This window comes from Gorilla gorilla, chromosome 5, assembly GCF_029281585.2.
Source record: "Gorilla gorilla gorilla isolate KB3781 chromosome 5, NHGRI_mGorGor1-v2.1_pri, whole genome shotgun sequence".
Taxonomy (NCBI): domain Eukaryota; kingdom Metazoa; phylum Chordata; class Mammalia; order Primates; family Hominidae; genus Gorilla; species Gorilla gorilla.
The window spans coordinates 46,028,074-46,089,021 of NC_073229.2; the positions used below are offsets into that span (position 1 = coordinate 46,028,074).

Consider the following 60,948-nt stretch of genomic DNA (forward strand, 5'->3'; position numbering starts at 1 on the left):
AGTGCAGTGGGGCGATGTCAGCTCACTGCAACCTCCGCCTCCTAGGTTCAAGTGATTCTCCTGCCTCAGCCTCCTGAGTAGCTGGGATTACAGGCACGCGCCACCATGCCCAGCTAATTTGTGTATTTTTAGTAGACACGGGGTTTCACCATGTTGGTCAGGCTGGTCTCGAACTCCTGACCTCGTGATCCACCCACTTTGGCCTCCCAAAGTGTTGGGATTATAGGCGTGAGCCACCGCACCCAGCCTATTACTCCTTTTCTTTGTAAGTATACAAAATTTTTTTTTCTTGAACCATCTGAAAGTTAGTTGCAGACATAATGGAGCAAAGGCTTATTTAGTGAAGCAGAAAGGATATAGTGCAAGTGGAAGATAGAGGTATTGTCTGATAGGATAAAGGCTAAAAATAGCAAGGAGGTCAGTATAAAGAGAGATAAATATCAGAAGGACTAAATTAAGTGGTAAAGCCGGAATTTAGAAGAATATGAATATACAAAAAAGTAAGGGTTGAAGAGTGACAAACCAGGCTGTCTGAGAGTCTATATATGAGCCATCAGATTCTGAGATGGCCTTTTTGACTTTAATGATCAGAAACAGTAGCAAGTACAAAAAAGCCCCAATGTCCTATGTTACCCATCTTCCCCTTCCTCCCAAGATGGGTCTTTCTTCTTTACCTTGCTCCTGTTGGGATTCAAGTTCTGGAGATTCATACTTTGGCTGGGCTTTCATGGACTGGAGGGACATACTGGGTTCTCCTTCTTTTCGTAGAGGTACCATCTCCTGCAAGAACATTTCCTGTTCCCCAGTGTGGACTGAGACCTGAGGAAAATGAGATGTAGCTGACAGACTCACTCTGATAACAGAAAACAAAAAGTATACTATTTGTGGCAGTGGCTGAACCCTGAAATGACCTTTTTCCCAGATATAAGCCTGCCATAACCCTACCCATTCTTCAAGGCCAATATAAATGTCGCCTCCTCTGGGGAATCTTCCCTTCTCCACCCAGATGTAATTTCTCCTGTTGTTACCGCTAAAGTATGTTGGTTGCGCCACTTTTACCTCTTTATCTTATGCTTAAAGAAGTGGAGAAAGGAAAGGGAGAAAGACAAAACAAAGGAGAGAAGAAAAAGGTGAAAAGAGGCAGAAAGGAGGAAATAAGATAGAACTTAGGGTAAAATAAAACATTAAGAGAGAAAGAGGAAAAGGAAAGGGGATATGTAAAGGTAAATAATGTAGAGAAATGATAAAAAAAAAAAAAAAAGGCACCCTTGGGATGCCATGGTGGGAGGATTGCTTGAGGCCAGGAGTTTGAGACCAGCCTAGGCAATATAGGAAGACCCCATCTCTCCAAAAAAATTAAAAATGATCTGGGCATGGTGGTGCACATCTGTAGTCCTAACTACTCAGGGGACTAAGGCAGGAGGATTGCTTGAGCCCAGTTCAAGGTTATAGTGAACTATGATTACACTACTGAACTCCAGCCTGGGTGACAGAGACACCGTAGCTCCAAAAAAAAAAAAAAAAAAAAAAAAAAGGTTGAAGGGAACAAATGAGGAGAAAGAAAGGGAAAAGAAGGGAAGGAGAGAAATCTCTTCCATATTCATTCCCTAAGCTGTTCCCAATAGTCTCTGCCCTTCTGAGGTACCCATCCCACTTCTCTCTGGGAAGATTATCTTATTTTCTATTTATCCAAGATCACAATCATCTCAAAAATCATCTACTCTTCATTTTATCTATCTCCACCCTCATACTCCTCTCCATTTCTTCTATCTTAGGATGATGTCTTCTCTTTTTCAAGGCTTACATCTCTACTTTTGCCTTCAATCCCATCACTTTTGGCTTCCCTCTGACCCTTGCTCCCTCAGTTAACTCATTTATTCAATTTCAGCCACTGGGTGGCTCCCATTCTTCCATGGGCCTATTTCGTCTTGCATTTAAAAATAACAGGTTTCTTCAGCAAGGTATTGTAAAAAGCAGGGATTTGGAATCACATGGATTACTTACTCTCTCTCTTAGTCTAGTAGCTCTGTGACCTTGGGCTAGTTACTTACTCTCTCTGAGATTATAAATAACATTTGTATAAACCACCTTGCAAAGGGATTGGCATACAACAGGTTCTCAAATTACTCCCCCATTCTCTTCAAAGGTTAAATTTTATAACTAAGAAATCACCATATACTGCCTCTATTTCCCTGATACAGTTTCATTTTGTAGCCTCAGTCTTCAGAATAAAAGCGAGAGTCAGCAAAATGCTATCTCAGATGTATAGAAAACGGTGTTTTGATATCTCACATTTTGAAAAAAGAAAGCGGGGGAAAAGGCCAGTACTGTGAGCTGTGCCTTCTATTCTGGGATGTCTGGTCAGGCCTCAGAAATCAAGCTGTAAACTCCATTATATGCCCCTGCAGTGCTTTCAGAGAAAGAACTGGTTGGCAATACAAATTCAGCACATTTAAAACCAAATTACTTTTGCCTGCATCTAAGAATCCCATTCTTTGTACCTCCCTAGCTACTCTGTTTCTACTGCTCATTACTCCCTTCATGATCTCATCCTATCTCGTGGCTTTAAATACTATGCGTATTCTGAAAAGCCCCAATTCTGTAGTTCTAGCACAGACCCTTCCACTGAATTCCAGTTTATTATATCTAGTTGTTTGCTCAACTTTTCTGCTTGGATTCTAATAGGAATCTCAAAATTAACATGTCCAAACCCTGTTTTTTTTGTTTTTTTGAGGCAGAGTCTGACTCTGTCATCCAGGCTGGAGTGCAGTGGCAAGATCTTGGTTCACTGCAACTTCCGACTCCTGGGTTCAAGCGATTCTCCTGCCTCAGCCTCCTGAGTAGCTGGGATTATAGGTGCCTGCCACCACACCCAGCTAATTTTTGTATTTTTAGTAGAGACAGGCTTTCATCATGTTGGCCAGGCTGGTCTTGAACTCCTGACCTCAGGTGATCTGCCCACGTCGGCCTCCCAAAGTGCTAGGATTGCAGGCTTGAGCCACCGTGCCTGGCCCAAACCCTAAGTTTTGATTCCTGTCTTTCCACCCCAAACCCACTTCTCTCCCAGTCTTTACCATCTCTATGAATGACAAATCCACTCTATCTGATGTTCAGACCAAATACTTCGGCATAATCCTTAACTTACTTTCTCTCATATTCCACATTCTATATAAAAACAAACCCTGTCAAGCTCTACCTCCAAAATATATCCAGAATCCAATCACATTTTACCACTCCCACTGCTACTATTCTAGTCCAAGTCACCAATATCTCTTGCCTGGATTATTGCTTATTATTATTGCTCCTAAAATGGTTTCGTTGCCTCTACCTTTTACTCCTATGCCTACCCCAGCCCCATTGTGGAACTTTCTCACAGTAGCCAGAGTGACTATTTTAAAATTCAAGTCAGATTATATCTCGCTTCTGTTCAAAATTCTCCAATGACTTTCCATCTCAGAATACAATTCGAAATTCTTATAATGGCCTACAAGTTCTGACATAATATAATCTTATAAGCATTTTATTTCATCTCCTCCTTGACAAACACATCTCCACCATGATAAGTACATTCTCACTTTAAGACCCTCTGCCTGAATGCTGTTATCCCTGATAGCTTATGGCTTGCTCTTTTCATTCAGATTTCTCCTGTAAATGTCACCTATCTGAAAAACCTTCTCTGACAAGTCTACAGAAAACAGCACAATCCCCACTTATTTCACTATTCCTTTTCTCTGCTTTTATTGTTGTTGTTGTTTGAACAGAATTTATTACCACCTACATCTTGTATGTTTGTTGATTTTTTTTTTTTTTGGAGATAGGGTCTCACTGTGTCGCCCAGGCTGGAGTGCAGTGGTATGATCATGGTTCACTGCAGCCTCGATCTCCTGGGCTCAAGCAATCCTCCCACTTTAGCCTCTCAAGTAGCTAGGACTACACGCACCTGCCTGGCTAATTTTTGTATTTTTTATAGAGATGGGGGTCTCACTATGTTGCCCAGGCTGGTTTGTTGATTTTTAATTTACTATCTGTCTCAGTGGACCAGAACCTACATGAGAGCAGCAACCGCCTGTGTTTTGTTCGCTGTTGCATTCACAGTGCCTAAAACAGTACCTAGTCCAAACAGACATTCGGTAAATATGTGCTTAATTGTTTCCTGCAGTCTTTAACTTTGTTAGGAGTGTCTCCATTATACTAGTCTTTCAAGCTTAAAATCCCTAGTGTTTAGCTTAGAATACATTGCTCTGTAAAAAGTTCTCCATTGGTTCTTCCTTCTTTATTTAATAGAACTAATCTGTCATCACTTCCAAACAGTTCTTACCTAAGACATGCCTCATCCTTGGTAATCACATTTTCACGATCCTATTTCTTTTTTCTGTTTGTTTGTTTGTTTTGTTTTTTAAACGGAGTCTCACTCTGTTGCCCAGGCTGGGGTACAGTGGCACAATCTCGGCTCACTGCAACCTCTGCCTCCTAGGTTCAAGTGATTCTCCTGCTTCAGCCTACCAAGTACCTGGGATTACAGGCATGTGCTGACTTTTATATTTTTAGTAGAGACGGGGTTTCACCATGTTGCCCAGGCTGGCGTTGAACTCCTGACCTCAGGTGATCCACCTCCCTTGGCCTCCCAAGTGCTAGGATTACAGGCATGAGTCACTGTGCCTGGCCTCATGATCCTATTTCAAACTTAGATATTTTTGCCACATGTTCCTACCCTCTCTATTGTATTTTGTATCACAGTGCTAGATTATACTTCTGTTTCATTATTTCCCTAAGTTTCAAACTCTTTATACCAGGGTTTCCTAGCATTGGCTCTACTGACATGTTCCTAGCATTGGCTCTACTGACTTTGTTGTCTGGGGCTGTCCTGTGTGTTGTAAGAGGTTTAGCATTAGCCTTGCCCTCTCTACCCACTAGATACTAGCAGCACCTCCCTGAGTGATCCACTAGATACTAGCAGCACCTCCCCAAGTTATAACAACCAAAAATGTCCCAAGACATTGCCAAATGCCCTCTGGCGCACAAAATTGGCACTGGTTGAGAATCACTGTCTCATTTTAGTATTAAAAACAAAACAAAAACGTTCTACATAATTTGGTTCTCTTTTACATCTTACAATTAGTAAAGCTCATTTAGACTCAAGGAGAAAAGGTTAGGGGCGTCTGTCCTACAGAATAAAATCTCAATTCCAGAGGTTGAGATTCAAGGTCCTGGACGCTATCTCAACTCTGCTATTCGGAATTCACCTTTCCAACCTAACTGGGCTTTCTGCTACTCAAAGAAACACAGATTCCCCACCCTGCTCTCCTCACTAACTTTCCATTGTACTCCCACATCTCATTCCCCTGAAATAGTTAATTTCTTCATTTTAAAACCCTGTAATGGAGTCAGAGCAATGGATATATCTGCAAAACCTTAATTCTTAATTATTTGTATTGTGCAACAGAGTGATGCCCCTCCAAGAGACTGCTTCCCATCCTGCTACTGTCATCTCTCTGATACCTTCTCTTGTCTTAGAAGTTTTCTAAGATGAGCAGCATGTTTATCAAACAGAATTTTGTAGCTTAATAGAGAAATATAAAATCCTTCCACAGAAAAGTTATAAATAAGTTGGGACCACATTAGCCAACTTTCCATGAAACTCATGCCCCTTTCTGATGCACCAAACTGTCAAAAACATGCTTTGTGAAAAAATGGCTGTTCTTCACTCTGGCCTAGAAATCCACAATTTATGTTTTCTCAAGCAGAAGTCACATCTTTTTTCTCACCTGCTCTCCTGGTTCATCCAGTTCTCTCTCTAAATCCTCCAGCACAGTCACCACCTCCTCCCCACTCTCTGGATGCTGCTCCTGCACCCAGGCCTGGAGCTCCTCAGGTAGGATGGTCAGGAACTGCTCCAGCACCAGCAGCTCCAGAATCTGTTCTTTGGTGTGGGTCTCTGGCCTCAGCCACTGATGGCAAAGTTCTCGGAGTCGGCTCAAAGCCTCACGGGGACCAGATGTCTCCTGGTAGCAGAACTGTCTGAAGTACTGACGGAAGACCTCTCTGCTATGGGTGTTGTTTTTACGCAGGTCCCAATCCTGTCTGGTGGTATATTTCTCTTCCTCTATCTTTACTTCCAAAGGTTCATTCTGGTCCATGTGGGCCTGGATAGCCCAAGTAGATGCCATTTTAGCTGTGCTAGAACTACTGGTGTTTCAAGTAAGATCTCACCTGGAAAATGTATTCCTGGACAGTCCTGAAGAATAAGCCATCATTATTAATACAAACTCCACCATAAAGTAAAACTGCAAATTCTGAGAACTTAACTATGACCTTTGAAATCTGACCTCCGGATTAATGTACAATACTTACTCAGAAAAATACTCTGATAGAAAAGACTTAAGATTAGACCGATTTAGGCCGGGCACAGTGGCTCACGCCTGTAATCCCAGCACTTTGGGAGGCCGAGTCGGGCGGATCACGAGGTCAGGAGATCGAGACCATCCTGGCTAACATGGTGAAACCCCGTCTTTACTAAAAATCCAAAAAAAAAAAAAAAAATTAGCCGGGCGTGATGGCGGGCGCCTCTAGTCCCAGCCACTCGGGAGGCTGAGGCAGGGGAATGGCGTGAACCCGGGAGGCGGAGCTTGAAGTGAGCCGAGATCGCGCCACTGCACTCCAGCCTGGGCGACAGAGCGAGACTCCGTCTCAAAAAAAAAAAAAAAAAAAAAAAAAGATTAGACTAATTTAAAGAGAAAGACTGAGGAAAGGTGCCAAGTTGTTTCAGGACTTAAGAGTAAGACTTGTTGGTAAACTTATTCTCATTTGGTCCCAAATGAAAGACAAATGGAATAAAGCTAACATTTAGATCAAGTAAATCATAATAACAAAAGGTTAGGACATCCTTGATTAGTTACTTTTATCTTTTGAATGTCCAGATGTCTGGTGGAAACCATGAAATCACAAAAGCTACAAAGTCATGTAAATTTATTTCTTCAGGGACTTAATCTTTCTGCTCCTCATTCTTCATTTATAAAGTGAGAAGGCTGAAGAGGTTACTCTTTAAGGCTTCCCTCTAACCTCGTGGTCTGTGATTATAATCTGAAGTGAGGAAGGCCCAGGAAAGGGTCCCTAGGACGCTGGCGAGCGTCTGTGACCCACCACTGTCCAGAAATGTCGGTAAGCGCTGAACCCAAGGATACACAGCCCGAAGCAAACGCGGAAGGTATGGGCCTTACAGCCTGGAATCGCTGCAGAGACTGGGAGCCAACCCCTCATCCTAATGTCCCAACGCACTTTGGGGAGGGAGAGCTTCCCGCGGATCCGCCTGGGTTTGGGAGGACCGGAGTCCACTCTGCACCGGCCAGAGCCTGAGGGGCCCAGCAGCTGGAATACAGCAATCTCCCGCCCAACCTGCTCGCAGCGTACAGAGCACAACATCGCTCACCTGCGGCCCCCAGGGCCAAAAGAGAACTCCCTCCTACGAAGCGAAGGCAAGAGGCCTCGAACCCTTTTGGGACCCGGAACCCATCAAAAGTGACCCACAAAGGCCGGAAGCGGCCACGGGGGTCTAAGAACCAGCCCGCGCGGGGCACACTTCCGCGGCCGCTCTAGGAAGGGAGCGAAAGGGGCTTTCAACTCGGTAGTGTTTCCGCGCGTCTACGTGAGAGGAAGGCTGATGGCTTTCAGGCCCGCGGGTAAATGGAACGGGTTTATCTTTCTCCTCTTCTTTACCCAGCCATTGTCCACACTTCCCCCGACCCGATGGGTGGTCGAGGCTTGTAGAACTGATCTTAAGACAGGGAAATCCCTTGCGTCTCCATTCACTTTGGGATTCTGTGTCTCTGAGGTTAGAGATGCCTCAAAGGGATGTTCTCCGGGGGACCTTCCCAAATCCGCGCTTAGCGGTGGCGAAGGGACTTCTTCCACACAGACTTCTCAAGGGCCAGCCGGCTGGTTTCTGCCGGCTCTTTCGCCATCCACTATTTTTTTGATGTTCTCTTTTATGTGCTGATGTATGATTATATGTCAGAAAACCCAGTTCAATGGAAAAACTATAAAAAAAGGATAATTTAGTAAAATAGCAAGATATAAAGTTAACACACTAAAATCAACGGCCTTCATATATGTGAATAATCAGTGATAACGAGTTACAAGATATAATGGAAGAGAAGACCATATTTACAATAGCAGCAAAAAAGTGAAACTAGGAATAAACTTAACAAGAAATGAACAAAACTTCTATGGGGAAAGCTTTAAAACGTTCCTAAAAGGCCAAGTATACATTTAAACAAACAGAAAGCGATATGAAGTTCTTGGAAAGACTCAAAGAGGTCAGTCCTCCCTAAATACGTATGCAACTGTAGTATTCCAACAAAAAAATCAACAAATATTGTTCTGGAATTAGATAAACTGATTATAAAATTCAAGTGGGGAAATAAGAATAGCCAGGAAACCCATGAAAGAGAAAGATGGTGAGGGTCAACCTTATCAGATACTGGAACATACCCATATAATTTTAGTGTATTAACAGAGAGAAAGAATAGACCAGAAATGGATCCAGGTATGTAAGGATATTGAGTAAATGATGAAGGTGACACCACATATCAACAGGGAAATGAAGAACTTAGAAGTTGTGCTGGGATGATAACCGTTTGGCAAAGGTAAAACTGGATTTGTATTTCCCACCACACATCACAATAGAGATAAATTCTAAATGGATCTGAGATCTAAATATAAAAAATCCACCTATACATGTATTAGAAGAAAACATGAATAATAATTCTAACACGTGGGAATGGGGAAACATTAACCATATGACTCAAAATCTAAAACCCATAAAAATAATAAATCTGGCTACATGAAAATAAAATGTATTGCTTGTCAAAAAAAAATAAGGAAAGAAAAAGGCTTGCAACATATCACAGGCAAGGGCTAGTTTTCCAAATATCTAAAGAGCTCCTAAAAGTTGAGAATAACCAATAACCCAATAGAGAAAATGGCCAAAAGAAATAAATAGTTGACAGAATAAGAAATGCTAGCAGCCCTCAAACATCTGTAAAGATGTTCAACTTCACTCAAAATATGAACATACAAATTAAAAACTATGCTGACTGAGGTACCGTTAGTCATCAGATTGGCAATGGTATAAAAGTTTGACAGCATGCTCTACTCATGAGGAAGGAGAAACTCTTAACGTTCTAGTGGGAATGCAAAATGGTACAACCCATAAGTAGGAAAGATAATACTGTACAGCAAAATTATATATGTAAGTTTACCCTTTGTTCCTGCAATACCACTTCTAGAAATCCATCTCAAAGATACTTTGACAAAAATATGAAGTGACACACACACAAGATTAAATGGGATCAGGGGAGGCCTGATTTTTAAAATGCCAAATATGAGGGGATGAAATTGAGAAATTCTCAGGAGGAAAAATGGATCAGGGCTTCATCATTGATTATGTGGGGGATAAGAGAACCAAAAAAAAAAAAAAAAAAAGCCTGGTATCGTCAGAGGATGGTGGTCCCTCCACCAAGACAGGGGACACTAAATGATAAGTAGCATTTTGAGAAGAAATTTATGAGCACAGCTTGGCCATGTTAAGTTCGAAATCCTAGGAAGCATTACACTGTAGATGTTGCTATTTGTTAATGGATTGGTTTAGGGATTTGTGGGTCTAGGAGTCATGAGAAGAGAGTTAGCTTGAGATCCATATTTTGGAGCCTTCCACCTTTCAGTAATGGTTAAAACGATTAAGATATCTCATGAAGTGTGTGGTGCTAAAAAACAGCCTAGGACAGATTTCTGGAGTGCCCTTTGCCCCCTACTGCCAGCCCTATAGATTCTTCTTTCAGGGTGTCTGCGGAGAAGGGAGAGAGAGATCCCTCCTCACACCGTGCCAGGGCTCAAATCTCACCTGAAGCCATAGAACATCTCAGAAAACAACAGACAGAGAAATTATCGGACAACAACTTGAATTCAACCTGGAAGTGACCCTCAAGCTCACTTTGGGGTCCTTTTCTAGGCATCTTGAAGGATTTTTGCAATGCAGTTGTTTTCCAAGTTCCACTTGGCATGACTTACTGTAAGAAGCTGATATGAAAGTCTCACTTTAAAAGTCAGCTTGCACCAAGGATGATTGACTTGGCATAGTTCCCAGGGACCTAGGTGAAACAGTCAACTTTTTGTCACAGATGCAATGTAGCCAGAAGAAAAGAGCATCTAAGCACAAAGAGAGCTTAAGACAGAACTCTGAGTAAAACCAATCTCTGTCTTGCGACACTAGAGAAACACAAGGATATAGAGACAAAGAGCAGACAAAATGGATCTCCAGAATACCTTTATTTTAAACAATTTTTGTCTAACATTATTACTAACACTTTTTGGCCATTTTACTAACCAAATAACTCTAACATTTAAAAAGGAGAAAGCTTCCTGTGATATATTGATAAGCCTTCTAACTGCACTTAAAAGGGAAAAAAAGTGGATGTTGAGATCTAGGACTCAAAGACTAAGAGAAAAGGTAAAACTGTAATATTGGAAGCTCACTTTGTTACTTTGTGAAAATGAAAGCATGTATAAACTTGATTAGCTCATAATTGTGCCAGGTTTATTTAGTGAGGTTGAAAGGGGATGGAGACAATTGAGAAAAAAGTTATTTGGGAAAAGATTTCAAAAAAGGCTTATTTTTCCTTCAGACTTTAAATCTGAGGTGGATAAAGGTAATTGTGGAAAATTAAAGATGACTACAAATTGTTTGACATTTCTCATCAAGATGTGGGGTCTATGTCACTTTCCCTTGATTCTGAGTGGGGTTAATCATTAATTTGACCAATAAAATACTGCAAAAGTGATGTTGTGGTTTCTGGCCTGAGCCTTTGGAGAGCAGCAGCTTTCACTTTTTGTCTTTTAGAACAATTGCTCTTGAAGTCCTGAGCCACCATGGAAGAAGTCTGCCAACCCTGCTTTCCAGTTACTGAGTTGCAAGAATCCTTCAAGATGCCAAAAAAATGACTCCAAAGTGAGCTTTATGTGTCTCCGAGACCACATAAAGAAGCTCTGAGACCACATGGAGAAGATTAGCCCGGCTAAGCCCACTTTTCTGGCTGTCCCTGCCAAGGTACTTGGCACGGCAGTGAAGCTGTCTTGGATTTTCCAGACAAATTATACTGCCAGATGAATACCAGCAAGTGATCTTAGTTGACACCACATGAAACAGAAGAATTTCTCAGCTAAGTCCTCCCCAAATTCCTGGCCCAAAACATGATGGTGTGTTTTTGTCCACTGTTTTGGAGTAACTTTTTATGCAGCAATAGATAACAAGATCAGATGTTTACTAGATTGTAACAGTTTGATTAGACTATTTCCTAAGAATATTAACTTTCCTTCGTTTCAATGACATAGTCAACATGCAATTTTCAATTTGTAGTTGATATTTAAATTTCCAGTTAGGAAAAAGCTTGATGTTGAGGACTTGCACTAAATTTTAGGCCAGGTATAGCTCCAATTTTTATGGAAATTATTATGTACAGTATAAAGTAATTTTTTATAGGCTATAGTTAACAATTTCTTTTTTATCTTTTTTTATTATTTATTTATTATTATACTTTAAGGTCTAGGGTACATGTGCACAACGTGCAGGTTTGTTACATATGTATACATGTGCCATGTTGGTTTGCTGCACCCACTAATTCATCATTTACATTAGGTATTTCTCCTAATGCTATACCTCCCCTATCCCCCCACCCCACCACAGGCCCCGGTGTGTGATGTACCCCGCCCTGTGTCCAAGTGTTCTCGTTGTTCAGTTCCCACCTATGAGTGAGAACATGCGGTGTTTGATTTTCTGTCCTTGCCATAGTTTGCTCAGAATGATGGTTTCCCGCTTCATCCATGTCACTACAAAGGACATGAACTCATCCTTTTTTATGGCTGCATAATATTCCATGGTATATATGTGCCACATTTTCTTTATCCAGTCTATCACTGATGGACATTTGGGTTGGTTCCAAGTCTTTGCTATTGTGAATAGTGCCGCAATAAACATACGTGTTCATGTGTCTTTATAGTAGCATGATTTATAATCCTTTGGGTATATACCCAGTAATGGGATCACTGGGTCAAATGGTATTTGTAGTTCTAGATCCTTGAGGAATCGCCACACTGTCTTCCACAATGGTTGAACTAGTTTACACTCCCAACAGTGTAAAAGTGTTCCTATTTCTCCACATCCTCTCCAGCACCTGTTGTTTCCTGACATTTTAATGATTGCCATTCTAATTGGTGTGAGATGGCATCTCATGGTGGTTTTGATTTGCATTTCTCTGATGACCAGTGATGATGAGCATTTTTTCATTTGTCTGTTGTCTGCATAAATGTCTTCTTTTGAAAAATGTCCGTTCCTATCCTTTGCCCACTTTTTGATGGGGTCGTTTGATTTTTTCTTGTAAATTTGTTTAAGTTCTTTGTAGATTCTGGATATTAGCCCTTTGTCTGATGGGTAGATTGCAAAAATTTTCTTCCATTCTGTAGGTTACCTGTTCACTCTGATGGTAGTTTCTTTTGCTGTGCAGAAGCTCTTTAGTTTAATTAGATCCCCTTCGTCTGTTTTGGCTTTTGTTGCCACTGCTTTTGGTGTTTTAGTCATGAAGTCCTTGCCCATACCTATGTCCTGAATGGTATTGCCTAGGTTTTCTTCTAGGGTTTTTATAATTTTAGGTCTAACATTTAAGTGTTTAATCCATCTTGAATTAATTTTTGTATAAGGTGTAAGGAAGGGATCCAGTTTCAGCTTTCTACATATGGCTAGCCAGTTTTCCCAGCACCATTTATTAAATAGGGAATCCTTTCCCCATTTCTTGTTACTAACCAATTTCTTAATCACATTAGACACTAAACCAAATCAGGGTTAGACCTGAAACCTTTTTAAAAAATCAAACTGTGGGATCCTGTGGTAACTATACTAAAACAGTTGTTGTCAAATCACATTTTTGTATTTTAAATCCATATTTCTCACCTGGAAAAATGTTAGTATTTAAACTCAATATATAAACACTTAACATATTGCCAACTTTTAAATTCTCATATTTATTAAAAAATACTAATTTCTGGCCAGGCGTGGTGGCTCATGTGTGTAATCCCAGCACTTTAGGAGGCCGACAGGGGAGGATCACCTGAGGTCAGGAGTTCAAGACCAGCCTGGCCAATACGGTAAAACCCTGTCTCTACTAAAAATACAAAAATTAGCTGGGCATGGTGGTGGGCACCTGTAATTCCAGCTACTTGGGAGGCTGAGGCAGGAGAACTGCTTGAACCCGGGAGGCGGAGGTTGCAGTGAGCCAAGATCACACCACTGCACTCCAACCTGGGCGACAGAGTGAGACTCCATCTCAAAAACAAAACAAAACAAAACAAAACAAAAAACTAATTTCTTAACTCTAAATCATCATTAGTGATAATAAAGGAAGTATTTCATTTACAGATTTGAAAACAGAAGCCAAAAGCAAAACAAAGTTTTGTGATGTAAATTCTGTGAGCTTCAGAAAGTATATAGTTGAGAAAACAGGTACTTCAGAGAAAGCATATAGTTAAGAACACAGGTAAATATGTCAATAAAGGAAGAACTTTCAGGGTTCACATGGATATAATAGAATGTTTTGTTTCCTATCTACAGCTCTAATGGGAGAGTCCATAACTAGCTGTTTAAAAAAAAATCAAATTGTATCTAATTGATGAACCATTGATACCATTTGTTTTTTGCTGGTCATCTCTCATCTACCTTTAAGAAATGTGCGACAGATTGAGAAGAAGTCTGAAAACTATTTCAATAGGTCCATGCTGGTAAGCAGATACTGAGCCATATAACTGGGCATAAATTGAATAAAACCTTGTTTTAAAAAGTGAGCGAGTAAAAAAGTAAAAAGTGAGTAAAAATTTAAGCTGCCCTTCATCCCAAGGAGACAAAAGTAGAAACTGAGAATAGTAACATAATCATATATTGAAGATTGTGACTTAAGTTCTAATTGAACATAGCAAATATTCAATAGGCAGTGTTAAGAGTAAATAAACAAAATTAACAACAACAAGTAATAGAACTAAATTGCTTAGTGATATGGAGGTGACCATTAGGAGAACCAGAGATAGAAAAGGTACCCCTCAGGACTACCAGGGAGTGTGTCAAATGATAAAGTAGGTCTGCTGCTTTTCATCATAAAACCTGGTTTGCTGTTTGATTTTTTAAATATTATAAACCTTTCAGTGCAAAGTGGTCGATAAAAATTATAAGCCTATCTTACTTTGATTAAAGAAAAAGACAACAGCATGTTGGCAATTTTCATGTTTAAAAAAAAAAGAGAGAAGAAAAAGACAACAGCAAAAGAAAAATTAAACGGCAGTGGTGCATGCCTGTAATCCCAGCACCTTGGGAGGCCAAGGTGATAAGATCACTTGAGGCCAGGAAGTTGAGGCTTGCAGTAAGCCATGATTGCACCACTGCACTGCAGCCTGGGTGACAGAATGAGACTCCGTCCCCGAAAAAGGAAAATTAACATTCTGAGTATTTGTCAAAATGCGGATGCTACTGCCCAAGGTGAACAATACCCAAGATGAACAATATGAACATATTAACAAAATAGTAAAATGTACCTATCCTAGAAGCATCATCTAGGCAGTTCTGTGTTTAATACAAATGGTTTCTTTGGGAGGGCTGGATTGTCCTCTGAGTTACAGGTCCTTAGGTTTTGAAATTCACAGATCACTAAGATATCATGGCCTCTTCTACAATATCTGCTGTGTGTGTGTGTATGTGTAACATAGACTTTGATCTTTTGATAAAACTGATATTTTTGTATGACCTCTTAGAGACCCTGTAGGAAATTACTCCCACATTGAAGACTGTTGAGTTCCATCTAGGATTGAATCAAAGCATTAAGAATATGAGTATGAATAAAGGAAAAGAGGAAGGCTGCAATCTGTATCTTCCACAAACACTAAAAGAAACACTGTTGGGAGCTGCAACAGTAGGTAATTTTGATAGCACGAGGAGAGAGTCAGTGTGACACAGAAGTAGAGCACCAATTTAAGAGAAAGAGTCTGAATCTAAGAGATTTTGATATAGGTCTGAACCTCACTTCTGGCACTTAATAACCGAGTGACTGTTTTATAAAATTTAAAGATTCGTTGATGAAGGGACACAACATACTGATGATGAAAAGCAGAACTTTGTTACTTACGACTCCAAAAGAGAGAAGCTGCCATGCAGGGCTACACAGAGTTGGACCCAGGGACAGAGTAACGGCAAGCTGGAGTTGCAGAAGGCAGTGTATATATGGCAAGGAGGTGGAGTTAGCTCGGTTTCAGGGGCTCCATGTGGACTGGTTAATTTCATAGCCTCTGGGTCATAGGGGCTGTCCCTAGTTGTCTAGTACCTGTCCTCAGAGAATGAGGCCCTAATAAGGGAGGCAGTTGTGGTGTGTGCACAGTGGCTTCAGAGAGTGGAGGACCAATAAGTAAAGAGATTGGGATAGGGGTTAGCAAACTATCTGCAAAGGGAAATTGAAGATTTGTTAGCCATAACTTACAAACTGGGTCAAGATAGCATTTGTGAAATATGTCACAGTGACCTTGAGCACACGACCACTCCATTGAGCTTCAGTTGCCTCACCTCTAAAAAATTTCCATGTGTGAAGTATCTTCTACTAGTACCTAGTTATAATACATTCACAATAAATGGAATTTACAATAATATAGACAACTTGCTTTGATGTCTGACACCAGTTTATTCAATTTCTTTGTCAATAATCTGGGAGATAAATAAGGTATTTACAGTAAAGGCAGATTTCCCACTTTAAAAGCAATCATAAAATCTGTCCTGATGTTTAATCAATATTGTTCACTATGCCGTTTTATGATAATCTCAAATTAAAAGATAGTTTACTAAACTTACTACATAGTTTACACTGAAAAGGGTTTTCCTCCAGTTTGTACTCAGAGATGGTAAAACAGGCCTGTGTTCTGAAATGTTCGCCACACTCATTGCAATAACAGTGCTCCTCTCCAGCATGGAAAAACTGGTGCTGGTTAAGGGCTAACAACTGGCAGGATGCTTTCTGACATTCATTACATTTGTAGGGCCTCTCTCCAGTGTGTTTTTTTAAAAAAATGTCTAATTCAGCTACCATTTGCACTTAAAGTCTTTTTACATTCTTCATGTAAAATGAAGATTGTAGGATTGGTCTCCTGCATAAGTTTTCTAAAGTTCAGTAAGCCCTGGGCTTAAGTGCTTCCCACAGTCAGTACCTTCGAGGTATTTCTCCCTTGAAGAGTGTGTGTTGTGATGTTTCACAAGACTTTTACTGAGTCACTAGTCTCAATCTCATTATGCTCACAGAGCTTGTTTTTCAGAAAATCATTTCCAGGAAGGCCTCCATTGTGACTCTCACTTTCCTACTGGGTATCTTCTTTCTCCTCTGAGTGAGCATTCTTAGTACAGATGTTGGGTTGCCCATGCCGGTCCTATTTGCAGGAGAAATCCTGCAAATAGGACCTCATAATGGATCTTAGTGGATCTCTGCTGCTGAGTGTGGCCTGCTCTTTAACTGAAGGCTAACACTGAATACATTTAAAGAATGTTTTCATCTAGTGGATCTCCTGAAGAGGGATAAGTTGTGTACAGAAGCTTTCCTTCCGTCATGGCACTTACAAGCTTTCTCTGCTATATAAACTACCTGATGCTGAATCAAGGCAGACCGATGAATCAAGGTTTTACTACACTGATTCCAGCCAAAGCATTTCTCTTCTGAATGTTTTTCAAGATCATCAAAAACTCTTGCATTCTGAGTAAAGCCTTTTCAACAAGTGTTTTTCACTTGTATTAAGTCTCCAATGTCGACTAAAAACTGATCTTTAACAGTTTTTCCACACCCATCACATTACAGGGTTTTTCTTTCCACCTGGATTCCCATTTGACGAATAAGGCCATTTTTTTTTTATCTAAGGGTCTTCCCACACTCTTCACATAACAGTGGGTGGGCTCAGAGTTTGCTTTCTTTGCTGCTCAGCGAGGTCTGTATTTGGAGTAAAGGCTCCCCCATGTACCCCATGCTGCAAGACTTTCTGTGTTCAGATGAGCCTCTGATGCTGATTATGTACTAAATTCTGGATAACGTTCGTTTTGGAGTCATTGAGTTTGACTTGTTTCTTAATCGTGGAGTGTACCTAACTGCTCCTTGAGATTCTGCATAATTTTCCTTTGGGTCTGCCAGATAGTTCCCTATGTGGTTCCCTTTCTTCATGTTTCTTGCTTTGGACACATATTTCTGTATTTGTTTCTAGAATCACCATCTGAAGCTACAAGTAGATGAACTATCCAAGGAGGAACATAAATTCAATGAGTACAATTCAGATTTATGAGGCAAGTATTTTACGATGAGGGTAACAGGGCTTCTGCATGTAGGAGAGGGAAGTAGTTAGCAAGAAGACTGATGAAGGTCACTGAAAAAATGCAAAGCACAATAGGAAGCCAATCAAGATGTGTAGAAGGGACAATATTTGAGAGCAAGGAGACATTGTCTGAAACTTTCGCAGTGGTAAAGTGATGCATATGGGTAAGTGTAGAAATATGGACTAAGTATAAAATCTTTGGAAAAGTAGCCAGTGGTAAGGAGCAGGAAAGGACCATTAAAGATGATGATTCTGAGGTTGATTTATACTCACTAATAATGGACAACCATAAAAAGGGGATCACAGTAAATATGAGAGTATGTGACAGAGACACTCTAGAAATAAGCAAGTCAAGGTTTAGTGGAAGTCTTGCTCCATTTGAGATACTTATTATCCTAAGTCAACAACTGATGGTGCCCTGGAGTCTTTTTTTATCCAAGACTTCTTAAATAGATCCTTCTCTGCTACTTAGTATAAGAAAGGAAGTTAAATATGTCTAATAAAAGTATACTGTGGTTTTGGCATTTATTTAAATGTATAAAAACATGTACACATTTATTTAAATGTATAAAAACATGTACACATTTATTTAAATGTATAAAAACATGTACACATTTATTTAAATGTATAAAAACATGTACACATTTATTTAAATGTATAAAAAACATAAAGAATATGTAATTTGGCCAGGGGCAGTGGTTCATTCCTGTAATCCTAGTCCTTTGGGAGGCCATGGTGGGCAGATCGCTTGAACCCAGGAGTTCGAGACCAACCTGGGCAATATAGCGAGACCTCATCTCTACAAAAAATACAAAAAAATTAGCCAGGCATGGTGGCGCCTACCTGTATTCCACAGTGTATATTTGCCACATTTTCTTTATTCCACCACTGATGGCCATCTAGGTTGATTCCATGGAGCATGGGGTACATGGGGGAGCCTTTACTTCCATTTTTGCTATTGTGTATAGTGCTGTGATGAACATGTAAGTGCATATATATTTTTGGTAGAATGCTTTATTTTCCTCTGGGTACATAACCCAGTAGTGGGATTGCTGGGTTGAATGGTAGTTCTTTGAGAAGTCACCAAACTACTTTCCACAGTGGCCGAACTGTGTATAAGCATTCCTTTTTCTCCTCAGCCTCACCAGCATCTCTTATTGTTTGACTTTTTAATAACAACCATTCTGACTGGTGTAAGATGGTTCTCATTGTGGTTTTTATTTGCACTTCTCTGATGATTAGTGATGTTGCACATTTTTTCATATGTTTGTTGGATGCTTGTATGTCTTCTTTTGAGATGCGTCTGTTCATGTGATTTGCCCATTTTTTAATGGGGTTGTTTTTTGCATGTTGAATTGTTTGTTTTCCTTATAAATTCTGGATATCAGATCTTTGCTGGATGCAGATTGCAAGTTTTTTTTTTTTCGTTTTGTAGTCTATTTACCTGTTAATAATTTCTTTTACTGTGAAGAAGCTCTTTAGTTTAATTAGGTCCCACTTGTCAATTTTCATTTTTGTTGAGATTGCTTTTAAGGACTTTATCATAAATTCTTTCCCAAGGCTGATGTCCAGAATGCCATTTCCTACGTTTTCTTCTAGGATTTTTATTTATTTATTTATTTATTTTGAGATGGAGTCTCACTGTGTCACCCAGGCTGGAGTGCAGTGGTGCAATCTTGGCTCACTGCAAGCTCTGCCTCCCAGGTTCATGCTTTTCCAGGATTCTTATAGTTTGTGGTCTTACTTTTAAATCTTTAATCCATCTTGAGTTAATTTTTCTATATGGTGAAAGGTAGGAATCCAGTTTCATTCTTCTGCATATGGCTAGCCAGCTATCTCAGCACCATTTATTGAATAGGGAGCCCCTTTCCCTGTTGCTTGTTTTTGTTCTTTGTCAAAGATCAGACGACTGTAGGTATGCAGCCTTATTTCTGGGCTATTTTGATCCATTGGTCTCTGCGTCTGTTTTTGTATCAGTACCATGCCGTTTTGGTTACTGTAGTCTTACAGCATAGTTTGAAGTCAACTAATGTGATGCCCTCAGGTTTGCTCTTTTTGCTTAGGGTTGCTTTGGCTATTTGGGTTATTTTTGGTTCCATATGAATTTTAGAATAGTTTTTTCTAATTGTGTGAAAATGACATTGGTAATTTGATAGGAATAGTGTTGAATCTATAGATTGCTTTGTCCAGTATGGTCATTTTAGTGATATTGATTCTTCCAATCCATGAGCAGGAAATGCTTTTCCCTTTGTTTGTGTCATCTATGATTTCTTTCAGCAGTGTTTTGTAGTTCTTTTTGTAGAGGTCTTTGAAGCTTGGTTAGATATATTCCTAGGTATTTTTTTTTTTGTATCTATTGTAAATGGGGTTGCATACAACTTGCTTTTAGATGGTTCAGTTGAAAAAGGAAGAAAGAAAGCAGGAAGGAAAGGAGGAATGAAAGCAAAGTATACATGTGGCTGGGTGTGGTGGCTCATGCCTATAATTTGAGTACTTTGGGAGGCCAAGGAGGGAGGATCGCTTGAGGCCAGGAGTTCAAAACCAGCCTGGGCAATATAGTCAGATCCTGTCTCTACAAAAAATTTAAAAGTTAGCTGGGCATGTTGACACATGTCTGTAGTTTTAGCTACTCAGGAGGCTGAGGTGGGAGGATCCCTTGAGGCTTGAACTCAGGAGTCTGAAGCTGCAATGAGCTATGGTTGCACTGCTGCACTCCAGCCTGGGTAACAGAGTGAGACCCTGTCTCTTAAAAAAAGGAAGAAAGAAAAAAATGTACATGTGTCTTAATCTGTTCAGTCTATTATAACAAAAACACCATAAACTCAGTGATGTATAAACAACAAACATTTATTTCTCACAGTTCTGGAAGTGGAGAAGTCCAAGATGAAGGCACCAGCAGATCTGGTGTCTGGCGAGGGTCAATGATGGTGACTTCTTGCTATGTCGTCACACAATGGAAGGGTATGGCAGCTCTCTGTGGCCATTTTTTTATAAGGGCACTAATCTTATTTAAGAGGGTATCTCCAAAGGGCCTCACCTCCTAATACCATCACAGTGATGACTTATTAGGTTTCAGTATATGAATTTTGGGGACACACAAACATTCAGACCATAGCAGCAGTATACATTGTGATAAAGGAAATTTTTTTTTAAAAAGTATTAATTTCACCGAAATAAGGAATTTTTAAGGAAAAAGAAGTGAAATAATATATGAAAGGCAATGGAAACCTGGCTGGGTGCTGTGGCTCATGCCTGTATCCCAGCACTTTGGCTGGCCTCGGAGTTTGAGACCAGCCTAGCCAACATAGGTGAAACCATGTCTCTACTAAAAATACAAAAATTAGCTGGGCATGGTGGTACTTGCCTGTAATCCCAGCTACTCGGGAGGCTGAGGCAGGAGGATCACTTGAACTTGGGAGATGGAGGCTGCAGTGTGTGGAGATTGCTCGACTGCACTCCAGCCTGGGTGACAGAGTAAGACTCTGTCTTAAAAAAAAAAAAAAAAGACAATAGAAACCCAATCAGGCTCAAAAATGAGAAGACTCACTAGCCATGGTTGATAAATATGGAGACAGGGTTGCCAAGAAATATGCACCAGACTGGGGTCTCAATTATTTTGGCCTCATTTTGTCTCCAACTAAAAAATTGACCTTGAGCAAGTCACATAAACTCTAAGTCTATTTTGTAACCTATGAAACAAGAAATTAGGCCATTAGATTTTAATCCCATTCCCCCTTCCTTTTTACAGACCAGTAAAAGAAATTTTTTTTTCTTTTTTCTTTTTTTTAAAATAGGAACTTGCTCTGTCACCCAGGCTGGAGTGCAGTGGTGCGATCACAGCTTACTGCAGCCTCACCTTCTGGGCTCCAGCGATCCCACCTAAACCTGCAGAGTAGCTGGGACTATAGACATGCACCACCATGACCAGCTAATTTTTAAATTTTCTTTAGAGACGGGGTCTTACTATGTTGCAACACTGGTCTAGAACTTCTAGACTCAAGTGATCCTTCTGTCTTGGCCTCCCAAAATGCCAGGATCACAGGTGTGAGCTACTGCAGTTGGCAAAAACGATTTTTAGGAATTTGAATAAATTCCTAAAAATAAAGCAGAGCCTTTTCTCAGGTGAAGCAAAGGGGGCTGGATGCCAGAACCCTGCTTGACTGACCTGATCCTGCCCATGGCTGACTGCCAAGTAACATCTGAGGAGTCACCTAAGGTTCTGGAGAACAGTTTGAAAGCCAATGAGTGTGCTGATTTTTAAAGGCCTTTTATAGGCCTTTAATATGCTTAAAGTGTCTGTAGGTTAAAAAATAAACTTGCTTATCATTGTCTGGGAACATTAAAAAAATAAATTTGTGAGGTTTAAAAACAGTATACAGTCAATTATTAAGCTCTTAATAGAGGACTTTCCTGATTACGGTAAAGTAGCCTTTAACCATACTCCAGTCACCATGACAACATCCTATTTTATTTTCTTTATAGCATTTATCAGTACCTAAAATTATCAATACTTCTGTGTTTGTCGGTTCTCTGTCCCTAGAATGTGTATTCCTTGAGGAAAGGGATTCCCTAATCTAAAAGGGATTAATAATGAGATGATGGCATCCAATATGTGCTCAATATATTTGTCACCTAAGGATTTCAGAAACATAAGTTTCCATGTGGATTTTTACACTTCACATGTTAAAACTTGGTCAACTTATGGGTGGTTTCTACTTTCTCTTGAAAATTAACCACAATTTACTAATTTTAATAAACTAATTTTGGATGCAGCCCTGGAAAAGGGAGTATGTTGTAGGCTCTCTGGATTCTGTTATGTTCTTCCAAAGAGTATTGAGTTTTGTATTTTTAAGCAGTAGATAACTTTATTATTTATTTATTTATTTATTTTTTGAGACAGAGTCTTGCTCTTGTCTCCCAGGCTGGAGTGCAGTGGTGTAATCTCAGCTCACCACAACCTCTGCCTCCTGGGTTCAAGCTGTTCTCCTGCCTCAGCCTCCTGAGTAGCTGGGATTACAGGCGCCTGGCTAATTTTTCTAGTTTTAGTAGAAACGGGGTTTCACCATGTTGGCCAGGCTGGTCTCGAACTCCTGACCCAGGTGATCCGCCTGCCTCGGCCTCCCAAAGCGCTGGGATTATAGGCATGAGCCACCACGCCTGGCCGCAGGTAGATAACTTTAAATTGTCACTCCCGTACTGGATGGCAGCTGAAACCTAAGTTGACATTTTAGCCATAGCTGAACTACTTGAAATCTACTCTGTGATGCATGGTTCAGGAACCATGGGGAAATTTGGGTGGATTTTATATATAGAACTTGGGGCTGCCCTTATCTGTTTTTTGCCTTCCTAGGATTCCCACCCCACTCCCTTTACAGTTGCTGGGATCCTCTAAACTCTGTCCTTTGGTTCTTCAAACCAGTAAGACTGCGGATTTTCCAGTCCTTTTTCAGTCATCCCACGTGGCACAGACTGAGACCTACTCCTAGGCTAGGAGATATAACTACCAATGCACTGTCATGACAGATCGGATTAGTTAATATAATTGAAAGGACTTTCAAAGCAAATGTAATTATTAATATTGACTCTCATATACAATAACTTAGATTTCCTGAAATGCAGGCATGACACCATGTTTATCTTTGCAATCCTGTAGCAGCTTACATTGTACTACACATAGGTGTTCAAATCATTTTCATTTAACTCAAATGAGTAGTACCTAATTAGGTGTGGAAGTAACAGGAAAAGTGGTAGTTTGGAGAATTACTCTAGAAGGCAAAACGTTTTCATCAATTAACAAGAACTTTGAAACGCACAACTAATAAAACAACTTGGGAGATACAGAAATACTCAAATATGAATAGAAATTAGTCAATTTAATCATAAATCAATCACTTTATTCTAGTCAGTAACTGATTAAATAAAACAAAAGTTCAACTTCCTGTGCTACTTATCAGTGTTCACTCAGTAGGTAAAATGTATACACTCTCATGGTTCTGGGAGGAAAAATCCACTTTAAATGGCAAGAGAAACCAAATTATTTGGTACCCCTCCTTCATGGCTTTGAAATACCCAATTCACATTGCTTTCAAAATTTAGCAAGATATTATTGCATTTTGTGTAGTATTGTGCATACAATAGGCACTCAACTTTTTTTACATGTCTTCAGTTGCTCACAGCCTATGTTCTAGGAATTTATAGACGCTGCTGAATTGTTTGATCTGGACTGCAGAACACTGACCTGGAATCCACTGAACTTAAACCAGTTCTCTGGCTTATTACTTTCTAACATTAAATAAATCTTTACCTTTCTTAGCCTCTTTATCTGTAGAAAACAGACAATAACTAGTTCACAGAGTTGTAATGATTAATGGAGAACATCTCAAAACATTTTATAAGCTTTAGAAAAAACGATAAAGATGTAAATTCCAAATTGTTCACAATAGGTTTTAGTGCTAGGCACGTTTGTTATTGGGAACTAACTTGATAAACTTTTTCTCCCTGTGCCTCAAAAAATGTTTCATGAAATAGAACAATGTATTTGTTCTTTAACCAACCTAAGAGGTTTTGTTCAATAGTTCACATACTTTTGGCAATTAAAAACAGTATATTTGTGAGGTTTTTCATGGGGAAATCTGGAAAATAGGGCAGAGCAGTGTTTTCCAAGGTTTAAGGTATATAACAATCAACTGGGGATCTTGTTAAAATGCAGATTCTGATTCAGTTGGTCTGGGGTGATGCCAAGGCTGCTGATCTTCTGACCACTTTGAGTAAAAAGAGTCTAAACCTATTGAAGAAAGATAGTAAACAATCATCTTGTTCATGCTTATGATTAAAGATAGCATCCAAGTAAGTTGTTTTCCTACGCAGATAACTAGTAGGTAGGCTAGGTAATTTTTAAAAACTCTACGTTCAGTTGTGAATTCATGACACTTGGAACAATTGCTGAAAATGTAACAATTTTTCTAAGAGTTGGAGGCTAAAAGCTTAAGAAGGAAGCACTTCTGAGGGCTTGTAAGAGATAATTTTCTTCCCTGTGCAACTCCTGAAAGGGAAAACAATTGCTTTAAGATAAAGTCTTTTTTTTTTTTGAGACGGAGTCTCGCTCTGTCGCCCAGGCTAGAGTGCAGTGGCGCGATCTCTGCTCACTGCAAGCTCCGCCTCCCGGATTCACGCCATTCTCCTGCCCCAGCCTCCCGAGTAGCTGGGACTACAGGCGCCTGCCACCGCGCCCGGCTAATTTTTTTCGTATTTTTAGTAGAGACGGGGTTTCACCGTGTTAGCCAGGATGGTCTCGATCTCCTGACCTCGTGATCCACCCGCCTTGGCCTCCTAAAGTGCTGGGATTACAGGCTTGAGCCACCGCGCCCGGCTAAGATAAAGTTTACATAGGAGCCAGATCATCTTAATCTGGGGGCTTCTGATATTGAAGTCCATGGACATCTAGCGGAAAGAACAATGGACTGGGATACAGAGCCCTAGTATTTATTAATTTGCTTCCTAGCATTGGGTATGTACGTTCATATTTTGTTTTTAACTGTCTCAACTTCCTATCAGCAAAACGGGAATAACTGGTCCTGACAACTTCATAGGGTGACTATGTGAATCAAAAGGTAATATACGTAAAAATATTTCTTCAAGACTGTTAGAAGTGTGAGGTGGTATAATGGTAAAGAATGCAGACTCTGGAGTCAGACCAGCTTCACTTCTTTATAGCTGTGTATTATTTACCTTCTTCTGGTTTCATTTCAAAACTAGACTGAGGAATAAACAAATGCCTCTGGAGGAATTTATACTGATGACCATTCAGGAAAATTTCTTACTAAGTGATTTTGAGTATCAAAGATAAAAGACAAATTATTTCTCCAGAGCTTCCCATTTATTATTTTGCATTCACATAAGAATGCAGATTATATTCATGATAAAGAATATTAAGGCCAGGGGCAGTGGCTCATGCCTGTAATCCCAGCATTTTGGGAAGCCAAAATGAGTGGATAGTTTGAGGCAGGAGTTTCAGATCAGCCTAGGCAACACAGTAAGACCCCTGTGAAGTTGACTTCAAGTTGTGAAACACTGTATGATTATGTAAGTTATTTATTTTTAGTTTTTTAATTTTTGTGGGTACACTGTAGGTATATATAAGGTACATGAGATGTTTTGATACAGGCATGCAATGTGAAATAAGCACATAATGGAGAATGGGATATCCATAATTTATTTATTTATTTATTTTTTTGAGATAGAGTTTCACTCTGTCTCCCAGGCTAGAGTGCAGTGGAGCCATCTCGGCTCACTGCAAGCTCTGCCTCCCGGGTTCACGCCATTCTCCTGCCTCAGCCTGCTGAGTAGCTGGGACTACAGGTGCCCGCCACCACACCCAGCTAATTTTTTGTATTTTTAGTAGAGACGGGGTTTCACCGTGTTAGCCAGGGTGGTCTCAATCTCCTGACTTCGTGATCTGCCTGCCTTGGCCTCCCAAAGTGCTGGGATTACAGGCATGAGCCACCACGCCCGGCCAATTTATTTATTTATTTTTAGATACAGGATCTCACTCTGTCACCCAGGCTGGAGTGCAGCAGCACAAATGTAGCTCACTGCAGCCTCTAACTCCTGACCTTAAGCGACCCTCCCACATCAACCTTCGAAGTAGCTGGGATTACAGGCATGAGCCACCACATCTGGATACATATGACATAATTTACAGACTGGTATTAAAATTAATGATGGTTCAAAGACTATTAGTTGATTATTTAAATGATTCAGCAGTAAAACGTAGTAAGCTTTTCTACAGTATACTCAAAAGTATAAAAAGATCATTATGTTCATGGTGGTCAAAATGAATAATTAACTTGATCATCTTTCTCCTGCAGTAGAACTCAAAATCAATAAAGAGGATTTTGGCAATTTTCCTGAACCCCTAATAAAATGTATTAATAATAAATCAATAAAATTTGTTTTGTTTTCACTTTTTTTTTTTTTTTGACTCTAGGACTACTTTACTCATTTACCTGCCTGGCCCATAAACAAAATCTGAGTCTGCTTATTCCCTTCCTTTGAAGACCAGCTTGGGTATCTCCAGTGTTTTCCTAATGCAAATTAAAATTAACACACCTCTATTAAAAAAAAAAAAAAGATGCAGCTAGTTGCAGTGACTCATGCCTATAATACCAGAGCTTTGGGAGGCTGAGGTGAGAGGATTGCTTGAGGCCAGGAGTTCAAAACCAGCCTGGGCAACACAGTGAGTTTCCATCTAAAAAAATTTTTTTAAATTAGCTGGGCATGTTGGCATGCACTTGTAGTCCTACCTATTCAAGAGGCTGAGGCAGGAGAACTGCTTGAGCTCAGGAGTTCGAGGTTACAGTGAGCTATATGATTGTACCACTGCACTGTAGCCTGGGTGACATAACAAGATCCTGTCTCTGAGAGAGAGAGAGGAAAAAAAAAAAGCATCTTTCTTGTTTGGAGTCTTGGCTGGGAGGTACATGTTATACATCAGAACTTAGGTAGGAATGGAAGGCCCAAGAATTCACTGTGCTGTCCCTAAAAGGATGCTGAACATGTTTGACTTGACAAATTATCACCACTGCAGCTACATTTAAAATACATTAATCATCTAATATTCTTATTTGCATTTTATGTACAACTTAAGTTTTCACTAAAAAGTATTACTAAACAACAGTCTAAGCTTTTGTGAGAACTGTATTTTGGAACAACTAGTAAAACATCTGCAAACTGAACTGGTGGTCCACAGGCCACTCTGAATCACAAAAGTGTTTTATTTGATTAGCGGTTAGGGGAAAAGTAAGTGGCTTGTTCTGTTAAATGACAGGATTTTGGTGGGGACCATTTTGAAGGGTCAGTTCTCATCCAAACCAAGTTCAAGGTCTGGTGGGAAGAAATTCTGCCTTGCCAATTTCAGATGCTGGACACTCACAAAATTTCAATGTCAGGTGAGAAGCTATTATGCAAAGCCTTTTCCATCCATATTTATCAACTTCCTAAGTTCTCTTTTGAGTGGATTCTCTGGTGTTGAATAAGGAATGAACGTTAAAGAGAAATTTTACTATACTGATTACACTGAAAGGGTTTCTCTCCAACATGGATTCTGATATGATGAAAAAGCTGAATTCTGACTGTGAACTTTACCACACTTGTTACACTGGTAGTAACGTATCTCCCTGGTGTGAAGCCTCTGGTGCTGGTTGAGGACTGACCACTGGCCAAAGGCTTTGTTGCGCTTGTCACATTTATTATAGGGTCTCTCTCCAGTATGGATTCTCTTACGATGAATGAGTCCAGTGTTTGCACTGAAAGCTTTCCCATATTCTTCTCATTTATATATCTAACTCCAGTGTGAATTCTCTTATTTGCATGAAGCCTGAGTATAGGCTTTCCCATACTTGTTACATTCATAGGAATCCTCACCAGTGTGAATTTCTGATGCTGAATTAGGACAGAGTTCTGAGCAAAAATTATTCCACATTCATCACTGTGGTATTTTCTGGATATTTTCCTAGTCTTTCCTCATACATTTGGACATCTACACAAAGTTCTCAGGAATACTGCCATCCAATCTGACAGTGTTTCCCTGTTGGCATGTTATTTCATTTCTTTTGTTTGGGAAGAACATTCTCATTCTTCATTTTGATCAAATCATCTGAAAGAAGAGACTGAAAATGTCAGCATAATTCACTCATTCACATATACTTTACTCAATCACTTGCTCACGAAATAAGCACTTTTTAGAACTACATGCCAGAAGAGATAACAGAAGGAACTTATGTGTATATCCACTGGTGGCATAACCATATAAAAGAGTAATTATTTCATATGTCCTTAAAGCAGTAAATTTTTTTTTTTGTATAGCCCAAGTGAGATATATCTTAAGAACAAAAAGAACAGAAAACATGTGTATACACACACACGCCACCATTAAGCTATTTACAGTAATCATATTTGTGGGTAATGCTGATGTTTTTTATTATGAGACTATTGTGTATATATTGTGGGACAGCAAATGAGTAATTATTTGATGTTCTATCATTCCTGGTGTCTTTGAGAATCCTCTAAAAGGAGATACAGATGAAGATAGGAGATTAAGACCCCGAAGTAGTAAATGTGAATTAGAACTATCAATGTGAACTCATGATACACACTTTCTTTTAAATTTTTTCCTAACTCTGAGTACTGGAAAGGCCTAGGACCAATGACTAAGCCATAAGCACTCCTAATGCCCTATTTTTGGTTTTGAAATACCATTTCCCATTAGGCAGAATTGGGGGTCCTTGGAAAAAGTATTAATTCTAGGACTATGTAAGGAAAACTATAAGATGGGCCTCGTACATCTTATCATACAGGTCAGCAAGAAAACTATCAAAGATGACTAGGTTCATGTCATAAGGATTCACATGCCAAACTGAAAAGGTTTCTACTGCTCAAAGAGGAGACAAATGAGCTTTAGTAAGGATAGTATTATGGACTGAAAAACATCAAATAATGCTTCAATCCAAAAGTTCCTAATGATACTATTACTAACAACTGGTCACTGTTTTAAAGGATGACTACAAACTAATTCATTGTTTTGAAAACTGATTTAAAAAGCAAAGTAGTGGGGAGTGACTTAAGCAATTATCTTGCCTTTCCTAAACAAACCATTGAATAACTAAACAAAAAATCAGGGGAAATGTCTCTTTATATAACTATTCCAGCTTTATTAAATGAAGAAAGAAGGATACAATTAGAATGTCACCATTTTAGGACCCCTAATGGATTACTGGCTATAGGTATTGAGGATCAATAGCTGCTAACACCACAGAAAAAGAGACAAACAGAAAATAATAGGCTTCAAATAGAACACACCATCTTGCCAAAATCATTAAATTTATCTGGTCAAAAAAACTTAAAACTTGATTTTGATCAAGCCTGTACATTACTACAATTTACAGAAAATACAGAGGACAACAGAACATCTTAGACTATAGCACATGATGCAGACAGCAAAACCCATGCTGTGTGCAACTCTACAGGACAAACAACTTCATTTTCTTTAACAAGTGAGTTGGAAGAGAAAACAGGAGAGGGTACCCATATATTAAAAGAAACTTAGGAGACATATCAACCCATCACAATGTGTTTTCTTCCTTGGATCTTGATTCAAATAAGTTAAAAAACAAAATGAACAAAAAAAAGTTTATGACATCTTTGAGAAAACTGGAAAATTTATATTAACGAATTACTGTTAATTGTTTAGGTATGAAAATAGTATTATGTTTACATTTTTAAAATTCATATCTTTTACAGCAAATATTGAAATATTTACATTTGAAAGACTATGCTAGCTCAGATATGCTTTAAAATTATATATATATAAAAGCATGGGATATGAGTAGAGTTGTAAGTGAAACAAAATTGGCCATAATCTGATAATGTTGAAGCTGGGTGACAGGTTTGTGGGGATTTATTAAAAGTAGTACAATTGTACTTTTATATATGCTTAAACTTTTTTCATAGTACAGAGTGAAGAAAAAAAGAAAAAGAAAAGAGTTTATGGCTTTTAGTTGGTAGTATTTAAAAAAAGAAAAAAGCAGCAATGTAAAAACCCTCTAAGGCCAGTTACAAAATAATTCAATACCCTTGGAGTGAAATGTATGTCAGCTACATATAGTATTATATGTAACTTGAAAAGATATCCGTAATGTAATATTAAACTAAAAAACAAGTGGTAAACACTATGTACTGTATAATGGCATTTTAGCATGTATGCGTGCTTTCCCAGTAAGCATGCACCTACTAAAGTTTTATGTTTCCTACACTCATTAAAAAAATGTACATTTAAAAATTTACTTATTGCATGTAGCCTTTTAGTAGTTTTCTATTGGCTTCAATATAGAAAAACATTCTCCTGTCTTTGCGATAAGAGGTCTGGGTTCAGGAATTTGGCAGTATTAGAAGGGAGAAACTGAACCATGCAAGGTAACATGAGTAGCAGGATTTTTTTAAAAAAACAATTTTAAGGCAAAGAAGTGAAGAAAGAAAAGAATCATAATCCAGGTTAAAGTGGTATGCTTAGAGGAACAGGTTAAACGTGGAATAGGCAATAGAGATTAAATGAAAGGTATGCAGAGATTTTAGTGACGAGGTTCATTTGGAAAAATGCAAAAAGACACCAACATTTCCTAACTTCTTCTTTGCTATCTCCTTCTCAGCATTCTCCTTAACAGTGTGAAACTCCCAACATTCAGAGCTGGGTCGACCCTTTACTGGCTGGAGCCGGACTCCAGGTGAGTCCTATGAGGCTGCCAGATACACTATTTGCGTTGGGACACTTCTTGTTCCCTGTAGGAGGGTGGGGAACTGGGCACAATTAGATGGAGTTTAATGAGGGTGACATTTGCTGAAAGTTAGAGCTTAAAATCCCATTATTACTGTGGAACACACGATGGGAGGGCAGAAAGCAGTTTTCTGTCATCTGCAAGGGCAGGGATAAACAGACAGAGGGGAAAATACATAGGGCCTACAAGTTAAAAAAAAACTCACCAAACTAGAACAAAAATAAATAACTCTGGCCAATAACATGTTAGCCATTTTCTCTAACTACCCTAGAGAAGTTATCTCAACTCTCTTATCTCTCTCTGGAGATAATACCTGCTATCTGATAAGACATTTCTTCATTTTACCTTTCCTCCCAGATCATTCAGCTTCCTCTCCAAGTTCTTCAGTACAGACAGCCTCTTTCCTATACTCTGGGATGCTCCTATACCCAGGCCTGGAGTTCTTGGGCAGGATGGTCAGGATCAGTAGTTCCAAGACGTGTTCCTTGCTGTGTATCACTGGTCTCCACCACTGATGGCAAAGAACCTGAAGCTGGACCCTTGAGGCCCAAGTAAATACCCACCGTATCCTCTCTGAAGAACTCCTGACCAGAAGCTCCCTTTCTGTGTGGGCTAGATTCTTTAACTATTTGACACTTCTTTCGTTCTTCTGCAGTTGGTCTGAATGCATTCCTGGGTGAAACAGCTCAGAAGACTGGCTCACTGCAGCAGTGCGTATGCTTCAGGCTGATGCTAAGGCATAACACATCATTGTTGAGATCAACTCCAAACTGGAACATATTTACTCAGAGTGAATGGCTGTATCAAGGCAAAAAATGTGAAGGTAAAAAAAAAATTTCTGTGAAAGATAAATAAGCAAAAAATGACATAAAATTAACTAAAAGACATTTCAGTTACTTCAAGAGTGAAGAATAAGACACTATTAGCTTTTAGATCTAGAAAATTCAGTGAAATATTCAGATGATTATCAAAAACAATAGGTGCAAAAAGTAATGCACACAACTTGGTATGCTTATATTGCATGTCAGATGGGTCAATTAACATTTACAGGCATATATTGGACATATTGCAGATTTGGTTCTAGACCACTGCAAAAAAGCAAATATTGCAATAAAGTGAGTTACACAATTTTTTTGCCTTTCCAGTGCATATAAAAGTTATGTTTACACTATATGACAGTCTATTGTGCAGTAGCATGTCTAAAAAATGCATATACCTTAATTAAAAGATACTTTATTGCTAAAACATGCAGGACTCTTCACTGAGTCATAATCTTTGAGGCTGCAGAGTCTTACCTTGATGTCTGCTGACTCATGGCTGATTAGGGTGATAACTGCTGAAGGCTCAGGTGGCTGTGGCAATTTCTTAAAACATGACAACACTGAAGTTTGCTGCATCAGTTGATTCTTCCTTTCATGAACTATTTCTCTGTGGTATGTGATGCTGTTTAATAGCATTTTACCCACAGAACTCTCAAAATTGGAGTCAATCCTCTCAAACTCTGCCACTGCTTTATCAGTCAAGTTTATGTGACATTCTAAATTATTTGCTGTTATTTCAACAATTTCACAGCATCTTCCCCAGGAGTAGATTTCATCCTAAGAAACCACTTTCTTTACTCATCCATAAGAAGCAACTTCTCATCCATTCAAATTTTATCATAAGAATGCAGCAATTCTGTCACATCTTCAGGCTACACTTCTAATTCTAGTTCTCTTGCTATTTCCACTATATCTACAGTTATTTCCTCCACTGAAGTCTTGAACCTGTGAAAGTCATCCATGAGGATGGGAATCAACTTCTTCTAAACTCCTGTTCATGTTGATATTTTGATCTCCTCCCATGAATCACAAATGTTCTTAATTGCATCTAGAATGTGAATCCTCCCCAGAAGGTTTTCAATGTACTTTGCTCAGATCCATCAGAGGAATCACTATCTATGGCAGCTATACCCTTACAAAATGTATTTCTTAAATAATAAGACTTGAAAATTGAAATTACTCCTTGATCTGTGGGCTGTGGAATGGTTAGCTGTGTTAGCAGGCATGAAAACAATATTAACCTTTTTGCACATCTCCCTCAGAGCTCTTCAGTGACTCGGTGCATTGTCAATGAGCAGTAATATTTCGAAAGGAATCTTTTTTTCTTCTGAGCAGTAGGTCTCAACAGTGGGCTTAAAATATTCAGTAAACCATGCTGTAAATAAATGTGCTATTGTCCAGGCTTTGTTGTTCCATTTCTAGAGCACAGGCAGAGTAGATTTAGCATCATTCTTTTTGTTTGTTTGTGTGTTTGTTTGAGACAGGGTCTTTCTCTGTTACCCAGGCTGGAGTGCAGTGGCACAATCTTGGCTCACTGCAACCTCTGCTTCCCAGGCTCAAGCAATCTACCCACCTTAGCCTCCCTAGTAGCTGGGACCACAGGTGTGTGCCACCACACCCAGCTAATTTTTGTATTTTTTTGTAGAGACAGGGTTTTTCCATGTTGCCCAGGCTAGTCTCAAACTCCTGGGCTCAGCAATCCTCCTGACTTGGCCTCTCAATGTGCTAGGATTACAGCATGCCCAGCTAGCATGATCCTTAAGGACTCTAGGATTTTCAGCTTAGTAAATGAGCATTGGCTTCAACTTCAAGTCACCAGCTCCATTAGCTCCTATCAAGAAAGGCAGACTGTCCTTTGAAGCCAGGCACTGACTTCTCTCTAGTTATGGAAGTCCAAGATGGTATCTTCTTCCAATATAAAGTGTTTCATCTACATTAAAAATATGTTGTTTAGTATAGCCACCTTCATCCACTATCTTAGCTAGGTTTTCTGAATAACCTGCTGCAGTGTCTACACCAACATTTGCTGCTTCACTTTGCACTGTTATGTTGTGGAGACAGCTTCTTTCCTTAAACCTCATGAAGCAACCTCTGCTAGCTTCTAACTTTTCTTCTGCAGCTTCCTCATCTCTCTCAGCCATCACAGAATTGAAGAAAGTTAGGACCCTGCTGTGGATTAGGCTGTGGCTTAAAGGCATGTTGTGGCTGGTTTGATCTTCTCTCCAGATCACTCAAACTTTCTCCGTATCAGCAATAAAGCTGTTTTGCTTTCTTATCACTCATGTGTTCTGTGGAGTGGTTTTACTTCCTTCAAGAACTTTTCCTTTGCATTCACAACTGGCTGTTTGGTACAAGAGGCCTAGCTTTCAACCTATCTCAGCTTTCAACATGTCTTCCTCACTAAGCTTAATCATTTCTAGCTTTTGATTTAAAGAGAGAGATGTGAGACTCTTCCTTTCACGTGAACACTGAGAGGCCACTGTAGTGTTATTAACTGGTTTCATTTCAACACTGTGTGTCTCAGGGAATAGGGAGGCCTGAGGAGAGAGAAATGGGGGAATGGTTGGTTGGTGGAAGAGTCAGAACACACACCACATTTATCAGTTAAGTTAGGCATCTTATATGGGTGTGGTTAGCGGTGCCCCAAAACAATTGCAAATTACATCAAAGATCACTGATCACAGATCACCATAATAGATATAATAATAATTTTAAATTTTGAAATACTCATTTACCAAAATGTGACACAGAAACACGAAGTGTGCACATGATGTTGGAAAAATGGTGTTGACAGACTTGCTTGATGCAGGGTTGCCACAAACTTTCAATTTGCAGAAAACACAGTATCTGTGAAGTGCAATAAAGCAAAGTGCAAGTAAAATGACATATGCCTGTATAAGTCAACTTCTCTGTGCCAAGAATTGTGCTAGATGATTTCAAAAGTTTGTTTGTTTGTTTGTTTGAGACAGAGTTTTTCTCTCATTGCACAGGCTGGAATGCAATGGCGCGATCTCGGCTCACTGCAGCCTCTGCCTCCCGGGTTCAAGCCTCCCAAGTAGCTGAGATTACAGGCATGTGCCACCACACTCAGCTAATTTCGTATTTTTAGTAGAGACGGGGTTTCACCATGTTGGTCAGGCTGGTCTCAAACTCCTGACCTCAGGTGATCCACCCGCCTCGGCCTCCCAAAGTGCTGGGATTACAGGCATGAGCCACCGCGCCTGGCCCAAAAGTATTTTTAATTTTAGAATAGTGTGCATGTCAGTCAGGGGACCTCACATCTGACTTATCAGTCCCAAGTTAAACAAACAGGGCCCCCTTGGTACACAAACCCAGTGGGTATTTTTCAGTCCTTTTCCTACCAGATGCCTCTGCAGCACCTAACACTGCTAACTACTCCCAATCTTCTAAGAAACACTATACTCTTCTGGTTGTTTTTCCATAAGTTGGTTTTTGTAGCGTTTAGCCTAATGCTTGGCACTCAGGAAGAACAGTTATGCACTGCTTAATCACATGGTTATGTTCTCAGAAATGTGTCTTTAGGCAATTTCATCATTGTGAGAATATCATAGACTGTACTTCCACAAACCTAGATGGTAGAGCCTACTATACACCTAGGCTATAGTATATAACCTAATGCTCCTAGGCTACAAACCTGCACAGCACGTTTCTGTATTGAATATTGTAGGCAGCTATAACACAAAGCCAAGTATTTGTATATCTAAACATATCTAAACACAGAAAAGGCATAGTAAAAATATGTTATTATAATCTTATGGAACTATTATTGTACACGTGGTCTGCTGTTGACTGAAACATCGCTATGTGGCACATGACTGTATTATATAAGTACCTGTTAAATATGTTTCTAATGACTATTATTTAGTCCACTTCGTGGCTCTTATTCTGCCTGTCAAAAATGTCTAGTATCAAGCTGGGCACGGTGGCTCACACCTGTAATCCCAACACTTTGGGAGGCTGAGGCGGGTGGATCACCTGAGGTCAGGAGTTCGACACCAGCTTGACCAACATGGAGAAACCCCATCTCTACTAAAAATACAAAATTAGCCGGGCGTGATGGCATGTGCCTGTAATCCTAGCTATTTGGGAGGCTGAGGCAGGAGAATTGCTTGAACCCAGGAGGCGGAGGTTGTGGTGAGCTGAGGTCGAGCCATTGCACTCCAGCATGGGCAACAAGAGCAAAACTCCGTCAAAAAAAAAAATGTTTAGTATCCTAAATTGAAATCCAGCCTTATCCTCATCCCGTATTTATTCTGGGCAATCTCAACCATTTGATGACATCAGCTTTCACCTGAAAACTCCTAAGCCTGATTCTCTCATACCAATCTTTCTTTGGAGCTCCAGGCCCTTACAGTCCAGTGGTGCATTAGACCTTTTCACTTGTATGTCTTACAAGCATCTTCAACTCACCACCAAAAATTCATCATTTTCCCCTTGTGACCAATTTATTCTCCAATATTAGCCATCTCTTATAAAATTGTGCCACACTTACCTAATAATTTAATCCAAAAACCTGCCTATTTATCCCTGGCTACATTTATTTTATTTAAAGAATACACTTAGTGTGTGACAGGCAGTGCTCTCAGTACCTTTTCTTTCTCACTTTCATCAATCTAATTAGTTATCAGGTCTAGTTAAATCTGTAATCTTTAACACAGTTCCACTTGGTGCCCTCTTTATTTCTATAGCCAGTGACTTACTTTCACCAACTTATGGTTTTGGTTCTTTCTTTAACAACTACAAGTCTCTTGTCTCTCTTGCTTTCAGTTTTGCCCCTTTCCAATTCATTCACCACACCACTTCTAGAATATTTCTAGAAAGCTAGTAAGATTACATTACTCCTCTGCTTAAATCCAGACAGAGCATATAACTGCCCAACTACTGTGCATTGCCACAGTTTACTGGGTGCCTCAAATGGCTTATAGGAGTACCACCAGCATACTGATCTCTTCAGCTACCGGGGTGGCCAGGAAGTATGCATACAAATTTTATGTGCTGTGACATTAAGAAAATGGAAAAGCACACCACCCTATAAACTTTAAATTCCTCAGCATATTTCAGTTACTCTCTACTCTCTTTGCCCCACCTCTGCCACTCTTGTTGCCCAGGCTGGAATGCACCCACCTTCATTTACTTGCGGTTTTCTGAAATGGTTTTCTGATCCCTCCTTCACATACTATAACTATCCCTCAAGGTCCATTTCCTCTTTGCTATCCAACTTCTGAGAGTCCACAGAGACAGCTCTGCTATTGCCTACTCAGGGAAGTTATCTTTAACGTTCCACCTCCAAAGTCCCTATGTACGAAGTTTATTTTCCTCAAGGCAACATGTCTTTCCCATTACACTATACAGTAAGAAATGCCTTTTATCTGGCTTATTCCCATTTTTGCAACATAAAGCCTGGCCCATTATGTGGCACTCAATAAATGCTTGCTTGAATGTTCTAACTTCTGAATGTTTTCTTACCCAGAGAAATTCACGTACCACTTCCCTCTGTTTTGCAGAATTGTGGGGATCATATAAAGTATTTTTCTTTAAGTACTAAGCCTTTACAGATACACAATATCGTGACCATTAGTATAGGGGATTTTTATGAAAACTCTGAAAAATTTCATGTTCAGGTTAAAACGGCCGTAGGATTCAGAAAACGTATACGGAAGCCAGCTTTTGGCCATAAGGACCTGTCAGCTGATGGATTCCGGTGAGGTCTCCTTGCTGGTAAGTCTGTGCCCTCATCTCAGAAGGCGGTGATCCATACAGACCCAGCTCTGTACAGCGCTTTGTTCAGTTCTCTGTATCTCTGAAATGTCTGATGGAGCCGACACAAAACACAAAATCCTGATCCTGAGAGATCTATGTAAGAGGGGAACTCGAGCAAGCCCTGGAAAAGGGGGCAACAGCACCCCCTCCGAGTACCGTTATCTCTGGATCGCTGAGAAAGTATAAAGCATCTTGCATGGGTAGAAGAGACCAGGACACCGCCTACACACACAGTCCCAGGACACTAAAACCTGAACACTTCTCTAGGAGAAAGGACGCACTTCGGCCGGCTCCTCTGCCGCCTCTCTAGGATTCTTGGAGGATCCATCAATCTCAGTGGTTCATTTGTGCACACCACCTGGCTCGCCTTTGTGAGCGCAGAAGCCGCCTCAAAAAGGCTGAGGCCGACAGGGGTCGTAACCTCTTGTGTCCAGCAGCCACTCAGTCTGGGCTGACTTCTCTCTCTCCCCTGCTGAAGACACTTGACTGCTCGCACTGGATCCTGCCGTGTCCTCCGTTCCCTAGGTCCCCGGTCCTCCAGGGTCTCAGGCATCAGGGTCTTTCCCTCTGTCCTCAGGGAGATTCCTCAGTTCGGCCCCAACGAGCACCTTAGAGCCCAACCAAGCTCCTGGGATGGCTGATGGGGGTGTAGGAGTCTAGGCACAGGCACACTCAGAGCTCCTCCCACAGCCCTGGTCATGTCTCTCAGAAGATAAAGGGCTTTCCAAACAAAAAAACCAACCAACCAACCAACCCCAGGTCTGGTATTATCTGTACCACACAAATTGTCCAGTTACCTTCACTCTGCCCCCAAGGGTCAAATGCAATAATCAACACCCACCTGAGGAAAACGGGGAAGATGTTGGCTTGCTCTCCATTGTTTTAAACCTGTTTAAATAAATCAGGTCCCCCCGAGTAACTTAACCACTAGCAAGTTTGGGGCTTATAGATCCCTGACTACATACCCCTCTACAATGAATTAGCAGAAGTCAGGGGTGATGAGGGGAGGCCACCACCACCCCACCCCTGCAGTCAATGATCTTGAGGCAATTACTGAATAGCTATGAAGATCTATTGACACACTTAAGGCAGGGTCAGCTGTCTTTGGTACCATCAAGTGGCAAGAGGACTCCTCCACAGCCAACAAATGACGTGTAGTGAATGTGATAAATTATGAAACTACTTGGTACAATATCTGCCCCCTTCCCCTTCACCTGACTACCTGCTTAAAATGGCTCACTGTTTGCCTTAACACTGCAAGCTCTGATCCAGTACTCTATCTTCTCACTTTCTTCTACAGTATAAGGTTGAACACTGTACTCCATCGGTCCCTATACCACTGAAACACTCCTGTGCTTCCAGCATGTTGTCCATCTTGTCTGGTAAACCATTCACTCAATAGGTTAATCTTAGGTAACTAGTTATGTTAACAATGGGTTTGTCTTAATTAGGGGCGGGATGGGGGGGTCCTCTGTTTTGTTTGTGCAGACATATTATCCCATCCTTTCTTTCCTAATCCAATAGATCTATTACTGGGGGTTACCAGGCTAGGTGGCTACACCTAACTCTCCAACAGCCTTTTTCATATATATTCTGCCTTAGCTTTCATGACAGAACATTGGAATCTTTCTGATTCTCTGTCTTTTCTATATGCTTGGTTGAAAAAATACTGCCTATTGCAAAAATTATTAGTATGGGGACCATACCTCCCGGTTTATACCTGTTGTCTTGGTGTAATTATTAACAGCCCTCCTTTTCATTTTCAAGTGTCCCAGATTGGACAATAAATTATATAGTTACCTTATGTGTGTGGACCACTAATATGCTAATTAGATACAGATTTTCAGGCTCTGCCTCAGAAACTGATTCAGTAGGTCTGGGGTGGGGCTGAGAAAACTGCACTTCAAACCAACAACCCAGGTGATTCTAGTGCAGGTATCATCAAGAAATAGTGCTTTCAACACTGCCCATTGGCAGTTGGCATAGAAAACTGGGGATAGGTTCAAGGAGACCTAAAAATCACAGTGGTTTATAGACTATGCTTTTCTCCCTGTCCTCCATTTTATGGAAAGTAATAAAAAGTGTGAGGAGTAAAAGGCAGTGAGATTATTTTCACTGCTTAAGACAATAGTATCTAAAAACTTGGACCAGTTGATAAATAAGAGATTTCTAATAATTATTATGAAGATGAAGCATGTTTCTTGGCAACACTCTGTCTCTGCATCTATCTTTTTATTTTTCCTTTGGTCAACATTTTTTGCCCAATCTAGAGTTTTAGCATCTAATTTTACCTTCTGTCTGATTCTTTTTTATGTTCTCATATTTTGTTCTTTTTTCTTTCCATCCCACTTTGTTGTTGCTGTTGTTTGCAGATGCCTACAGTGGGTCTCAGGGCTCCAAGTGTAAGTGTCTATGAAACCATATATAATTCACAATTATCTTTGTTCGTAATTGGTTTCCTTTACAAAATTTTTAAGGCAATAAAAGACAGAAAGATTACTACAAGTGCTTAAGCACTTTGGACTTCACTTTTCTCATTATCTTAAATGGAGAAGCATTTAAGATATTTATAAACTCAGAATACTACAGAATATGTATTACATCACTTTATGGAATACATATTTACTTAAGAAGTTGATTTTACTTCAAAATCGAGTCTACTATATTTTTCTTAACTTCACTCAAAAATCTGTAGCTATTTATCTTGGAAATAATTTAACCTCAAGACACAATAAAAAATACCCTTCAGGAAATATAAGATTTTTTATAATACCCACAATAAGCCTTAAGTAGTGACACAAACAGTTTGAAATGTAAGGTGTAAGAATATGTGATAGAACTAAATACACTAAACTGAAAAATACCACCCATCACTTCTCCATTTCTCTGTAGAATTATGTGCAATTCTGGTTGCCCACGCCTTGTTTCCTAGCTCATATGAAAGCTGTTAGCTTTTGAACAGAAGGAACTTAACTTGGACTAAACTGGGGAAAAGAATGAAACAGAATATGTAACATTTTAAAATAGTGAGATTTTTCGTCTATAGGAGTTTGTTAAATAAACTATGGAGTATGAACAAATAAAATTCTATTCACTTATAAAAAGAATGAAGAAGTTCTGTTATGATGTGGACATCTCTAAAGATTATATTCTTTCATGAAAACAGCAAGGTATTAGAAGAGTATAAATAATATGCCATCTTCCTGAGTAATGGAAGAAATAAGATTATACATTCATATTTACCTATATTTACATAAAGAAACACTGAAAGATACATAAGAAACTAGTACAATGGCTACTTATAAAGGGAAAGTAGACCTTTTTGTATTATTTTGATTTTTGAACCAGGTGAAGAATGAATTATCTTTTTAAAAAAGTCCTACTGGGTAAATTAAATTTTAAAAGCTAAAAATAATAATTACAAAAATAAATAAAATGCTTTCAATGAGGAATAAATGAGAAGAGTCTTTCCTGGACTCCACTGTAAATTAAATAGAGGAGTCGTGCATTTACTGAAACATATAAATGGGCGGATTTGTTGAGCAACTTCAGTGACTTATAAATCCTATAAATTCCATATACTTGTAATTTTTATTTGGTGATATAATGCCCCCAGTGGCTTAACAGAGTGTTACACTAGGAAGTAGGAGACAGGGTTCTAGTTCCAGCTCTGCTTTTAACTGGCTGTATGATCTTAGTTACTTCCCAGAACTTCCTTTTCTCTTATCTGTCAAATAAGAGCAAGCAGAGGTGATCTCTAAGGTCCCTTAGAGTGATTCTGTTATTCTTAAGTTACTTGCTATGTATTGGGTATTTGGGTGTATTCCAAACCAGATTGTTTTCACCATAGGTTTTCCATTTCTTTGTCTCCTGGACCTTGTGTAAAGCTTTGTAAAGAGTTACTAAGTCAATGTTAAGGGAAATAAATTTTTTTATTTATGATCTTGGTGGTAATCAATAGTAAATGCTGAGAAATGTGGAGGTTATAAAAATAATCAACATGAAAGAGTGATCATACTCTTCTCTTCAATCCTGAATATGTTTCAAATTTTCCATACAAAATATTGAATAAAGGAGAAAAAGGCAAAAACAAAAAAATGCTCATTATATGTTACGGGAAAAATACAAAGAGGCCTGTATTTTCCAATAAGAAATCTGAGGTGAGATATCAGATTTTTAGCTAAGTTTCTTAGCCTCTGCGTAAATTTAAAATCATGAGCAATATTTGTTATGAGGAGCCACTGAGCTGCTAATAACATATGGCTGCTTCAGTTCCTTGGTTCCTAAAGGCTAACTTAAAAATCTACAGAAATCTAACTTACTATAAATCTACATTTATATAGGAGGATTCACCTGCCCCTTTTTGTAGGTTACAAAGCAAATTATCATATTTTATGTGAATGGAAAGAAGTCAGGAAACCTATATTATGAATTTTATTACAATTATTTTTAAGTTAATTTTTAAATACTCGGTGAACTGCATTTGAGATTATTTTGTACTCAGCCTACATATAATTATTTTAAACTTTTTAAAAAAAGTTTTTAAAAACTAGGATGAAGAAATTTTCCTGAAATAGAAAACTTCTTGCACAGATGTGTGTGAAACTAGGTCTACAGCATACATGATGAAATCAACACAAGAGGCAACATTCAGTATCGCAAAGCTGTGGATGTCACTGATCAGAGAACTCGGCGGATGTATTTAAGATATTATGCTTCTCTCTGCATAAAAGTAAGGGAATTTTTACTGGCTTTCCCTTGAACTTTTCTATGCTAGAGGACACAGCAGGGACAAAGTAAGAAATATTATCCCCTACCTGTTCCAAGGAGCTAGCTTGATTCAGCCACTGGGTGGACTTTCCGATGCTGGATTAGGTTGCAATGGTAAATGAAGTTCTTGCCACATTCTTCACATTCATAAGGTCTCTCTCCAGTGTGAATTCTCTGATGCTTAATGAGGACTGAACGTCGACTAAAACTCTTATTGCACTGATTGCACTGGTAAGGCTTCTCCCCAGTGTGAATTCTGAGGTGATGGAAAAGCCCGGCATTCTGGCTGAAGGCTTTGCCACAAACACTGCACTGGTAGCGCTTCTCCCCAGTGTGGAGTCTCTGGTGCTGGAATAGGCCTGACCTCTGGCTGAAGGCCCGCCCACACTCATCACATTCATAAGGCTTCTCACCTGTGTGTGTTCTCTGGTGCTCGATAAGGATGGAATTCTGGGTGAAGCTTTTTCCACATTCACTACAGATATAGGGTCTCTCCACTGAAGAGCTCACCCTTTGCTTTTCCAATCTGCCGTCACGGTCACAAGTATCTCCATACTCAGGAATCTGAGTAATATTACCATTCTGTTTTCCAAGAACTTGTATAAGAGATTTCACTTCCTGAGAAATCTCCCTCTTTGGGGCTAACTCCACATTCCAAGTCCCAGCCTTGCCATCTAAAATAACGATAACATGAAAGATAACATGAAGTATGAAAAATAACAGATTATCTTTCCAAAGACAAAAGAAAAAAAGTGGCCAGGAGAATGGGTGGAAGGGGACAAGTAGCCACTTTTTCTGTTTATTTTTCCACTCTAAAGCTATTATACCCAGACCTCAGGGAAAAGATGCACGGTATTATAACTGCTTACTTAACTGTCTGCCTCTCCCACTAGACTGTAAACTTCATGAGAATGGGGACCACATCTGCCTTGTTTATCACTATATCCCTGGTACCTGGCACAGTGCCTGGCATACAGCAGACACTAAATAAATGGGTTGAATTGATAAATATTCAGGGAATGAGGTAGGCTATCTGAGGAAATTCTAATCCTCACCAATCTCTTGAACTTGGCACACCTCTCGCAAATTATACCCAAGTTGCTCTTCCAAGGTTTGGAATTCGTCATTTGATGACTCCTGAGCTGCTCCTGGAGTTGCCTTCTCCTTTACAAACTCTTCCTGTTCATGAGCATGGCTCAGGACCTGGTGGAAATCAAGGACAGTTGGGAACCCAATATCAGAGAGAACATGGCAAGGAGGCCTTCTCAGGGCCGCTGGATCGAAAAGAAGGACCAAGAAGCTGGCAAAGAAAAAACAGAGGCAGACAGATTAAAAGCCTACAGAAGATCAAGTCTGGCATAAAAAAAAAATCCTCCTCCTCTACCTTTTCTTGTTGCACTGAAACCCCATACTTGTTCTTAACAGGTACAAATCCCTGTTCTCCCATCTTCTCACCTGCTCTCCTGGTTCATCCAGCTCTCTCTCCAAATCCTCCAGCACAGTCACTGCCTCCTCTCCACTCACAGGACGGTGTTGTCTGACCCAGGCCTGGAGCTCCTCGGGCAGGATACTCAGGAACTGCTCCAGCACCAGCAGCTCTAGGATCTGCTCCTTGGTGTGCATCTCTGGTCTCAGCCACTGATGGCAGAGCTCCTGGAGTCTTCGAAGAGCCTCCCGGGGCCCAGGGGACTCCTGATAGCAGAACTGCCTGAAGCGTCTACGAAAGATCTCTCTGGTATGAGGGTTATTTCTTGACAGGCCTGATTCTGGCCCACAGGAATGTTCCTCCTCTTCTTCCTTTACCTTCACTGCCAGAAGTCCTTCCTGCATCTCTGCAGTCTGAAGGGTCAAGGTTATGGCCATCAAAGGTTTAACTATTCAGAAAAAGAATCTATTCTTGATAATTCTCCCTTGATCTTTTCTTCTGGAAACCCCAAGATCTAGACAATAATTTACGAAGAAAAAAATATAAAAATGCAGAAAACCTCAGGACAAGGAGGGACTGGAGTATTTACACTAAAATCAGTCACTCTGTCTCATGAAGGAACACCAAAACCTGATTAATGATAGATACTTTAGAAATACGAATCCAGATAATATAGGAAGAAAAAAGAAATGGAACAAAAACGCCTACAGTTTTCTGAAGGAAGGTACTGTTTCAATCATCCTGACTGAAACAGCTCAAATCAGCTTGAGTATATTGGGTTTCCATTGGAATAGCAAGATACTAAATTCAGGGTAAATTTTAGCTGTATGAAGGTAAAAAAAACACTTTGGGCCCAAGTGGTCACAGATGACCCCAAGAATCAAGAAGAAAAGGGAAACAAATGGAGGATGGAGGGAAAGTAAAGAAGATAAAAAGAATAAGAACCGTAAGAAATGCACTTGGAGAGAGGAGGCAGAGTCCCTCCAGCCATAGAAGGTAGAGTCCCTCCAGCCATAGGAGGTATGGAGGAGGGAGATCTAGGTTTAAAGTGTGGAAGGTCTTGGACTGAGACATCAACCTGCAGGTATTCCCTCCAGAGTCTTGGGCTTCATGTTTTGAGCCTTGGTCTCTTCAATCTATAAAACAGGAATCCTAAAACCAACACTGCCTATCTTTCTAGGTTGATACAAAGATAAAACGAGGATAATGAGCACAAAGAAGTTGGCTACTTAGTAAAGTCCAAAGTGGTAACACTTATTTTTCTTATGTTATTGTATGATTAAATGAATATCCTAGTGGTTTAAGGCTAAGGCAAAAGAATCAGAAAGTAGTTGACTGCAGTGGTCTAGGCTCAGAGACACTAAAATGACGGAAATATTGGTTCCAGTACTTTAAAACAGGAGTAGAATTTGACCTTTCTCTTGCCCGTTAATTTCTTTGAAACTTTTTCTCTTTGAAGCCACTTGAAGGTGGAGAGTAGGCAATTTTATGTAAAATAAAATTACTGCTAATAAAAAGACAAATGTCTATGACTCCTGAGGTCAGGAGTTCGAGAATAGCCTGGCCAACATGATGAAACCCCGTCTCTGCTAAAAAATACAAAAATTAGCTGGGCGTGGTGGCACACGCCTGTTATCCCAGCTACTCAGGAGGCTGAGGCTGGAGAATCGCTTGAACCTGGGAGGTAGAGGTTGCAGTGGACCGAGATCACACTACTGCGCTCTAGCCTGGGCGACAGAGCAACACTCTGTCTCAAAAAAAACAAAAACAAAAACAAACAAACTTATGAGCAATCTTTACCAGGATAGTAATTAATGAAGACAATTTTCTGAAAGAAAAACAATTATATGACCCAGTGATTTCTAAGCACCATCTTCGAGCAGAGACTTTCAAACTTTTATGACCAGGACTCTTATTAAGAAATATTTTATATTATAACCCAGAACACACATGCATATGTATATAAGTATATGTTTGTGCATTTATGAGATACACAAATACCTAAAATAATAATTTCACAAAACACTATGTATCCTTGCTCTATATAGTGACATACAATTATTTTTAAACCTATTTCATTAAAAGACAAAACAAAAAAGCCTGGGAACAGATTTTATGACCCACAAATGAATAATAACCTGTAGAATAAAATATTTTTAAGTAAAATTATTGTAATCCATTGCAAAAATAACCCTACTCTATTCTGTTGTTTTTTGTTTTTGTTTTTGTTTTTTTGAGAAGGAGTCTTGCTCTGTTGCCCAGGCTGGAGTACAGTGGTGTGATCTCAGCTCACTGCAACCTCTGCCTCCTGGGTTCAAGCAATTCTCCTGCCTCAGCCTCCTGAGTAGCTGGTATTACAGGCACCCACTACCATGCCAGGCTAATTTTTGTATTTTTAGTAGAGACAGGGTTGTACCATGTTGGCCGGGCTGGTCTCGAACTCCTGACCGCAGATGATCCACCCGCCTTGGCCTCCCAAAGTGCTGGGATTACAGGCATTAGCCACTGCGCCCAGCAACCCTACACTATTCTTAAGGTGTTGACATGCATTGTGAAATTAAATAACTAAGAATAGGGTATTTTATTAGTCTGTTCTCAAGCTGCTACTAAAGACATACCCAAGACTGGGTAATTTATAAAGGAAAGAGGTTTAATTGACCCACAGTTCAGCATGGCTGGGGAGGCCTCAGGGAACTTACAATCATGGTGGAAGGGGAAGCAAACATGTCCTTCTTCACATGCAGCAGCAGGAGAAGTGCCGAGCAAAAGGGGGAAAAGCCCCTTATAAAACCATCAGATCTCATGAGAACGCACTGTCACCAGAATAGCATGAAGGTACCTGCCCCCATAATTAAATTATCTCCTACCGGGTCCCTCTCACGACACATGGGGATTATGAGAAATTGGGAACTATAATTCAATATGAGATTTGGATGGGGACACAGCCAAACCATATCAGATATTTAAATTACAAGTGAACACTGATCACATTACAACCAGAAGAAAAATTAGATTCATATTGTGATTATTGGTTATATTTATCAAAGGGGAAACAAACTACTGGCATGGGACAGCATCCTTCCGGATAACCTGCACACATAATCCTCTCCATAAAGTTCTGACATCTTTGGTTTGGTTACCTTCTGTAATCACTACCCCAGGAAGTGTACAGAGGATTTTTTTCCTCTAAAGACAGAATCTGCAAATTCATGTTTTCCCCCACTTTTTTTTTTTTTGAGACGGAATCTCACCCTGTCGCCCAGGCTGGAGTGCAACAGCACGATCTCAGCTCACTGCTTCCCAGGTTCAAATGATTCTCCCCTCAGCCTCCTGAGTAGCTGGGATTACAGGCACCCGCTACCATGCCTAGCTAATTTTTGTATTTTTTTAGTAGAGGGGTTTCACCATGTTGGCCAGGCTGGTTTCGAACTCCTGACCTCGTGATCTGCCTGCCTCAGCCTCCCAAACTGCTGGGATTACAGGTGTGAGCCACTGTGCCCAGCCTTCCTCCACTTTTCTTGGTGCGACTCACCACCACTGTGACTACCATACTATCTTTTTCTGTCATAACTTTTCATACACCACTCATTCACTTGGCAGATATTTATTCAGAGCCGACCAGCAAATATATATTCAGAGCCTACCATATTCCATGTACTGTTCTAGGCACTGGGGATACAGCTGCAATTATAACAAAGTCCCTAGTCTCATGGAATTTACATCCTAATAACAGTATTAATAATAGCGGACATTTATAGTGCTTTTAACGTGCCAGGTATTGTTACAGATGCTTTATATATATTAACCCATTTAATCCTCAAAACAACCATGAATAAGGTGCTATTATTACCCCCATATCACAGATGAGAAAACTGAGATATGAAAAGTTTAAGTTACTAGTCCAAAGTTCAAGTCAGTTACAGATAGTAAGCAGTGAAGCTGCAATTCAAACCCAACAAATCTGACATCAGAATTTACAGTCTCCACTGCTACAACACTAACTTCTGTTGGGGAAAAGAGGGGCCAGGATGAGGAAAAGGGGTCAGAGGAAACAGATAATAATTAAGTATTTGTGAAGTAGTGATAAATGCTGTAGAGAAAATAAAGGTAAGGAGATAGAGAGTAAGGGGAAAGAAAGGTTGCTATTTTATAGAGTCAGGGAAGGCCTTGATAAGGTAATGGTTGAACAGACCTGAAGGAAGTGAGGAGCAAGTCACATGGCTATCTGGAGAAAGACTGTTCCATGCAAAGGTAACTGCCAAGTGCAAATTTTTGCAGGTGGGAACACACCTGGATTCTTCAGATAATAGCTAGTTGAACAATGGCTGGAACAAAGAAAACAAAAGGGAAAGTAACAGGAGATAAAGCAGGGAGCTTGGGAATTGATCATGAAAGGCAGTGGTAAGGGCTCTAGCTTGTATTCTATGAGATATGGAAACCACTGGGGATTTTTGAGCCAAGGGGTAACAAAATTTTACTTACATTTAACACAAAAGCATAACTCTAGCCGCTGTGTCAATGACCTTGGGGTTAAGTGGAGGCAGGGAGGGATGCTATGATAATCATCCAGGGAAGAGATCATCATGGCTTGAAACATGGTCTGCTGAATTTGTTCTAGGGTAAGAAAGTTTTGTGGTACAAACGTCAAATAGCTAAATCCAGAATATGTACTCTCACATTACTCAATAAACATACCATGGATTCAAAGGATGAAACAGCCACTTATGCTTTCTTGTTTTTTCAATCTTCTAGGGTCCGAAAATGTCTTTTTCTTATTTACCACCTGTGCCGCTTGGTTTCAAGTCAAAGTTTTTCTATTCAAAGACAATGCAGCTGAAGCTTAGAGCCTCTGCCCAGAAAAATTCATTTCTGGGATGTGGTGTTTCAAATCTTTATACAGTTTCCCAAATATAAATTTCCCTATTTTCTCTGTATACTCTGGGTTCATTTTTGCTTTCCTTCACCTGATTTTGCTTTTATCTGGTGGCCTTAATACCCAGATCCTTGCACCAGCATACCTGAGTTCTTCTTCGAACCTGGTGTCTCCAAAGGGCTTCCCCAGTTTTTTGTAATCCTGCCCTCCTCGTCACAAACATAGAGTTCCTAATCTTCCATTCAGGATCACAACCTCAATGTATATGCCAGGTATATAATTAGCATAATAAGTCTTACCTTAAAAAATACATCTGCATTTTAAAGTTGGTTCCTCCTAGAGCCTCAGCAAGCTGAACCCCAAATCTACCATCATCCTCATGGAAGGATGCTGTTAACGAAGGACATGCACGTAGGTGAAGACTAAGCAGCACGTAATACAAATGTGCCTTTATCATCATACATCCCATGACCCTCACCTCCGCTGACACCATCTATGGCTCCTCACTAATTGGATGAATTCCCAAACTCTCAAGCACAGTTTAAAACCAGTCAGACCTTTAGCTTCTGTTGTCTGGCTCCACTCTTGGTTTCCTCTATTCCACAAGCAAAAACTCTCAGCTCCAGTCAGGTTTTTCTTCTCACCATTCTAATCAGGCGTTTCTCATCCCTGCGCCACGAGCTTGGTCTTGCCTTCTTCCCTTATTCGAACCTTACCCAATCTCTGCAGCTTGATTCAAATCTCACATCCTCTCTGAAGTCTTCTTTATCCATTTCAGCTCACCCTCTTCCAACTGCCCACTCATATGTCATGTACTGTATGAGTCCCACCTTTCACCCTCAGTCACAATTTATCTTGTACCATTACTTCTCTTCAGAGCCATTTTTTTAAATCCAAAAAGTAGAGAGGAATATAGAATTCTTTCACCAAGTTCTATTACCCTGAAATAAACAGTCTTAAATACTGGAATGTGTCCTTTTCTACGCATTTGCAATCGTATATACACATGTATACACATGTGCACACATAGAGTTGATATAAGCCCATATATTTTATTTACCTTAGACAAGCAGAACGTAGTATGAGATAGCAGAGAACACAGGCAGATCTGGTTGGTAAATTTTTTTTTTTTTTTTTTGAGACAGAGTCTTGCTTTTGTTGCCCAGGCGGGAGTGAAGTGGTGCGATCTCGGCTCACTTGCAACCTCTGCCTCCCAGGTTCAAGCAATCCTCCTGCCTCAGCCTCCAGAGTAGCTGGGATTACAGGGACCCACCATCACTCCTGGCTCATTTTTGCATTTTTAGTAGGATGGAGTTTCACCATATAGGTCAGGCTGGTCTCGAACTCCCGACCTCAGGTGATCTGCCCACCTCGGCCTCCCAAAGTGCTGGGATTACAGGCATGAACCATAGTGCCAGGCCATCTGTGAATTTTAACGCAGTGATCTTGGGCAAGTTAGTTGATTTTTCTAAGCCTCAAGCTCATATATGAAATGAGGTCAACAACTGCCTTGCCAACTTGTTGAGAATATTAAATGAGATAATGCATACAAAGTGTTTTTGCACAAAACCTGGCATATAAACATGCAAATTAATCTTTTAATAAGATAATGTACAATTTTGGTACAATGGTAGTTTCATTAATAGTTGCTACTTTCCCTTAGGGCCAAGACTGTAATCTTTTTCTATTGCTCAAAGAACAAGATGAGTGGGTGAAAACATGCACACAAACCAATAAAACGGCTGTTTCATCAGGTTTGCAGAAACACTCTGAAAGATATACGTCTTCAGATATATTCTCTCCAATCAAATCCTAACTAGAAGCCCAGGACTACTGAGGTACAAAAGAAGGACGGGATTCAAATGAGCGAAGTAACTTCCCGGGTTATAGCTGTAAAGCTAATATAGGAACAGAATGGAGTTAGCATAGCAAAGGTTTTAAGAAAATGGAGTCTGGAGCCAAATTGCCTGTATTTGAATCCTGCCTACACCCCTTACTCGCTCTATGACCTTGGGCAAGTTACTAACTTCATTTTCTTCTTGTATGTTAATTTTAAAAAGGGGCGGGACAGAGAGGTGGGGTGTAGTCTACATAATAATAGTGCCTATCTCATAAAGTTATGAGAAGCAGATAATATTTGTAAAGTGCTTAGAACAGTGCTGGGCTGGCACATAGTAGATGCTATTTATTCTTTTAAAAAATTGGATAGCAGCAAGAGCCTTTATACTATGTGAGTTAGACTAAGAAAGGCTGTGGCATAGTTTAAAACTATCCCTGCTCATTCTTTAAAATAAGTCCACAGTAGAGAATAAGACATGGGAAAATACAAACATTTCTTCATATCCGAATCTATTTGGATCCTAAGATGCAGATACGGAGAGTTCAGAGTGCCATCAGTACAGGGCAGAGAGGTTGAAGAGCTCAGGAACAGACATAGGGTGGGGGAAAGGGGTAGGGGCAACGACGCTGACTTTTGGTTAACAAGGCCCTTCCAGGCTGCGGAGCAACCTCCTCTGCCCTTCACCTGCCCGGCCCATCTCTGGCCAAGAAGACCCTGCCGCCAAATCCCCACACCCAGTCCAGGTCGCAGCGCACAGACTGGCCCTTCCGAAGCCCCTCAGCGGTAGCCCGACTCCGAAGCTCACCGAAGCATCCGTGAGAGGAGATGCCACCTAGCGCAGATCATATCGGCTCTGAATCCTTGACAACCGCAGCCCAAAGAATGATAAACTACAAAGGCCGGAAATGCGTCACCGCGGCCCGCTCTCCGCGGAACAGCGGTTCCGGCTATGTTCCTTCTAGGAAGGCCGGAGGTTCCCACACCTCTGTGGTCGTCACGCTGAATCCCGTCTGTAGTCTTAGTGAGATACTAGGTGACACATTGTCTTCCACGCGGCAATATAATAACGGCCAACATAGTGTTTTAACACGTATTAATTCATTACCCCGCATAACAACCCTGTGAGTTAGGTACAATTATCTCCATTTAACAGGTGAGGAAACTGAAGCACATTTCTACATTTATTAGTTGCCATTTCCTGCAAAGAATACCTTTTCTTTTCCGTGCCGTCTCATTTTATCACGATGAACTCATGCATTCCTTTACAAATAATTACTGTCATTATTATGTTGATGCTCAAATTATTTAAAATTTGGTCATTTGGAGCCCTTTCACACAGCTCCCTCTTTTCTTTTTTTAACAAAGTCTCCAGGCTGGAGTGCAGTGGATGCGATCTCAGCTCACTGCAACCTCCGCATTCCGGGTTCCTCCTGTCTCGGCCTCCTGAGTATCTGGGATTACAGGAACACACCACTATGCCTTACTGAGGCTGGTCTTGAACTCCTGTCCCTCAACTGATCCGCCCCCTCGGCCTCCCAAAGGGCTGGGATTACAGAAGTGAGCCACCGCACCCGGCCGCAAACAGGTTTCTATGTCCTTTGATAAGTTCCCAACAGTTTTTGTGCACTTCACTTTCTCACAAAAGATATTTCAGTCCCATTTTATACTATTCCTACCCTAAACCTAGAATCACCATTGCTTCATGAAGCTACAGTACTTATCAGTGAAAAATGGTGTATAGAAACCAAGATCTGGATTTCGGGCAATGAAAAACCTCATTGCTACTGTGTCCGGCATTGGTTCCTGCCAGTCTACTGTGTCCGGAATTGGCTCCTTCCAGTGGGTTCGTGGTCTTACTGACTTCAAGAATGAAGCCGCGGATGCTCACGGTGAGCGTTACAGTTCTTAAAGATGGTGTGTCTGGAGTTTGTTCCTTCTGCTGTTCAGATGTGTCCAGAGTTTCTTCCTTCCGGTGGGTTCGTGGTCTCACTTGACTTCAGGAGTGAGGCCGTAAACCTTTGCAGTGAGTGTTACAGCTCCTAAGGGTGGCGTGCCCGCAGTTGCTTCTTCCTTCTGGTGGGTTTGTGGTCTCGCTGACTTAAGGACTGAAGCTGCAGACCGTCGTAGTGAGCATTACAATGCTTAAAAGTAGTGCAGACCCAAAAACTGAAAAGTAGCAAGGTTTTATTGTGAGGAGCGAAAGAACAAAGATCCCACCGCACAAAACTCAATGCTAGCAGGTTGTCACTGCTGACTGGGCGGGTGGCGGGGTGGTAGCCAGCTTTTATTCCCTTATTCGGCCCCGCCCACATCCTGCTGATTGGCGCATTTTACAGAGCGCTGACTGGTCCATTTTACAGAGTGCTGATTGGTCCGTCTTTACAGAGTGCTGCTTCGTGTGTTTACAAACCTTTAGCTAGACACAGAGTGCTGATTGGTGCATTTTTACAGAGTGCTGATTGGTGCATTTACAAATCTTTAGCTAGACACAGAGTGCTGATTGGTGTGTTTACAATCCTTTAGCTAGACAGAAAAGTTCTCCAGGTCCCCACCCTAACCGGAAGCCCAGCCAGCTTCACCTCTCACTACTAGGACATATTATTGCCTCTAGGCTCCTTCAGTGGACAAGAGCTAGAATATATGAATATGTTATATATATAATATATTATATATAATACATATTATATATTATCCTATATATTATATATTATATATGGAGGATTTTATATTTTATATATATAATATAATATATTTTATATTATATATAATATGTGTATTATATATAACATATATAATATATTATATACTATATATTATATGTATATAATATATATTATATACATATATAAAATCCTCCATAAATATATAATATATATTTATATATTATATATTTATATATATTATAATATAATTATATTATAATATTATTATATAATATATATTATATAATATATATATTATATATATTATATATTATATATTATATTTTTATAATATAATATATATAATATATTATATATTTATGGAGGATTTTATAAGATACTTTCTGTTCAAAAACAACTCCACAGAATTCTTTTACATTTTTCACCGTTGGACATTTGTTTTTTTTCTTTTCACCCACAGTGAAAACTCTGGCTCCCAACAGCATAAATAAATTCACTCAAACAAAATAGTTTCTTATAAACAAAATAGTTTCAAGATTATAATACCAATACATCACTAGCAATAACATATCTACTACGTAGAGTTCAAAATTTCTTTGCTTGTTTTGTTTTTGAATTATATCCCATTAAGGGAGTATAGCTGTATAAATACCTTATTTGAATTAATTCTTTTCTCTGTGGTTATATTTTAAACGATATATGGTTAGGAGCATTTGTTTCTGTTTATATTCCATTTCAGGGTTTGCTTTCATCCCTTTTTAATTTTTTTGACAATTCAAAACATTTACTTAGTTCAAAATCCACACTATATAAAAAGGTATGTTTAGAGGAGTTCTGCTTCCATCCCCAGTCCCTTTACCGCATATACTCATATCCCATTTTCATTATTTATTTATCCTCTCCTTCCTTCCTTCTTCCTTCCCTCCTCCCTTCTTCCTTCCCTCCTCCCTTCCCTACTTTTTCTCTTTTTTCTTGCAAAAATAAGTATTTACCTTCTGTACCCCATAAGTTATGTTATATACATTCTTTCATGCCTTGCTTTATCATCTAACAGAAAAGCCTAGAAATGTCCTGTTTTTGAAGTAGTCCTCTTTTTTCACACCTGCATAATAACTCGTTGTGTGGATGTACTATAATTTTTTTAACCAGTTTCTTGGGGGTGGGTATTTGGATTACTTCCAATATTTTGCTTTAACAAATAATGCTGCAATGAACAATAAGAGAGAGACTTTTGTAGAGGTTGTGTTATTTTGTACTCTCAACAGCAAAGTGTGAGAGTGCCTGTTTTCACACAGTCTCATGAACTGTATGTTTTCAGGCTTTTACATATTGCCAGTATGATAGGTCCTTGGATATTTCTTAAGGAATCACAAACGCAATGATGAAATCCCTGCTAGAAATGGATTCACAGTGCCAAATTTCAGCAAGGATTATGGAACAATGGGAATTTTCACATATTTTTCATGAGAGTGTACATTGGTGAAACCATTTTGGGGAAACTCTGGCATATCTACTAAAGTTGAATGTATGCGTATTCTGTGACCCAGCCACCAGAAACGCATATGTGCTTGCATCTAAAGACATGTCTTAGAAGCATTTTTTGGTGATTGCTTTAAACTGGAAACAACCCTAATGTCCATTAACAGTAGGATGGGTTTTAAAAAAAAGTTTATTCAGACAACTGAATACTATGTAACAATGAAAATGAATGAACTGCAGCTACGAATCACGTTGATAAATTTCACAAACATAATAGTAAAAGGAGCCAGAATAGTGAGTAAAAGAAGACAAAAAACACGGCATTTGACCTCTCGTCCCTGAGAGGCGGGTGGGTGTTAGTTCAGGGGGTTATGGGAGGGCTCTGGCATCCGGGAGGGAGGCGCGTCGCTTTCTGTGGCTGGCGCTGGATCCACCCTGGGTCTCCAGCCACGGCTGCAGAGAGGGTAGAGCGGTTTCTTAGGCCAGAGTGGAGTGGGACAGAAGGTGCCCAGAGACGACTGTGGTGGCTTGAGACATGGAAGCGCTGCAGCCTTTGAGCCCGGTATCCAGCATGGCAGCCGCCGCGGCGGCCTAAGAGCTCAAACCCTTTCAGGCGCGCGCAGGAGGAGGAGCAGCGGCGGCGGCGGAACAAGACGACCCTCACTTAACGTGGCCGCTGTCGCCGTGGGCATGCTGGGGGCGTTCTACGCTGCCGTTCCCCTTTATCGGCTCTATTGCCAGACTACTGGACTTGGAGGATCAGCAGTTTCAGGTCATGCCTCAGACCAGATTGAAAACATGGTGCCTGTTAAGGATCGAATCATTAAAATTAACTTTGATGCAGACGTGCATGCAAGTCTTCAGTGGAACTTTAGACCTCAGCAAACAGAAATATATGTGGTGCCAGAAGACACTGCACTGGCGTTTTACAGAGCTAAGAATCCTGCTGACAAACCACTAATTGGAATTTCTACATACAATGTTGTTCCATTTGAAGCTGGACAGTATTTCAATAAAATACAGTGCTTCTGTTTTGAAGAACAAAGGCTTAATCCCCAAGAGGAAGTAGATATGCCAGTGTTTTTCTCCATTGATCCTGAATTTGCTAAAGACCCAAGAATGATTTATGTTGATCTTATCACTCTTTCTTACACTTTTTTTGAAGCAAAGGAAGGGCACAATTTGCCAGTTCCAGGATATAACTGAAGTCAGCAACTAAGTCTTCCTTCAAAGTTGTGATTTTTGGGAAAATCATGTATCCTATCTTCTCAAAGGAGAAATATTGTACAATAATATGAAGCCTTATATTTTAAATAATTATTTTTTCTCAACTAATTTATTTCACTTAAAATTGAGAGAACAAGTTCAGCTTTTATCATAACAAACCCACATGCCTAGCTAGAATATATGAGTGACTATTCAATACCATACTGAAGAGTTTGATAGCATTAAAATAAGCCGCTTTGTTTTTTAAATATGCAGGTATGGGTTCAGCTTAATTCTATAGTTCCCTTCCAGATTATTAACTCTTCATACTTATAGCAAAGAATCTGACAATGTTTTTCAAAAATGAATGCTCAGGGTTGTTTCAAGTCATAGGCCAGAACTTCTGACCATGTTTATTATGTCTAAAAGAGTTGGTTGCTATTTTCCTTCATTATGAACAGTCAGTATTTTTAAAGCTCAAAGTAGAAGAGGAGTCACCAAGCCATAACAGCTTGTCCAAAGATTTAAATTCTTATTTCAAATTTGATTTGTCCTTTAAGATTTAGGGCTATTTTATATTCAGAGTTCTGAATAATTACTTTGAAATTGTAGTATCATGAAATTGAAATAAAATACATCTACTAGGCTGCTAGCTAAAGCATCATCATTACAAGTCCATGAATGCTAAAAGGTACAAGTGGGATTGTGAAGATTTACTGACATCAAAAGCTCTTCTGGAAATAAACCTTTGTAAAAAAAAAGTATAAATTATTTTAATAGTGATTTATTTGTCATCAAATGTACAACTTATTCTGAATATTTTCATTTTCTGTGTTCCAAATAGAAATGTTAAGTTGCAGTAAAAAGAGAAAAAAAGACTATTTAGAATTACAAAGAATCATATTTAAAGTCTGCCCAATGTAGAGTCTAGTGACCTGTTCAGGACACCTGAAATATAATTAAATGACAATCATCAAGGTTTTAACAATTTATAATTCCAAACCAGAGGATTGTAAAGAAGTGCAAATTGACTTTTACATTCAACTTTAGTTAAATGAAGGCACTCAATATTCTTCCTGAATAATACATTCAGTTTCTCACATTTTATGTTTTCATCTGTTCACAATTATTTTGTGGTAAAATAATCTACTCTTATCACAGCTGTGTGACGATTTCTAAATGTAGGAAGGCCTGTGAAACATATGACACTGCAGTTAAATTTGTTGGCCTAAGGACTAAGTAATTTTTCTTCTGCTGAAGTTTTAAGTGAGTATTTGTTCCAAACAAGTTCTGTTGAAATCTCACGCTGTTGTCAGGAATCAATGTTATCCTGGAACTGTTATTCTTCTATTTAATCTTCATCATAGCAGAAATGTTCCACTGTGGCTTTGACATGTTGGTAGGTATTGTCTTCCAGGCTTCAAAGCTGCACAGAGTCTACCCTTTAGAGAACTGGCACCTTTGATGGGGCTAGTGAGCTGATCATCCACTTTCTTCTAAAATAAAGAGAAGAAAATGAAAAAAAAAAAGAGGAAAAACACACCCTTCATGATTTCATTTATATAAGGTTCAGAACAGAATAAACCAATATCTGATGTTAGAAGTCACAACAGGGAGAAGGAAAGGAACAGAGTTTAGCAGGGAGCACAACTGGGGCCTTGTGGGGCACAGGTAATGGTTCTATTTCTTGACCTTGGTAGTGGTTATATGAATGGTTTTACTTTGCAGTATTTCATTTCACTGTGCACATATTGCTATGTATTTCTAAGTATATGCATATTTCAATATTTTTTTAAAAAATATGCAAACTACTCATTTTAGAGCTGAAAGAACCAGAGCTCAGATACATGAAGTGTGTTGCTGAGCTCAACAGACCCAGGACTCATATCCAGTTTTCCTGATCCGCTAGCTCCCTTGGCTTTGAGGGGTTAGTTAACTAGGTACCCTTACATGTGGATCTTTTTTTTTTTTTTTTTTTTCTGAGATGGAGTCTTGCTCCTGTTGCCCAGGCTGGAGCACAATGGCATGATCTCAACTCACCGCAACCTCCACCTCCCAGGTTCAAGCGATTCTCCTGCCTCAGCCTCCCGATAGCTGGGATTACAGGCGACCACCACCACGCCCGGCGAATTTTTGTGTTTTTAATAGAGACGAGGTTTCGCCATGTTAGCCAGGCTGGTTTCGAACTCCTGACCTCGGGTGATCCACCCACCTTGGCCTCCCAAAGTGTTGGGATTACAGGTGTGAGCCACCGCACCTGGCCATATTTTCTTTATACCTCTAGAATCCTACTAGAAAGTGTTGTGAGTCATCTGGAATGATTATTTTTTTTAATTAATTTATTTATTTATTTGTTTTTGAGACGGAGTCTCGCTCTGTCGCCCAGGCCGGACTGCGGACTGCAGTGGCGCAATCTCGGCTCACTGCAAGCTCCGCTTCCCGGGTTCACGCCATTCTCCTGCCTCAGCCTCCTGAGTAGCTGGGACTACAGGCGCCCGCCACCGCGCCCGGCTAATTTTTTGTATTTTTAGTAGAGACGGGGTTTCACCTTGTTAGCCAGGATGGTCTCGATCTCCTGACCTCATGATCCACCCGCCTCGGCCTCCCAAAGTGCTGGGATTACAGGCGTGAGCCACCGCGCCCGGCCTGGAATGATTATTAAGCATTATTTAAAATGGCCCCAACGTGTTTATTTTAATAGCTAATTTATTAACAGTCATACTATTCCAGTTTGTACCATCATGAACAAGTTAGCAATATACACTTTTTTTTTTTTTGAGACGGAGTCTCGCTCTGTCACCCAGGCTGGAGTGCAGTGGTGCAAGCAAGCTCCGCCTCCCGGGTTCACGCCATTCTCCTGCCTCAACCTCCCAAGTAGCTGGGACTACAGGCGCCTGCCACCGCGCCCGGCTAATTTTTTGTATTTTTAGTAGAGACGGGGTTTCACCATGTTAGCCAGGATGGTCTCAATCTCCTAACCTCGTTATCCAGCAATATACATTCTTATGCACGCCTGTTTTGCACAGACAATTTTATTTATAGGACATAGGTTCTCATAAGTAGTATTGACAGATGGAAAAACATACGTATTTTTAGCAATAGATGCTGTTAGTTTGCTTTCCAAAAGGCTGTAACCACCTCACACTTCAAAGAGCAACAAGTGTTGCAACTTTTCTAAATTTTTGGTCAGTTTACTGGTATCTCATTTTATTTGTGGATGTGTCTCAAATTCACATCTCCAGATTTGATTTGAATCCATGATTGAATGTCATGATTGTTTTTCCTTCTATGTTTAAGTGCCTTAAAGGCATCTCAAACAAAACATGTTCAAAGCCAAACTTGTAATCTCTGCACCCAAATCTGATCTTCTTCCAACATCCCTTTTGTTCACTTGTCCAAATCAGAAACTTGGGCATTTCTGTTTTTTAACCCTCACATAAAATCCATCAAACTCCTATCAAATTTATCTTCAAAATATTTATGTATTTATTTATTTTATTGATGCATAATATTTGTACGTATTTATGGGGTACAGGTGATATTTTGTTGCATGCATAGAATGTGTAATGCTCAAGTCAGGGTATTTAGGATTTCCATCACTACAAGCATTTATTATTTCTATCTGTTGAGAACATTTCAAGTCCTCACTTCTAGCTATTTTAAAATGTATGATAAATTGTTAACTATAGTCATCCTACTCAACTAACATTAGAATTTATTCCTTTAATGTAACCGTATGCTTGTATGCATTAACCAACCTCTCTTCACCCCCACACCTACATCCTTCCCAGCCTCTAATAACTATCATTCTACTGTCTGCCTTCATTAGATCAACTTTTTTAGTTCCCGCATGTGAGTATATGCGATACTTGTCTTTCTGTGTCTGGCTTATTTCACGTAGCATAATAATCTCCAGTTCTATTCATGTTGCCGCAAATGATATGATTTTCTTCTTTTTTAACGGTGGAATAATATTTCATTACTTAAATGTACCACATTTTCTTTATCCATTCATCCACTGATGGACATGTACATTGATTTGGTATCTTTGCTATTGTGAATAATACTGCAATAAACATGGGGGTCCATGGATCTCTTTGATATATTGATTTCCTTTCCTTTTGATAAATACCAGGAGTGGGATTGCTGGATTGATAGTTCTATTTTTAGTTTGTGAGAAACTCCATAGTGTTTTCCATAATGGCTATACAATTTACACTCCCACCAACAGTGTATGAAAGTTCCCGTTTCTCTGCATCCTCATTAGCATGTTTTTTTTTCATCTTTTGATAATAGCCATACTAACTGGAATCATATGATACCTCATTGTAGTTTGATTTGCATTTCCCTGATGATTAGTAATGTTGAGGTGGTGCATGCCTGCAGTCCCAGCTACTCAGGAGGCTGAAATGGGAGGATCACTTGAGGCCAGGAAGTAGAGGCCTCAGTGAGCTGTGATTGTGCCACTGCACTCCACTCCAGCTGAGCAACAGAATAAGACCCTGTCTGAAAAAGTAAAGAAAAGAAAGAGAGAAAGACAAAAAAGAAATGGCAACCATCATCCCAGAATTTGATGGCTTTCATTTTCGTGCATTTTAGATTGTGCATCTATCTATAACTTTAAAAATATCCGTAAGTGGTGTGTGTGTGTGTGTGTGTCTATATATATATATGTGTATATATATACGTATATATATATATGTTTTAAAACTATTTCTTTACTAATCTGTTTTGCTTAACGCTTTACATGTTTTGTGTTTTGTTTTGTTTTGTTTGAGAAGGAGTCTCGCTGTGTCACCCAGGCTGGAGTGCAGTGGCACAATCTTGGCTCACTGTGACCCCCACCTCCTGGGTTCAAGCGATTCTACTGCCTCAGCCTCCTGAGTAGCTGGGATTACAGGCATGTGCCACCATGCCCAGCTAATTTTTGTATTTCAGTAGAGACGGGGGTTTCACCATTTTGGTCAGGCTGGTCTCAAACTCCTTCCTGGCTTCGTGATCTGCCCACCTTGGCCTCCCAAAGTGCTGGGATTATAGGCGTGAGCCACCACGCCTGGTCGTTTTCACTACTGTACACTATTCCAGATTATAAATGTACCCCAATTTACTCATCATTCTCCTATTGGTGTGAATTAAATTGTTTACAAACAATGTTGTCATGAACATTCTTGTACATCTTCTTTTGTGCATGTGTGAGGACATCACTAGTGCATTTAGCTTTTTTAAAATGACATTTACCCAGTAGTGAAATTGCTGAAGGGGATATGTTTCTCTTTATTGTATTGGATGTTGTGAATATTTGACATATTTGTGGCTACCCAGAATACTTGGAGCACCCTT

General features: G+C 39.8%; 2 protein-coding genes and 1 pseudogene across 19 annotated transcripts in view; 1 reads left to right on the forward strand and 2 right to left on the reverse strand.

Moving 5' to 3' along the window:
• Positions 1-7,848, reverse strand: part of ZSCAN12 (zinc finger and SCAN domain containing 12) — a 21,238-nt gene extending 13,390 nt beyond the window's left edge. For 4 of the 7 annotated variants that reach the window (XM_055390539.2, XM_019029810.4, XM_055390535.2 and 1 more), the window contains exons 1-3: positions 7,427-7,523; positions 5,766-6,235; positions 675-819 (exon numbers count right to left, since the gene is read on the reverse strand). In XM_055390539.2, coding sequence (XP_055246514.1) covers positions 675-819; positions 5,766-6,167 — 547 coding nt within the window. In that variant the 5' untranslated portion in view covers positions 6,168-6,235; positions 7,427-7,523. Of the gene's footprint in view, positions 1-674; positions 854-5,765; positions 6,236-7,426 lie in introns of all 7 variants that reach the window. The other 3 variants (XM_031012216.3, XM_004043501.5, XM_055390542.2) reach the window with 3 other exon arrangements.
• Positions 7,849-26,384: 18,536 nt separating this feature from the next.
• Positions 26,385-52,516, reverse strand: ZSCAN23 (zinc finger and SCAN domain containing 23). Of its 12 annotated transcripts, XM_055390566.2 has the most exons (10): positions 51,066-51,176; positions 48,720-48,810; positions 48,030-48,161; positions 47,740-47,872; positions 43,577-44,061; positions 43,177-43,324; positions 42,169-42,795; positions 34,306-39,761; positions 32,045-34,107; positions 26,385-31,547 (listed from the first exon to the last, which is right to left on the reverse strand). In XM_055390566.2, the coding sequence occupies exons 5-7, from the start codon at positions 43,982-43,984 to the stop codon at positions 42,182-42,184; spliced, it is 1,170 nt and encodes a 389-aa protein (XP_055246541.1). In that variant the 5' UTR covers positions 43,985-44,061; positions 47,740-47,872; positions 48,030-48,161; positions 48,720-48,810; positions 51,066-51,176; the 3' UTR covers positions 26,385-31,547; positions 32,045-34,107; positions 34,306-39,761; positions 42,169-42,181. The 12 variants fall into 12 exon arrangements, with proteins under 12 accessions (XP_055246541.1, XP_055246542.1, XP_063563512.1 ...); XM_055390567.2 differs by lacking the exons at positions 34,306-39,761; positions 47,740-47,872; XM_063707442.1 differs by lacking the exons at positions 47,740-47,872; positions 48,720-48,810 and having other exon boundaries at positions 34,306-34,417; positions 51,066-51,175.
• A 2,257-nt stretch (positions 52,517-54,773) lies between these two features.
• Positions 54,774-55,976, forward strand: LOC109025050 (cytochrome c oxidase assembly protein COX11, mitochondrial-like; annotated as a pseudogene).
• The last annotated feature ends 4,972 nt before the right edge of the window (positions 55,977-60,948 follow it).

Bases quoted from the DNA above. Each gene is read 5' to 3' on its own strand.
- ZSCAN23 (XM_063707438.1), bottom strand. From the start codon at position 43,984: ATGGCCATAACCTTGACCCTTCAGACTGCAGAGATGCAGGAAGGACTT. The intron at 43,325-43,576 runs GTGAGAAGATGG...GATTTCCACCAG, and splicing joins TGGATGAACCAGGAGAGCAG to GTCCTGAGCCATGCTCATGA. The intron at 42,796-43,176 runs GTGAGGATTAGA...TCGTTATTTTAG, and splicing joins GTGCCAAGTTCAAGAGATTG to ATGGCAAGGCTGGGACTTGG.